Source organism: Citrus clementina, unplaced genomic scaffold, assembly GCF_000493195.1.
Source record: "Citrus clementina cultivar Clemenules unplaced genomic scaffold, Citrus_clementina_v1.0 scaffold_9, whole genome shotgun sequence".
NCBI classification, from domain to species: Eukaryota; Viridiplantae; Streptophyta; class Magnoliopsida; order Sapindales; family Rutaceae; genus Citrus; species Citrus x clementina.
In genome coordinates this window covers 26,225,066-26,296,234 of record NW_006261964.1, presented here as the reverse complement: position 1 = coordinate 26,296,234, position 71,169 = coordinate 26,225,066, and the positions used below count along the sequence as shown (strand labels likewise).

Genomic DNA, 71,169 nt, shown 5'->3' with positions numbered 1-71,169 from the left:
ATTACTCACCGAATGCCCAACGGATAAATAAATGATTAAATGCAACGGTTTAATTTGTTGTAGCCTTGTAGGAAGCTGTGCAGTTGCAGCCTTGCAGGAACCTTTGCAGTTGCAGCCTTGCAGGAACCTTTGCAGTTGCAGCCTTGCAGGAACCTTTGCAGTTGCAGCCTTGCAGGAAGCTTTGCGTGTTTGCCCCGTTTTGACCGTTAATATTTTTATTTTTTATTCTATTTAAACGATTAAATTATTTTCGAACTTATCTCACTTCTCAATCTCTATCTCCTCGTTACCTCTCGTGTCTCATCTAGTCATCTATACTCTCTGCTTTGCCTAATTTCCTCGAAACTTTGCTACAATTCCAGCAACAATTCCAGCAACTTCCCTTTGTTACTGAAATCTCAAACAAAAGTAAAACATCGTTCAACACCATTTAACACACGAATCTCCATTCTCTTACTCAATAAATTTTTTTTTTCACCTGCACATATACATTCCAACCGCCTTTATTTACCAAAACGCTAATTATATAAAATGTCTCACTCTCATTTTGACCTAGATGAGAATTTTAATTTTGTTGAAGAAGGGGAGGAAATTGCAAATGAAGAAATTGTTGCACCAGAATTTGATCCAAGTAATAGATTTATTGTCCTACCTGAACAATTGCCTCATACTTCTCAAGCAAGTCAAAATGGTTATACTTCTTCGATTGTCGGTCCTACTAATACCTTTAAACGACAAAGAACATCGATTGTTTGGTCATGTTTTACTTTGGAAAAGGGTTAAAAAAAAGTGAAATGGTGGATCAAGCAGTGTGCAAATATTGTTAATTCACTTTAAGTGCCAAAAGTAATGGTGAAACTGGACATTTTAGACAACATATGGAAATTTATAAGACAAAACACGCGCCACAAGACCCAACACAAACTCAACTCTCACAATATGGTTCTGGACCTTCTGGTATAACATCATTCAAATATTCACAGTAGAACATGCGAGAAGGATTAGCTCGGTATATTGCTGCAGTAGAACAACCTTTAACATTTGCAGAAGATGAACATCTAATAAATTTTCTACAAAGGTATGTTCAACCTCAACTTAAGAAAGTGCCTAGAAATACATTAAAACGTGATTTAACTAAAATTTTTCATGACATGAAAAAACTTTTAATTAATACTTTTATCAATTTTAATGGTGTTATTTCAATTTCTTCTTATTATTGGACCGATATTAATATGGTTGGTTATTTTGTGTGATTTCGCACTCTATACATGAGATTAATGATAAATGAAGGTTGGAAAAAAATTGCTTGCATTTCGTAAATTAGAATATCCTCACACTGGTTGAGTAATTTATGCAGCTATAATGTCTATTTTAAGAGAATATGAAATTACTGATAAATTGTTTAGCATACATTTGATAATGCATCTGTCAATACAGCTGCAATTGATATGTTTTTATGGAATATTTCTACTCTCACACCTGCAAGTGGTTCAAAATGTTTTCATGTGAGATGTGTATGTCATATTATTAATTTAATTGTTCAAGCTAGTATGACTCATATAAATCATTATTTAGAAAAAAATTAGAGCAGTCATTTTATATATTAGAGCACCTTCAAGACGTCAACAATTTTTGCCTACGTTGAAAATTTTTGGATTGAAAAAGAGAAAATTCAACATTGACATGAAAGTCCGTTGAAATTCTATGTATTTAATGTTACTTTCTTACCAAAACTATTCTGAAGCAATTTCTTGTTTTTACAATGAGAGAATGAATGATGAAGATTATCATATCACTGATTATGATTGGAATGTTGCATTTAAATTTATGGATTTTATAAAGGTGTTTTATGATGCTACTCTTGCATGTTCTACTGTTTATACTATGAGTTATGCTTTTAAGACTTTTAGAGAGAATATTATGTTTAAAAATATTTGTGATGTCATTGAGGAAATTTTCCAAAAATATTGGAAAGATATTCTCCACCTATTTATTTTTGCATAGTGTTGGATCCTACAATCAAGGAAGTTGATGCAAAATTTTTAGTTGAGGATATTAGTGAAAATTTGCAAACCAGGCTTGATACAATTATGTCCTCTATGCATGAATTTTTTAATTTTTATCAAAATAAATTCGGATCAAGCAATACATATTCTAATGTTCAACAAGTATCGATTTCTCATGAAAATTCAGCTCACTTTTTGTTACTCAAAGGTAAGGGTGTTGCCTTTAGTATTGATACTAATCGTAATAAATTATAAATATATTGTTCTGCCAATCTTAAAGATTTATCAACTCCTTCACAATTGTAAAATTTTGATATTTTAGAATTTTGGATGGGTAATACATCTTTTTTCTCTATGCTATCCATTATGGCCCGTGATCTACTAACCCCTCCAGCTTCAATTATAGCATCAGAATTAACTTTTAGTACAAGTGGTAGAATTCTAAACGAACGTCGAACAAGATTGTCATCAGAGACAATAAACTCTTTGATGTGTTTGAAAGATTGGGAAGATGTTGAATGCCGAGTGCAACAAGATTGGCAAAATGCTTTAATTAAACAAATTGAGAGTTTGGATGTTGATCAAGATGAAGTGGATCTAGATTATGCAGAGTACTGAACATTGAAGTCACTTCCAAAGATTAGAGACCTTTTTTTCTTGTAACGTTTTGGAACAAAATTTATTAGTAAAAAGGGTTGTAAATTTGCAAATGATAGATGGTTCAGTAGGTGCCAACCTAGTTGGGATGTACTGTTAACTGTAGTGATGCAAACTACACATAATTTTATTTGAACTGCTAATATTATAATTGTACTTGAACTCTATTTAATGAAAATGTAATTTTTAATTTATCATAAAAATATTCATTTCATAATTTTTTTGTGTATAAATATGAAAAATATTTGATTCACAAATGAAACATATCTCTATTAAATATTAATTAAGTTATGATTTAATATTAATATGAAAAATATTTTATTATTAATGTTGTAAAAATTTTATTTTTTATTTATCATTTATAAATTTATGATATTTATTATTATTTTTATTGAAATCATGATATTTACTTATTCATTTAATAAATTATAAACATAAAAAATTAAATAAATAAATATTATAAATAAAATTAAATATCATAAATAACATTATTCATTTAATAAATATCATAAATAAAATTATGATATTTATAATTTTATTTATTAAAATCATGATATTTACTTATTCATTTAATTAATTATAAACATAAAAAAATTAGAATATTTATTTAAACTAAGATTTAAATTAATTTTTAAAAGTTTATTCTAAAAAATATATTAAAACATTTAATTTCAAGATATTTTACTTTAATTTCATAACATTTTATATTTACTTTTTATTAAAAAAATTTACTTAGATATATTTTGGCCTACGTGCTATTGATAGCCCATGGGCCGCGTGCTAGCCCACCAATAAACCGTGCTTATTATGTGTCTTTTCGCGTACCGTGCTTTGACTCATCTCTAATCGTGTCGTGCTTTTAAGACCCGGCACGGCCCACGTGCGTGCCATGCTGTGCCGTGCCACGTGCCGCCCATCCCATTAGCCATCTCTAATGAAGTAGCTAGAGCAACATGGTGGCTTCATTAGCAAAGAGGTATGTTATGTGCTAAAGTAATGCTTCATTGAATATAAATACAATAATTACAAAATAAATAGAAAATTATGTGTATGTGTGGTAAGAGGGAAGTTTAATAATAAGCATTTTCAAACTTAAATTTATTACATGCAGGTACTAGTTCCAGATGTAAGCTCTACCAATGCAGTAAAATTTGACGGTGAACGAAACAATAGTGTCAACCATTATTTGTCAAATTCACTTATTTTGATTAAGAAACTTGATTCACAAGTAAAGAACATTAAAGAGTTGTCTGGAAAAATAGAGTTGTTAACATGTTATGTACAATCTCAAAACAAGTTTTTAAATGATATCATATCAGTGGTAAAGTCATTGGTTCTAGAAAAATCTCCCTATGATTGGGAGGCTTTTGTGAAAGGAGAAAAGAAATGTATGCTGAAATTAGGAAATACACAAACTTTACAGGAAACCGAAGAGAAATTTCAACTAGTTGACATTAACTACAAAGTAATTGGAATTGAGAAACAAATGATTAAATTTAAATGTAAAAATGTGGAAGACAAGCATGATGTGTTTGGTCAGGTGCCGTTTAGTTAATTTTGGATACACAGTCATGTATAATTGAAGATTTCATATGTGATTAAATAATTAATTTTTTAAGTTAAAGACAATTTCAAAAAATGTTCCTCTGCTAAACTTGTCCATGTATAACAGTGGCAAGAGTGATGAAATATTAGGTATTGGGAATAACAACTATAGCTCACCCACATCACCATATAGATGAAGTCCATATGTGTTCGCAAGGTAAAATGGGAAGTTGCATATTTGTTGATCGGCGAACAAAAGGAAAAAAGACTCAACGAAGGTGACAAATGCTTTACATTATTAATTTTCAAATAAGAAATAATTGTAGAATATAGTAAATGTAATGCATTGTTTGTTATATAATTTAGCATCAAGTTGAAGATAAAATATCAGAAATCATTACTTTGATGAACTCATTGTAAACAGTGTTAGTCGAAATCATCAATTAAATTTCGCTAAGGACTTAGCAAAGTCAGTTGGAGAGAAAATAAATGCTAGTACACCATGTGCAGTTTATAGAGGTAGACCTTTTTTTGTGACAACGCCATTATCTGACGATGATTTGCATGTTTTATGTTATGCATTGGGTGACAATCTGGATAAAGAGTTAAAAATTTTGATAGTTTTGTCTTATCATTTTTCTTAATAAATTGAGGTTATTGGACAAGTAGTGCTCATGATTGATAATCTTGTTCACATATTAAGTTAATTATATAGTCCAATCGTGTGTTCAGAGAAAGGCTTGTTGAATTGGAAATGAATTTCGTGTCGCGAGTTGAAATGCTATCTTTAAATTCAATGAGGTAGATTCACAACAAAATGCGTTGTTGACCATTATCGTTCTATTTTACATATGGTAGTCCAAGTATTCTAACATTTAGTTTGTGTTGCAAATTATTACAATTATTACTGAGATGTTAATGTACGAAGAGAAATAGAAGTCGGCAAATGAAAAAGTTAATTGGTATTTGCCTTTGCAATTTTCTGTGAGTAATTACACACTAATATATTTTTTATAATCATCAGAATTTTGGTCTATTTGTTAATAATAGATTGTTCATATATCACTTAGTCGTCCAATGGGCCCCATTCGAGCAATGTTTCTAAACAATCGGTATTCAGTTTCTATGCATCAGTTTGAACGATGTTTTGCTTCTGTCAACTTTGATTTTGTTAATATTGATGACGTAGTGAGATTTGTACTTGTACTACTCATGGAGAGACTCCTGCTTGGAAAGTTATATACAACTATTATTGACGAGGCACTGCTGAAGTTTACAAACAACCTAGATGAGTTCGATAAGTACACTTAGAGAACTATTGTATGAAATGCAACTTCTAATGACATTCTTAAGGTAATCGCCATGATGGCACAAAGTTTGATCTATATAAGGATCTCGAATAAACTCTATGCAGAAGAGAAGTACATCCTTGGTGGATTTGCATTAGGTGTTATGGTAAGATTAACAGATGATATTATTAGTTTATAAGCATTACTTTGTGAATTGTACTGGGTTACACCATTGCATCTTAACTACTTATATTATATTGTTACATTGTAAGTGTGGATATTTAAAAGCATTCCACTGGTAAGGAACCTTTATGGAGTTCGTTAGAATGATCATGACATTCCACATATATTAAGATGGAGAATGTGTAGGCCTTCTTTGGATAAACAAGTGAATACAAATTTATTCCGATTTCAGTTGTTCAAAGACAAATGTCTCATGTTGTTAATGCCTAAAGAAAGATAGATAGAAACTGCACATTGGCGAAACATATTAAGATATCGCTTCAATAAAAAAATTCTATAAGTTCGTTGATGTTTCACTTATAAACTCTGGTGTAAAAATATCAAACATTGACTTCATATCTGAAATGACTGCCTCCCAAAAGGTAACAATATTTATTGTATCTTTTCCACAAGTATTTACTTGGTGCATTTAAGTATTGTATAGTAATTATGATTATATGACATACCTTCGTAATTTTTTGTGCAACTATGACAAAATTATGCTATTATACATTTTTTCTAAAGATGTTGATAATGAATTCATTTTTTTTTTTGTATATTAGGAAAATATGGATGAGTTTATGCCAACTGTCGGCATTGATAATAACATGCATGGAAAAATTGTTGAAGCTGTTGTCAAAAGTATGAGAAGTGAACTAAAAATTTTGAAGAATCAAATAAAGGCTGAGATGAGGGAGGAGATGAAGATGCGGCATATGATTGCTAAGGAAGAGATAAGCAAGCCAAGGAAAGTGAAGCTTGAATATATTGAGGGAGATGATGATGGGCCAAAACCAATTAGAGGTCAGTGAATCATTTACAGTGTCTTTCAAACAATATCATATTTATTAGTTTTCATTTATTCCACCAAGTTTTTCTTTTTTTGTACAACGTTATCAATTCATTTTTGTGCTATGAATTTGTACACATTCTGACGATTGAAATACATGTGTCATAAATTGTTGGGTACTCAAAGATTGATACTTGTCAATTTGACATTAATGAACAAGTTTCCCAAATGCCTCCAAGTAATATGCCCAATGGTGAGAATATTTATGCTTTTGCAAGGTTTAAAAGGGTTATCTTAAAAGGAGTTTGGATGATTTGTGCAAATACAAATATTGAGTCGGTGGGAGAGAAAATTGTCAGAAATAAAACTATAGAGACAGATGAGCTCGGCCCAGTTTAGTCATTATTGAATCATATGAACTTGCATGATGAAATTGATATCAACACTCCAATTACTACAAGGATTAGAGAAAGAATGTGGAAGTGGATTGAAAGTGGACCTTTCAACATTATAAAAGTTAAAAATTTTTAGAATATTGAAATTACAATGTCTCATGCTTGGTTGAGGATGGTGGTGGGTGATGAATGACTTGAAGGGGAGGTAATTTTTTAAAATAAATTTTTATAAAATCGAGTACACATTTTGGTTTACAATATTTTTTATTTTGGAAAACTATGTAATTGCAATGTTATCACATGTAATATATATCTGTATACATCAATATCATTCACTACCGGATGATGAAGTATCCTGAAATTGTTGGAAATAGATGCGGTGTAATCAACCATGAATTTTGAGTATGGTTACTTTTATTAATGTAAAGTATTGTTCGATTGACAAACAAACTTGTATTAGCGAATATAGCAATTAACATAATACTCTCATTTTTTTCTAGGCTCTGGTGGAACAAAATTTGGTAAATAATGGTACAATGCATCTCATGTCGTATAAAGGTTGCTTTGATGGCAATATCATAAAAAGATTTGTGGAGAGCAAAACAGCGTGGACAAATATATATGAGGCATGAGTAATTTATACATATTATTTTATAAATGTTATGCACAATTTTATTGGTTTATCAATTCAAATTTCCTCTTTGCAAATATATAGCCAATAAACATTTGTGGGTTGCATTGGGTGGTTACAATGGTGAATATTATCAACAGAACCATTATTATTTACGACCATACTTTAATGTCATTTACAGACGATAACATTTTGGCTTCCGTGCACCCACTGTATGTGCTAATGCCTCGATTTCTAATGCATTGCCCTGCCTTCTATGTTAGTAAAAGAGATGTGAACATAAACCTTAATCCTTATAGATTTGTGCGGATCCGATTTGGTGTCCCGCAACAACGTCATGGGTAGGAGATTGCGGACTATATTTTCTGAAGATAATTGAGTACCAAATTTTTGGCATTCCCTTTAATTTCACTTCTGAACATGGAGACCTAATACACAGAAAAATTAGGGCAGATATGTGGATGGAGCATGTGAAGATAAACCTGTAAAAGATTATGGCTTCATGATTGGATTTTGGGTATAATTTATATTTTGTGTTTTGTAACGATGCTTCTGTATTTGGACTAATATCTCAGTTGTTAGTTTGTTGGATTCTGTACACACTGATCCCAAACCTTATATTTTCGTTGATACTTATTTATTTTAGACTTATATATTACTTTGTTGGATTATGTATGCACTTAACCCATACTTAATGTTGTCTTTATACTAATAAAGCCTAAAGATAATTGAGGGACGTGGCAGTTCAATAACTCCATCAAATTGTATGGGTGAGACTCAATTGCCATTAATGTAAGTAGATCTCTCATAGTGAATAAATTTTATTCACTTCCCAACATGATCGGTGTAATTGAACATTAAGAAGTCTAATATGAATGTATTTATGTGAAAAACTCTAGTTGGACTAAAGGTTTGACGATACAAAATATAAAATAATAATTTTTTTTTAAAGACAAATACAATAACAAGAATAACAAAGTTCCCTGAATAAGAAAATAAGAATCAACATGATAAAAGAATATCTATTACAAGCATATTCATTTATAAGAAGCTGAAAAAATCTAAAAGATCATAAACTATATAGATCATGCAAAGTTATGCTTCAACAATATTTTGTTGAATCCCAAGGCAATATTGATCCAAATTCTTAGAAAAGTAGAAGTTGTTTATATGAAAACAAAAAAATGTATTAATAAAGAAAAATTGAAATAGAGTGGACTTAAATTGACATCTATACAGCAGTATAATCATAAGTCATTCGCTAACCATTTACTTAATCTAAATATTCGAAGTTCTTATATATGTGCAATAGTCAATAAGTCGTTCACCAACCATTTACTCAAGTAACAATATCACTTCGCAGCACACGTTAACTTAATAATAACGTGTATATCTGTAACCAAATGCACCAACTAAAATTGAAATTATACACTTCAACGTAAAGAACAACATATACAATCCCTTAATCAAGAGCATGAACTGATTACAAAAGCAGACAATATTTCATATAACCTTTGATTTTAATTACATGCTCAATATTAAAAAAATGCTACAATTAAACCCAAATCGCATACCCTTTCCATGTCCCCTCACAAAAAAAAAATTACATATAAATAATTAAAAACAACATTTGCTAAGCAAAAAAGCACCTAATCATGAATTAATTGCATGTATAAACCTTAGTGTCATATTTATGACCAACCTTATAAAACTTCATCTTACCTTTAGTAGCATACTATTGACAGACCCTGAAGAGTGATAGCATTCCTTCTGAAGTAAGTTTCATGTGGTAGACTATGTCAATCTCTTCCCCACCATCTTTTTTACTTGAATTTACAAGCATCCTCACTCTCAATTTATTGGGACCATTCTTTACAGGAATCTAGGACAATCCATTTCAATTCTCTTTCAGATCTATTTAACACAACTTTTAGCGAAACCTTAACAACGTATGATCAATAAGGAGTTTGAAGGAAAACGTTATATCATTTAATTTCAAATTTTATCAGAGTTGGAAACATATTGTACCATCACAAAAACCAAAGTCCCACTATGTATTTTAATTAATCGAACTTTTAAAAGGCTATGCCAAAACTCCAAAAGTATAATTAGTTCATCCAGAGAAGTTATTCTCACATGAAACATGTCATCACCTAAACTACTAACTTTTCAACTCTGCACAAAATCTATTAAAACCACTTGTACCCTCAACCCTAAATGAAAACTCAGTATTATTATCATCCCCCGAGGTTTTCTTAGGCATTATACTCAAATAAACCTGCTAACAGACTAAGCATTCAGAAAATGCCTTAGTGAAAGTTGATAACCAAGAAAATGCTTTATGAAGGAAATGGATTATTGCAGCAACATTAAATTAATATGCACTCAGTAAACATTGTACAAAGTTTCAAGAATATTAATATAATTTGTTTACCTTAAAAGAATCATAATAAAAGATGCACAGTCACTACTAATGTTATTGTTTAGAATCCTGAGAATAACAAAATAAAACAAAGTTAAACGAACAATCATATACCTATAATATCAGGAATGCTCTTCTCCACGACAAGACACACAAGTTCTTCAACACTACTATTTCAGCTCTGCAAATTAAATTTACAACACTCATTATTATCTCTATAAATAATTCACAAAATTTTAAAACAATTCAGGTAACCAATTGCACCATCCATTTCCCAACTAATTACATTTCCTCTTCAATAGCATGCACAATACTTACGTTGTGGCTGTTAAGACTTCACAGTTGTAGGGTTCTTTTTGGTTTGTGAAATTGGGAATTTCGAGATCGGGTTTGGTCGTTTTGTTTCGTATTTAGGGAATGCTCATCCATTGGTGTTGCAGAAATATCAACAAACAAAATTATTCGCAATTAATTCAACTTACACATAATAACATTATAAACTTAAGACAAATCAACATTTCCTACAACCATACAAGATGCTCAGACATTATTGATTTTCGATTTAATTTTACAACATACAACAATTGAAAATATGCCACCATTTACCTAATCAATGACGAAGAGATTTTGATTACAGTTGTTCCATCCGGTTTCTTCTACCTTCACAGTATTTGCTCGGATATTTGGCAGAAACAGTCATGTGTTGGCCTTCCCTTGAAAAATTTTATGTTGTTCTCCTTACTTTTTTTTTTTTGGCTGTTTTCGTAAATTTGTCACTTCTGGCTTAATGCTTAGTACTTCGCACGTGGTGGAGTGCAACTATAGTACTTGTGACTTAGAGTGTAGTTATTACAAATGCATTGAGCAAAAGTTGTGATGATAGATGTTGTTTAGAGAACTTGTGACAAAATAGAAGAGACTCGGAACACTAAGGCACAGATAAGAATAATCGTGAGATCAACTAGAATAACTGATTACTTTACAATTATCATTGTACATATGTAACATTTTCATTAGGTATATGTCATGTCAAACTGAAGCACGCACGCACGCACCAGGTCCATAGGAGGAGGACTCATCTTTGGCATTATACTACTTCCCCTAGAGAAGTTAATTCACCCCTGTATTTGTTTACATATATTATATAAACCCAAAATTATCTTTATTCAATTAGGTTAAAAAATTAATAAATTACGTGTAATGATTTGAATGTCAAAAGCCTATTAGAACTACCTCAAGATTATTTCATTAATTTTGAGGTTGGAGATGTTGGAAAAAAAAACAGTGAGATTTGACTAATGGGCGCTGATAGATGCCCCGGGTCAAACCCCGGGTCAAGCCATGAAGCTTTAATAAAATGACGTCGTTTTGTTAGTTTTTTGGGTCGTTTCAATTTTTCTTAAAACAACGTCGTTTTGCTTGAGCATTCCAGTTCTGTATCAAACTCAGCTTTCTCTTGTAATAAAGAAACATAAAACTCATCTTTCTCTATCGATTTTTCACTTCACCACAAAACTCAACTACATAACCCCAACTGCAAAACCCCTCAAGATCTATGTGTGTGTTGAGCTTTGAAATTCTGAAAACTCTTCTTAATTTCCAGAATTTCAGAGATCACTCAAAAGATTTCCATCATACTGCTGTCTCTGTTATTTATAATCTCTACTACTTCATGACAGTCCGATTCAAGCAACACAGAGGTTCCCCCCACTCTCAAAGCAACCTGCAATCCCCATTTCACAACTGCAGCTTCAGCCATTGCCACGTTGCCAAAGTATCTAGAAGTGTTAATGGCAACAGTTATACAATTTTGGTTCCCGTCTGTTATTACCACCCCCAGCCCAGCTACTTGTTTCTCAGCGTTCACTGCAGCATCTACATTTACCTTTAGCCACCCATTTGGAAGAGAATGCCCCTGGTTTTCCTTACCCTCCCTTTTCTGATTTGGCCTTAACCCATCATACTGGCTGGCATTTTTAAAAGACTCCACAATTGATTTAGCTCTTGCTACTAATCTGGCTGGAGCCTCTTGTTTCCCTTCAAAAAGCCACTTATTCCTAGCATTCCATATCACCCAAAGTAGAGCTGCAACTCATTCCTTCTCCACATTTTTTTGCTGCTTTGTCATATCTTCCATCAATCTAATTATATCATGGAATTGACCTTCTGGAGGGCTCCCTTCCGATTTGAAAAGAATCAGAATTTATTACTGATTGTGGATTGAGGACTTCGAATGGATGTGCTGCACTTAATCGATAAAGGAAAGGGGCTTAGCAAAACGGTGCGTTTTACGGGTTAATAAAAACGGTGCGTTTCATTTTCGGAATTTGACACGGGGCAAACATCATTTTCCTTTAATTAATATTAGCTTCGAAACTAGCTGACGTGGATAAATATAGTGCAAGCAAGACTAGAGTCCTTGGTCGTTTGTCCGCCGTTAGATCTGCTGAGCTCTCCCACTCTCCTCGAGAGCTCAAAGGGTTTAGGGCTTAGAAACAGCAACAGCGAGATTTCATCACAGCCAGAGCTTCATAGTGAAAACTTAACGAAATGGCAGATCTTTAAAGTCTACTTCTTTTACACTTTCTAAATTCTAATTTACTTAAATTTATCTCTGAAACGACGTAGTTTCTGAACTGAAGATGTTGCCAAGATGGTGCAGAGCAGTCAGGTCACTAAATTCCATAACACAGAGAAATGATTTCCACGCCATTTCGCGCCAAAGCTACGCTATGGCCACTGCTGCTGCTGCTTCTGTGGAACCTGCTCCTCGTCCTACGAAACAACCGGTGGTATTGAAATTACAGCTTTTGCCATTTAGTTGATCACTTGAAGTTTAAATTTTTATTGTGTTTCTTAATTTGGGGGTTCTTATTGGCAGGTGAGTTTGGATAAAATGTTTTGGTCTAAACCTGCGTCGTTGGCTTTGGCGCTGGACTCTCCTCTCAGAGTGGATGAGCCAAAGTACGAGGGCATAAAACGTTTTATCCTGAAGCTCATGTTATTTTATAGTAAACAAAGCAAGTCTATTCGCGGCGCAAATGTGATTTACAAACGAGTCGTTTCTCAAGTTGATAAACCCGCCATTTATGATGGTTAGTCCTTGCTCTCATGCTAATGTTCATCTGCTAAAAGTAAATGTATTATTAGCTAGAGGCCTTAATATGTTAAGGTCCTAACATGTTAATTAGTATACCGCGTGGTTGTGTATTTTGAGATTTATATAAACTGTAAAGGGGTACATTATTGTTCTCTGTTTTGGTGCAGTGTTTAACTTGGAGAAGACCTTTAGAATGACATTCTCGCTGCTTGTTCTTCATATGTGGTTTTGTTTACGTCGCTTGAAAGAAGAGGGAAAGGAAGGTGTTGAGCTTGGTCAATATCTGTATGAGATTTACAATCATGACGTGGAGATGAGAGTATCTAAAGCTGGGGTTTGTGATCGTTATCTTTGACCTTTATATATTTCCTACTTAGAATTTGCTTTGGACCTATCTATTTTATGTAATTTAGTAAAAGAATATTGAAAGAAAGCACTCTTGAGCTCTCCATTAGCCTAGGCATTTATTTACTCTACCAATTAGGTCACTTTTTGTGGTTTGTGTAAAAACTACAAATTGCCTGATTTAGATATTGTCTTAGTGTTTTATGTTGATCACTGTAAAAGCTTTAGTATTGATCATTTGTACATATGAGACAGTAGACAATAGGTTTATATCTGTGTCTTTTATCAGTATGCCTCTGTCGGGATGATGTTGTAGTTCCGAGTAGGCTCTAAAGCTAATCTGATGTTTTCAGTCTCATCAATCATCAGTGGGCATATATTGTCAGGTCATATTGTATTCCCAACTAGAATCAAAGCTGGTTTGCTGTTTCCATATCTTGTCATTCATTAGTGGGCCACCAATGTTTGTATGTACAGAGATAGGAGGCTAGGAAAATTGCTGTTCTTTCAGATGGCGTCTATTAAACTTAGTAGTTTTGGACAAGATTGCAAATGTCGTTTTCATCATTTAATAGTCTCTACCACACTTGTTACTTATTGGTCTATGCAATGGCAGGTAAACTTACTGTTGTCAAAATGGATGAAGGAACTGGAAAAGATATTCTATGGAAATATCGTTGCCTTTGATGCTGCCTTGCTACCAGAGGCTAAACAGGATGAACTACAAAATGTGATTTGGAGGTGAGACTTTCTGCAGCCCTGCCTAACTAAATCATTGTGAAAAAAGGTATATTCCCTAGGGTACGTTTTGTGGTAAATAAAAGGACAGTTCAGGAGTTCAGAGTCGGCTTGATGTTCATAATTGGATTGTGACTTGGGATTGGCCATACGCTCTTATTCTCTGCCTATTCAGAAGAACTTATATATTGACCATGTGTGTTATATTTTCTCTTTTTAATAATACTGGAAATGTTTCTGTTGCAGGAATATCTTCTCTGACGATGGCTCATCAAAGCCAGACGATGCTGCATTACGGGCAGTCCAGGCATGTTCTCAACTTTGTTTTGTCACTACTGTGTTTTGTCAGAGAAAATTATGAATCTCCTATGTTTGGAGAGATGTCATTTCTGCATTAGATTTAACAGCTCCTCTGCAATACGTGGATGAATGTTTCTTTGTCAATTGCCATGAAGAAGTCATGTTTCGGCCCCTTACTGTTATGTTAATGTGATGTACCATGAACTATTTCTTTTACACATGGAGCTGTTCTGCCTTCCTCACAATTGATGCATACTCTGTTGAGCATTGTGGTATAGATCATGAATACAGAAGAGGGTTGAGAAAGAACTTCATCTTTTTAATTGTTTCTCTTTCTCTTTGTCCATTATTTTTCAAATATCTTGTAGTTATTTTTCTTCTAAATCAAAGCCATAGCATAAATTAACCTTTTTGCTTATATCTGCAGGCAATGACGAGGTATGTCCGTCGAGAAGTGAGTTGCCTGTCCTTAACTGGTACACTACCCTTCTTTTTTTCCCGTTTGTTCATGGGTTGTGATTATGTAGTTAAACTACAGTATTTTGCTCCATGCTATGATTTATGTTTGCTCATCTAATTGACAATATGCAATCACTTCCTAGGCATATGATATGACAATTCTCTTTACCTTTCCTCTTTGTCCAATGGGTTGCTTGCCAGAAAAGAGAGTAAAAGGAGGGTTAAATATGATTATTGCTTTGAATTTTCTTTAATTGGTGATTGATAACAGTCATTTATCTTATTTCTACTCTGCAAAAAAATGTATAGTCTGTTTTGGTTAATTATTCTATTTTTTCATTGTTAAGAATCAAAACAATTTTATTGACTCTTGAACTGTCTTCTCTACAGGGTTCAATAACATCCTGAGTTTAGGAATGTTGAATTATTTTTGTCACTTTGTGAATATATGATCTTGGGTTTTCTGTTGGGAACTTGGGATTTTCAATGTTTAAAATTTAAATATGATGCTATTTGAATTTCTGAACCTGCGGTTAGTATATTAATTTGAGAAAGCTGGTCATTTATTTGGCAGACAAAGAAGCTATGTTTTCTGGGAATTTCATGTTCACTCCATTGGAGAATACATCATTTGGTCCGGTTAGAAGGTGAAGCAGAAGGTGGAAACTGAGAATCTTTTTATGCATATAGGAGAGTTGATATTGAAAGCATCTTCTCACGACAGAAGAGCAAAAAAATCAATTGTTTCTCTCAGTTGAGTTTTGTAAAGCAAGTGCATCGTCGTCAGAAACAATTTTTTTGATATCTTATAGTCATTTGATTTACAGAAAAAGTGATTTTATGGCTTGCTGCTGTCATTGGATCTACGTTTATGCTTGGTTGCTTAACGATATACGTTGAATTCTGTGATAAGTAATAAAGCAGTTAATAATGTTATTCATGTCAAAAAGTGATAAGAGGAATTTGATTTCACCCGGATTTTCCTGTTTTGAGAAGGTTTCCATCAGTTCTTTTCTTTTCGTTTCAAATCTTACGGAGAGCTAATTCCTGGCAGCGACGGCTGCGTAAAAATCCTTGCAACGCTTGTTTGTTGATTTCTTTTTTACAAAATTTTAATGAGTGTTTTTTTTGTATGATATATTATGCAGTGAAAGTGCTTTATAAGAAGCACAATGAAGTCTTCTTTGAAGGAATATCTATCCATAAAAATTATCAGTTGCGGCGTCTTTATTTTATTATTTTATTTTTTAATGTAGATATGTTATGATTTTATTATTTTATTTTTTTAATGTAGATATGTTATGACGACATATAATTCAATAAAATTAATGTTCAATTCACTTTAAAAGTCTATAGTTTAATAGCGTGTTTAGTCATATAATTTAATAACGTGTGTGTTTTATTAAATCCTATGACTTAGTAATATATCCATCTATGTTTTTACCATAGGTATTATTTGGAAATCATAATATATAGGAAAATAGAAAATGTTACAATATTGATTGATTAATGTTATCAATTAGATTAGTTGTTTTAATTTTTAATTTTTGATTTTTCCTTTAAAAGGGTGGTACCCACCTCCAGTTTAAAAAAAATCACATTAGTTTAACAATTTCAAATAAAAAAAATTAGACAATTAATCAATTAAATTATTATTATTATGATCATCATCTACCACAATGGTAAATGGTTAAATTAACAATATAATTAAAGCCAAAGATGGTCAAGAGAATTACTTGAACGAAAATTAATTGATATATTGTCTAAACATTACTTTTATTTGAATATTTAGAGAATAATGTGAATTTTCCGTAATTATTTTTTCATGAAGTGGCTGTGTTTACTGATAATTACACAAACGGAAACAAAATTGTGATAATATACGGATACCTCCCCTAAGATTTTCCTTTTTTAACTATTTTTAACAAAAGTCGTTGGATCCACTTAAAGTGGGATCCATTGACATCCGACTGAATGCAACTGTAATACGGTAATACAGTTGCACCACAAATTTTTCCTGTTCATCGACATATGTCTGAGTTGTTACTCGTCAACCATGTCAATAAGACAGTACCAGAGAAATTCAAGATAAAACTAAATGTTTTCTTTGTGCGAATGCATGGATGAATTTTAGAAATGGTGCATGAACGGATATAGCCCTTTCTAGTTAACAGGCAACAAACAATGATTCTCTCCTTCAACCTTCAATTTTCTAACTTGTCTGAATTCTCAACTCCAAATCCAATTTCTAATTTCAAAGTAAGAAACTCTTATTTCCATCTCCATGCGTTATCGTTGCTTTTAAGTAAAAATTTGTCAACTTTTTTATTTCCTCGCAGAAGTAATAATTCTAACACCAAATTGTTCTTGCAGAGTAGAAGTTCAACTGCCGTGGCTTTTCATTCTCAAACTACCCAGAAACTAAATGTGGCCATTAAAACTAAATTTCCCATTTTAACAGAAGCTAACGAACCTCAAAGAAAATCTCAAATCCAGCCATTAATCGACCTCCTACGTGACTCTACAAATAAAGGATCTTTGGAACTAGCTAAATCCCTTCACGGGTTTGTGTTAAAATCCGATTTTTCGGACAAAGACTTGTTAATCTTGTTGAATCATATAGCTCATGCTTACTCAAAGTGTTCTGATTTTGATGCTGCTTTTCGGGTGTTTGATAAAATGTCACAAAGAAATATTTTCTCTTGGACTGTCATGATTGTTGGGTCGACAGAAAATGGTTCTTTCATTGATGGGTATAAATTCTTTTGTCAAATGCTTAATTCCGGGGTTTTGCCTGATAATTTTGCATATTCTGCAATTTTGCAGACGTGTATTGGTTTAAATTGTGTTGAATTGGGTAAGATGGTGCATGCACAGATAATTATAAAAGGCTTTGCTTCTCATACTGTTGTTACTACATCTCTTCTCAACATGTATGCTAAGTTGGGTAGAGTTGAGGATTCCCATAAGATGTTTAACACCATGACGGAACATAATGAAGTTTCTTGGAATGCAATGATTTCGGGGTTTACATCAAATGGACTTCACTCAGAAGCATTCGATCATTTTCTTCTCATGAAGAGTGAAGGAGTCACACCGAATATGTTGACAATCATTGGTGTTTCAAAAGCTATTGGGCAGTTACGTGATGTTGACAAGGGGAAAGAGCTTCAGTCTTTTGCCTCTAAGTTGGGCATGGACTCTAATGTGGAAGTGGAAACTGCTTTCATTGATATGTACTCGAAATGTGGGTCTCTGTGTGATGCAAGAGCTGTTTTCGATTCCATTTTAATTAATTCTGGAGAGAATGTGCTGTGGAATGCAATGATTTCTGGTTATTCTCAAAATGGGTATGGCCAAGAAGTTTTAGAGCTCTATGTGAGAATGTGCCAGAAAAATATAAAAGCAGATGTTTATACATATTGTAGCTTATTCAATGCAATTGCCGCGTTGAAGTATTTGCAGTTAGGGAAGGCAGTTCATGGGATTGTTCTAAAGTCTGGAAGTGATGTGCTGGTTGTAAGTGTTTACAATGCAATTGCTGATGCCTATGCCAAATGTGGGGCTCTTGAAGATGTAAGGAAGGTTTTTGACAGGATGGGGGAGAGAGATATGGTGTCTTGGACAACTCTTGTGACTGCTCACTCTCAATGTTCTGAATGGGAGGAAGCACTTGCGATTTTTTCCCAAATGAGGGAGGAAGAATTTAGTCCTAACCAGTTCACAATTTCCAGTGTTCTTGTATCTTGTGCTGGCCTTTGTTTTCTAGATTTTGGTCGGCAAGTTCAGAGTCTTTGTTTCAAGACTGGGTTGGACACTGACAAGTGCATAGAAAGTGCTTTGTTGGACATGTATGCCAAATGTGGCAATATAAGTGAGGCAGTGATGATATTTGAAAGGATTTCCAACCCTGATACTGTTTCATGGACAGCTATAATATCGGGTTATGCCCAGCACGGTCTCTCGGAAAATGCCCTTCAACTCTTTAGAAGAATGGAACAGTTGGGTGTGAAGCCTAACTCTGTTACCTTTCTCTGTGTTCTGTTTGCTTGCAGCCATGGAGGACTGGTAGAGGAAGGCCTGCACCATTTTCAACAAATGCAGGAAAAATTTGGTCTGGTGCCAGTGATGGAACATTATGCTTGTATTGTTGATCTATTTGGTCGTGTGGGTCGCTTGGATGACGCGATGGAGTTTATAAGACAGATGCCAATTGAGCCAAGCGAAATGATCTGGCAGACCTTGTTGGGAGCATGTAGAGTTCATGGTAATGCTGAGTTAGGTGAAATTGCTGCACAGAAAGTCCTTTCAGTTAGACCCGACCCAGCTACCTATGTTCTGTTATCCAACACATATATTGAGACCGGGAGTTATGAAGATGGACTTACTCTGAGAGAAGAAATGAAAGAGCAGGGAGTAAAAAAGGAACCGGGATGTAGCTGGATTTCTGTAGAAGGTAGAGTTCATAAATTTTATGCAAGTGATCAACAACATCCGCAAAAAGAGGATATTTATGCCACGTTAGAAGAGTTAAAGGAGAAGTTCAAGTCCGTGGGTTATGCACCGGACTTGGATGTTGCATTGTAAAGCATAAATATATGAGATTATTCAATTACAAAAAGGCATTGAAAATAGTTTGATCAGCTCCACACTCCGCTCAAATTGACTATTACCACCTCCTTTTCTTATCATTACCAAGTCATCAGAAGTTTTTTGTTATGTTATCGATGTGGAGCTGAAATTTATATTGTCAAGAAGATATGAAGATTTTGGGCACAAATTTATCAGAGGATCCTTTGCACACTACAGCTAAGTCAGGTAATAAACAAACTGTGGGTCAGATACCGGTGGGAAATCCTGAATTTGTTCATGACTTAAACCATGAAGGCTACACTTCAATGCACCTGGCCACAGGGAGACTGCTTGTATACAGTAATCCAGAGACGTGCCTTTTAAAGGACAAAGGTAGGAGGATACCTTTGTATGCAGCAGCTTTGAAGGAAGAATTGATTTTTAATTATAAGATTTGTTGAGTGCTTGCCCTGAGTCTGCAATGGAGGTCATACCAACAAGCATAAAGCCACTTCATGTTGCTATCACGGATGATCAGAGCAAGCACTTACTAGACCGGGCCAATATTCTAGGGCTATGTCACAGTTGACCCAGATAAAAGAGAAAAGCTTGTTATGTGATACAGGGACGTATGTTTATGTGATACAGGGACGTATGTCATTCATTGGAGGGGAGTAAAGGATTTTGGAAAAAAAAAAATTGGAATCTTGACAGGCTCAGCTTGCACGAAGTTTGGTTGGTTTTGTTTAAATAAACAATGAGTATTAGTTGAAAAATGGAAAAACAATAAAAAATTTATTGTGACTAATTGGCTTTTGTATTTGTTTTTACAGGAAAACCTTATGGCTAGCTAGAGGATTTAGCGTACTTGAGAATTAACAGCAACTGGCTTGCCGCAAAATCTTCCCATTTGATTGAACTCTGACCTATAAAAATATTTTCATTTCTCTAGAAAACAAAGCCAAGAACAATTCACTCTTAATTTTCCCACTATGCTATCAACCATAGGAACCAAATCAAACTCAAACATAACCTTCTCCTCGTCTCACAATTATCAACAATCACCAGAAGTGACTGGGAACTTGGATGACCTTTTAACTGAAATACTTCTTTGTATTCCAATCAAATTGCTGCTCAAATTCAAATCTGTATCCAAACACTGGCTCTCCCTCATCTCCAACCCTGTCTTCTGCCACCGCCTAAGTCTTATTCGTAAACCAATCACAGGCCTTTTTTATCATCATTTTGCTCTCCAAGTCAGTAATCCTGAGTATGACTTCATCAACCTTGATTCCAATCCCTCTAGTCCTCCCTTCAGAACTCTCACCTTTGTTAATACTTCATATGGGAACCAAATCCTGCAATCTTGTAATGGTCTATTACTATGTAGCAGTGGACACAGCAACTACTATTTTTATGATCCTACTACTAAGCAATACAGGATACTTCCTCAACCCCGCATTGGCAGAGGAGTTTCTAGATCAATTTTTGGTGTTAACTTAGCATTTGATCCTTCAAAATCATCTGATCACAAAGTCATCTATGTAGGAGCTTGTGATTCTTTTCTTGGTGGCCAGCTTCATATGGAGATTTACTCATCAGAAACAAGTGACTGGAGATATGGAGGTACTTTAACAGCACCAAGTGGTATAAATTTCAATACTGGTGTATTCTGGAATGGTGCCATTAATTGGGTAAGTTCTTCTGAAATTTCTTTATATTTTGACATTGATCAAGAGAAACTGCAGGAAATGCCAATGCCTCCTGTTCCTGATGGATGGGATAGCGGGATTTATCAATACTTTGGAGAGTCTGGAGGCCATTTACTTCTTATTGATTTTTGCGGTGCCTCTCCCTTCATAGTATATGAAATGAGGACAGACTATTCCGGTTGGTTTGTGAAGCATCATGTTGATCTGGGTGGGGTTGCAGCTGCATTTCCTGAGATGATTAGGACTTATCTTGATCCAGACGACTTGCACTACTATGGGTATTCGCTATTAGGTGTTGTAGGTGAGGAGAATGACGATGACTCATATTTGTTGTTGCACCTGCCTAATAAGGTAGTGCATTATGATCTCAAGGATAAGACTTACAAGAACCTTCTTGATGTTGCTTCAGATGGCAACCAAGCTGCAGATGCAAGTTCATTGCAGTATCGATGGTTTGGTGCTTTTCAGTACTATCAATGTCTTGCTTGTGTTTGATGATATCTCTGCTCAAAAAGATTGTTAATTTAGGCCAATATGGATTTAGCTATTATCCTTGTATTGGTTTCAGGCTTGAAATTCAACATGTTCTGTCAAAATACAAATTAAGGTGATAATCAATCTGGTTGTAATCCTCGAAATCTTTTCAATCCAAAATTTTGCTTGAAATCAAAGTCTTAGTGGTTCATTGTAATCGTCAAGATGTCGTTTTTTCTTCACGCTGGAGAAACCTTTGAGCTTGTTGACAATTCAGGAACTGAACTTTTCTTCTAGCCTAAGAACATCCACGATTTTGCTTGTACTATTAGCCATTTTAGATGACGAACCTCAAAGCCCATGAGGTCTGTTGTACTTCAGTTTAATCAATGTTATCACCTACAAAATCGATTCTAGTCCTAAAGACCCAGTCCAATCTATGAGGTCAAATTATGGCTAACAATTAAAACAATTTTTATAAAATTATTAACAAAAATGGCTAAGCATGCATGGAAATCAATGTAAAGGTAAAAACTTGAAAGTCAATAGGTATGGGTAACAATTAATACAATATTTATAAAATTGTTAACAAAAATGGCTAAGCATGCATGCAAATCAATGCAAAGCTGAAAGTCGGCCTAGATGACAATTAAAACAATGTTTATGAAACTGAAAACATAAATGACTAAGTATGCATTAAATTTAAATACAAGCACGCATAAACTAAATGCAAATGAAGAAATGAAGCCTGTAAATAGCAAGCTTCACAAGTCATTCAGGCATCCATCCATTCTTTTAGTTAAGCAATCCAAAAGAGAATTAAAAGTTAGTTAAGAGCATTTTCAAAAACTAATTTTTCTTCAAAAATATATTTTCTTCAAAAATATATTTTCTACATTCAATCTGAATATATTTCAAAAATAATTTTTAAAAAACTTTCAGTATTATTCCAAATATAATTTTTGAGAAAAAATTTAATATTCTTCCAAGAACATTTCTAGAAAACATTTTTCAGAATTCTTCAAAAAAAAAAAATTCCAAAACAGTACCTTAAATAGTTTTCAACCACATTTCAATATTCATTTTCCAAAATATATTCTATTTTCTCAAATTTTCCCTAATTAAACTTTTTAGACTATAGCAATTGTAGAACATTAATATTAAGTTACCGATTCTTCATTATTCACTATTGTACTTTACTCCTACATCACTATCACAACAGGTGTCATTATTGTTTAAGCCTAAATCTAAACAACAACTAGAGTCAAAGTTGTAATAAGAGTTTATTTAGGTCACACCAATACTTGAATATATTTTTAAACTTTACTCTTCAGACCATACAACAAAATCAAGCCGATCACAGACTACTAAGCTTAAATTTCCAATCAAGTCCAATTTAATTTCAATCGAGAAAGAGCCTACCCTTATAACACATGACGTGGTGAAATTTTCGCCCCCAAACAATCAACACCTCCAATCGGAAAAATTTTGCAAATCTTTCTCAGTTTTTGAGTAATTAATTTCAATTCTCATATACCACTGTGATTTGATGATTGCTTTGGTAATTTTGACACCGATATACGAAAGTGCTAGGAGAGTTTCATTGTTTCAATGTAACTGAAGCTCACAGAACATCAGAAAAAAAAAAAAATCAAATTGGTTGTATGATGCTAAAAGTAATTGCTTGCATGGTTCATAAGTGATCGGGATTTCCTGTTCAGCAAATTGACTATTTGGTGGGGATGAATAGATGCTTTTATCTAATTATCTTTTTACTCTTACTGCCTTCTGTTTTTTCCATACATTTGAGGAGTGAGGTTGTCTTTTGCTGCTGAAGATTGCTCAATACGCTATGACTTTTCACAATTGGCCTTGAAAAAAGAGAATAGATTATTAACAGGCACTTTTTGTTGAAGATTTAAAAAAAAAATGCAAAATGAAAATGAGAATGTTGACAGCTTCCAAGAGGTTTGATCATTTCCATTTGAATGAAAAATGAAAAACAAGTAATGACTCGGTCAAGATTCTGTATTTGTTTATACAGTCAACAATACTGCTAGCAAGAGGCTTTAGCTTGCTTTAGCTGTGGAAGGCAGACTTGACTTCAAAGATAAGATTTCTTTTAGTGCTTGGTCTGAGTCAGCGGCGGAGGTCATATAAAAATATTTCCACTTCTCTAGAAAACAAAGGCAAGCAAAAATCCACCCTTAATTTTCTCACCATGCCATCAACCATAACAACCATCACAAACTCAATCATAAGATTCACCTCCTCTTCTCAAAATTATCAGCAATCACCGTCTGAAGTGATTGCGAACTTGGATGACCTTTTAACTGAAATACTTATTTGCCTTCCAATCAAATCCCTGCTCAAATTCAAATCCGTATCCAAACACTGGCTCTCCCTCATCTCCAATCCTGTCTTCTGCCGCCGCCTAAGTCTCATTCGTAAACCAATCACGGGCCTCTTTGTTGATCGTGTAGCTCTAAAAGTCAATAATCCTGAATATGACTTCATCAACCTTGATTCCAAGCCCTCTAGTCCTCCCTTCAGAACTCTTACCTTTGTTAATGATTCATATGGGATCCAAATCTTGCAATCTTGTAATGGTCTATTATTATGCAGCGGTGGACACGGCAACTACTATATTTGCAATCCTAGTACTAATCAATACAGGCTACTTCCTCAACCCCCCGTTGGTGGAGGAGTCTCTAGATCAATTTTAGGCGTTAACTTAGCATTTGATCCTTCGAAATCATCTTATTACAAAGTCGTATATGTAGGAGCTTGTGATTCTTTTCTTGATGGCCAGCTTCATATGGAGATTTACTCATCAGAAACAGGTGACTGGAGATTATATGGAGGTACTTTACCTGCACCTAGTGGTATAAATTTCAATACTGGGGTATTTTGGAATGGTGCCATTAATTGGGAAAGCTCTTCTGAAACTTCCTTATATTTTGATGTTGACAAAGAGAAAGTAAAAGAAATGCCAATGCCTCCTATTCCTGACGGATGGGATAGGGGGATTTATCAATACTTCGGAGAGTCTGGAGGCCATTTGCATCTTATTGATTTTTATGGTGCCTCTCCCTTCATAGTCTACGAAATGAGGACAGACTATTCTGGTTGGTTCGTGAAGTATCATGTTGATCTTGGTGGGGTTACAGCTGCATTTCCTGAGATGATTAGGACTTACCGTGATCCACAAGACTTGGACTATTATGAGTATTCAATACTAGGAGTTGTAAGGGAAGAGAATGATGACGACTCATACATGTTATTGCACTTGCCTAATAAGGTAGTGCATTATGATCTCAAGGATAACACTTTGAAGGAAGTTCTTGATGTTGCTTCAAATGGAAGCCAAGCTGTAGATGCAAGCTCATTGCAATATCGATGGTTTGGTGCTTTTCAATACCATAAGAGTCTTGCTAGTGTTTGATGATGTCTCCGGTCAAAAAGGTTATTGGTCTATGCCATTATGGATTTTTCTATTCTTCTTGCATTGGTTTCAGGCTTGAATTTGAACATGTATGTTTCTCAAAATACAAATTAAGGTGATAATCAATGTGTTTGTAATCCTGGAAATCTTTTCAATCCAAAATTTTGCTTGAAATCAGAGAGTGTTTGTGGTTCATTGTCATCATCCAGATGTCATTTTTTCCTTCTCGCAGAAGAAACCTATATGATTGTTAGAGTATATTCCAGATTGTTCCAGCAAGTTCTAGAGTGCTCGAGATGAAGCTGTTGATTATTGTAAGCTCAGCTTAATAGATTAGTGATCAGTGTGTGTGTATTTGCCAGCTTGGCATCAGGTTGTTGTAAGTTTAGTTTCAGGTTGTTCTAAGCTGTACAGCTGTCAAACTTCTATTGGTAGTGGTTAGCTGAGTTAGTTATTCAATCTTGTATAAATATCAAGCTCTGTATCTTCTCGAACAATTAATGAAATGTTCATAACAAATTTCTTCTCATTCTCTTAATATTTCTCTCTGTTTCACTCTTTGTTTTCCTCTCTTTTTTCTTTCTTTCCAAACACATTACTTTGTCTTTTTACAGTGCTTGTTGACAATTCTGGAACAGAGCTTTTCTTCTAGCCTAAGAACATCCAAGAGTTTGCTTCTACTATAGCATCAGTCGTACATCAGTGTAATTGAAGCTCAAGGAGCATTAAAAAAGAGTTAAAAAAAAAAAAAAAAGATAGTCAAGTTGGTTACATGATGCTAAAAGTAAATACTTGACATGGTTCGTGTAAGTGATCAGGATTTATGTTCAACAATGGCAACTTTTTAAACTTCTTTCTGCTACCTGCCATCTTTGAGTATTTTGAATATTTGGTGGGGTGAACAGATGCTTTTATCTTTTTTTTTTTTTAGCTCTCATAACTTCCTCGTCTTTTATCCATACATTTGAGGAATGGGGTTATTTTTTTGCTGAAGATTTCTCAATACGCTATGACGATGTCACAATTGACCTTGAAAAAAGTCAATAGATTGTAAAGTGCAAACAGGAACTTATGGTTGAAGATTCAAAGAAAAGAAAACAAGAAATGAGAATCTTGACAGCTTCCAAGAGGTTTGGTCATTTTCATTTGAATAAACAATGGAAAACAAGCAAATGTAACCAAAAGACTCGGTCTAGATTCTGTATAAACACAAGAGGCTTTAGCTTGCTGCAGAATCCACAGCCACTGGCTTACTGCACAATCTTCCCCCTAGTAGTTTTGACTTTTGACACCAGCAGATTAAAGAACTTATAAATATAATTCAATTTCTACTTCAAACCAGACATATTCCTCACCATGCCTCCCACTAAACGAGCCAAAAGAAACTTAACCATAACTATCACCTCCTCCTCCAATCACCATTACCAAGCTTCAGCATCAGTCGAAACAATCATCAACAATGATGACCTTTTAACTGAAATACTTCTTTGTCTCCCAATCAAATCCCTGCTCAAATTCAAAGCAGTATCCAAACACTGGCTCTCCCTCATCTCCAACCCCATCTTCTCCCACCGCCTGCGCCTCGTCCGTAAACTCATCTCAGGCCTCTTCGTCCGCCGTTTCACTTTGCGCGTCAATAATCCTGAGTATGAATTCATCAACCTTGAATCCAATCCCTCTCGCGCTCCCTTCAAATCTCTCACTTTCGTTAATGATTCATATGGGATCAAAGTCCTGCAATCTTGCAACGGTCTGTTGTTATGTAGCAGTTCTCGAGCATATCAGCCTCGCCGCATCTACTACGTTTACAATCCTACTAACAAGCAGTACACCATACTTCCTCGCCTTCATGTTGATAGAGGAATTTTCAGATTGATTTTTGGTGTTAACTTAGCGTTTGATCCTTCAAAATCAGCTCATTATAAAGTCATTTGTGTGAGAAATTGTGATTCTTTGCGTGATGGCCATTATCAGATAGAGATTTACTCATCCAAAACGGGGCCCTGGAGACTATCTGGAGGTTCTTTCACAGCACCAAGTGTTATAAATTTCAGAGGTGGTGTATTTTGGAATGGTGCCATTCACTGGGTTAGTACTCATGGCAGTTCATTATATTTCGATGTTGATCAAGAGAAACTAAGAGAAATGCCGATGCCTCCTATTCCTGATGAATGGGAAGAGAGGAGGCATCAGTATTTCGGAGAATCTAGAGGCCATTTGCATCTTATTGAAATTTATGGTCCCTGCACTGCTCTATTCAATGTTTATGAAATGAAGACAGACTACTCAGGTTGGTTTGTGAAGTACCGTGTTGATCTTGGTGGTGTTACATATGTATTTCCTGAAATGATTAGGACTTATCTTGATCCTGAAGACTTGCATTATTATGGGTATTCGATACTGTGTGTTGTCAGGGAAGAGAATGATGATGACTCATATTTGGTGTTGCATTTGCCTAAGAAAGCAGTGCGTTATAATTTGAAGGACAGGACATTCAAGAAGCTTCACGATGTCGCTCCAGCTGGTAATCAAGCTGAAGATGAAAGTGCATTGCAGTTTCGATGGTTTGATGCTTTTCAATACACTGAGAGTCTTGCTTGTGTTTGATGATGCATAAGCTCAATAGAGCGGCCACCTTAGGCCATTATTTTTTTCATTAATCTCCTTTAGTAGTGTTCAAGTCTTGAACTTTAAGATGTTTGTCGATCCACAAAAACTGATGATCAATCTGTTTGTTATCCTGAAAAATCTCCTGAATCCCCTACTACCCCAAATTTGTTCAGAAAATCCTAATGAAGATTGACCTCAAAGTAAGAGATGCATTTGCAACCTGATTGCTTTATAGTCTTTCTTTATGCTGAGGAACCTGTGAACCTGTAGATTGTAACGCCCAAATTTCTATTATTTTATTTTGTTTTAATGGAATTTATACATGGCATTATTGCCCTTATAAATAGGGTTATTCATGGGGTAATTTTTTAGAAAAGGGTTATTTTTTTAAATTTAATAGGGTTTCTTAAAACTCCCTATAAATTTATATTTTTCCCTCTTCCATAACCCTAAGTCCACAACGTTTCTTCTTTTTCTCTACTGTTCATTACGCTCTTACCCAAATCTTAGGATTCAAACCTTGTTTATGAGAAAATCAAAGCGATTGGTAAGTTTACTCTCCTTATTCTCCATAAGTTTTCTAATCTCTCTACTCTCTATCCAGGGTTTGAATTGACATGATTTTATATTGTTACAGATCATAATACATGATTTAGGATGTGTTTAGGTTCTGTTTAGAGCTCTGAATTATTTTGAGTCGTATTAATCAATCCTTGGTGCATTAAGTACATTGAACAATTCTGGACAGCATGAGTGTCTAGAATTCAAACATATATTTTCTGAACGATTTTTCCTAACAACTTTATCTTTCTGAAAACTAGACATGTAGGGCTTATTGATTAAATTTTGTTTCATAAGATTTGACTTGTTTTCAATTTTATATGGATTTTCGAAGCTGACACTATTGCACTGGAAAACTGTGATTCCAGCAAAGAGACCAGATTCACAAAATTATTTGTACTATCAAATGAACTCAAAAACTTCTGAAATTTTATATGAGAGTTAATATATTTGTCTAGTATTTCCAGTTTTAATTTCATAATTTTCTGATTAATATCTGATTTTATAAAAATCTCATAACTTTTTTGTTTGGCTAAGGTACTGTGAAACAGTTTCGAATTTGTCAAAAAATAAATAGTTTTGAAAATGTTTTTGGTAATGGATCCTCTTCAAAATTTTACATGAGGTACCCATGGATGTCCATAATAGTTTCGTAAAATATTATGTCATTCTGATTTTTGGATTACGTGTTAAAATTCTAAGAATCAGACTAGTATAGGTATGAATTAGAAAATCAGATTCTTAGAATAAGTTATTGATAGTTATATCTTGTATTTGCTCATAACAAAAATAAACTTAAAAGAAACATGAGTCTATTATTCTCTTATTCAATTAGCAAAAGGAAAAGAAATCTCTAACTCCAATGATAATTATCAATAAATTATTCTAAGAATCTGATTTTCTAATTCATATCCGTACTAATCTGATTCTCAGAATTTTTTTAACTCTTAATTTAGAAATTAGAATAACTTAATATTCTACGGAACTATTCTGGACATCCATGGGTACCTCATGTAAAATTTTCAAGAGGAACCAATACCAAAAACATTTTCAAAATTATTTATTTCCTGACAAATTCGAAACTGTTTCACAGTACCTTAACCGAACAAAACGGGTTCTGAGAATTTTATAAAATCAGATACTAATCAGAAAATTATGAAATTAAAACTGAAAATACTAGACAAATATATTAACTTCCATATAAAATTTCAGAAGTTTTCGAGTTCATTTGATAGTACAAATAATTTTGTGAATCTGGTCGCTTTGCTGGAATCGCAGTTTTCCAGTGCAATAGTATCAGCTTCGAAAATCCATATAAAATTTAAAACAAAGTCAAATATTATAAATAAATAAAAATTAATCAATAACCCCTACATGTCTAGTTTTTAGAAAGATAAATTTCTTAAGAAAAATCATTTAGAAAATATATGTTTGAATTCGATATATTCATGCTGTCCAGAATTGTCCAGTGTCCTTAATGCACCAAGGATTGATCAATAAGACTCACAATAAATCAGAGCCCTAAACAGAACCTATATACATCCTAAATCATGTATTATGATCTGTAACAATCTAAAATCATGCCAATTCAAATCCTAGATAGAGTGATTGGAAAACTTATGGAGAACAAGGAGAATAAACTTACCAATTGCTTTGATTCTCTTCTAAACAAAAGTTTGAATCTTAGGATTTGGGTAAGAGTGTAATGAGCGGCAGAGAAAAAAAAAAAAAGAAACCCCTATTTATAAGGGCAATAATGCCATTTATAAATTCAATTAAAACAAAATAAAATAATGGAAATTTGGGCATTACATAGATATTCAGCTGCACTTGAGAGTTTTTCTTTCCCCTAGTAACATATTAGATCCGGGCATAATTTCGGTGCCCAAGTCAGGCATTCCCTTATCTGGAAAATATGCAGTAACTTTCCCCTCAAGAAGTCAGGTTTCTGGAAGAATTTTATAGGTGTATGACAATTTCAACAAATTATGAGACCCCAAAAGGAAATGAATAAAATTTCTTTTAAATGTTACGTTTTTAAAGCATAGCTTTCTGTCATATACCTACATAATACACATTAGTATCTGGTCAAATATTACTTTCTTCTGTCTTTTTCCTAGTTTATTTTAGTGTAATTGCATCAAATTATGGTGACTAAAGAGTTGTTTCTATTGTTTCTCTTTCCCGGCACTCAAAGCGAAGGGGCGGTTTCATTGTTGCACACTTGCATTACCCAAATCCTAGGCTAAAATTTGAGTGCACACAATTCTTTGTTTTTAGGCCTATTTTCTCTGGGTTATTAAGAGCCCATTCTGACTATAATACCTAACCCTCTGTTGTTTATTATGATTACATTTTTGAACTTTTTATTAGGCCTACATCTTTTCCACAAAGCTATGGACCCACTTGTTGAGATTGCATTCTAAGCAAAGGATATCTTGCTTTCTCTCCTCGGTTTGTACTTCTTCTCCTCTCAAAATCTCTCTTCATTTTCAAAAAGATAATGTTTTCATTAAGAAATAGTTTATCAGCTAAGTAGTCATGTTCTTCCGATATACATCTTTTATTTTCTTTAAAAATATAAACTATACAAGCAACTAGATTATGTTAAACACAAAGATGCATAATATTACGTATAAATATGTATACTCTCCCAAATTATACAAGCTTCTAGAAAGCCAACTGAATTAGTAGTCTTGTTTATGAAGTTTTGACCAAAGTCTTCACAAGCTCAAGCAATTTACTTGAATTAAAGATAGGAACACCATAACTTGACGTTTGGATTAGCTACCTTACACGTTTGGATCATCAAACCAATGACCCATATATATGGGATCAATTCTTAACACTTGAACACGAAACAGAGAAGTAGCAAAACAATAAAAACAAAATGATGATTCCAAGCAATTACCTACTTCCACTGCTTTCAGTTCTCCTGTTATCAGCTTCAGCAACTACTTCAGCTTCTCTTCTAGATAATTTTAGCAAATGCCTCTCTGTCAATTCGGAGCTTTATGTACCTTCATCAACTTTTTTCAGTCAAAACAATTCTTCATTTTCTTCAATCCTGGAATCTTCTGCCCAAAACCTGAGGTATTTGGTGCCTTCAATGCCAAAACCTGAGTTCATCTTCACTCCTTTGTATGAAGCTCATGTTCAAGCAGCTGTCATATGCTGCAAAGAGCTCGGAGTTCATCTAAGAGTACGAAGCGGAGGTCATGACTATGAGGGCCTCTCTTATGTATCCGAGACTGAAACACCTTTCATTATTGTAGACCTTGCCAAGCTTCGTTCCGTTAAAGTTGATATTGATGACAACAGCGCTTGGGTTCAGGCTGGTGCCACAATTGGTGAAGTTTATTATAGAATTTCGGAGAAAAGTAAGACTCATGGCTTTCCTGCTGGTCTTTGCACAAGCTTAGGCGTTGGCGGGCACATTACAGGTGGTGCTTATGGTTCTATGATGAGAAAATATGGCCTTGGTGCTGACAATGTTGTTGATGCAAGAATTGTTGATGCTAGTGGCAGAATACTGGACAGAGAAGCAATGGGTGAAGATTTCTTTTGGGCAATAAGAGGCGGCGGAGGTGCTAGCTTTGGAGTTATTCTAGCCTGGAAGATAAAACTGGTTCCTGTGCCAGCAACTGTGACGGTTTTTACAGTTACGAAGACCCTGGAACAATGTGCCACAAAGCTACTTCACAGGTGGCAAGAAGTCGCAGATAAACTTGATGAGGATCTATTCATTAGAGTTATCATACAAGTGGCCAATGCAGGCCCAAAAGGTGAAAAAACTGTAACAACTTCTTACAATTCCCTCTTTCTTGGTGGTGCTGAAAGACTCCTCAAGGTTGTGGAAGAAAGCTTTCCTGAATTGGGCTTGACGAAAAAGGATTGTACCGAAACAAGCTGGATCAAATCTGTGCTTTACATTGCCGGCTATCCAAGTAACACACCCCCTGAAGTTTTGCTCCAAGGTAAGTCTTTATTCAAGAACTATTTCAAAGCCAAATCAGACTTTGTTAAAGACCCTATTCCTGAAACTGCCCTGAAGGGGCTATGGAAAAGGCTTTTGGGAGAAGATAGTCCATTGATGATATGGACTCCTTATGGAGGGATGATGAGCAAGATTTCGGAATCCGAAATTCCTTTCCCGCACAGAAAGGGAACCTTATTCAAGATTCAGTACGTGAGTACGTGGCAAGATGGAGAAAAGAATGCGACAAAACATATAGATTGGATTAGGAGACTATACAATTACATGGCTCCTTATGTTTCGATGCTCCCCAGAGCTGCATATGTGAATTACAGGGATCTTGATTTGGGCATGAACAAGAACGACAGCAGTTTCATTCAGTCTAGTGTTTGGGGTTATAAATACTTCAAGGATAATTTCAACAGATTGGTAAAAGTGAAGACCAAAGTTGACCCTGATAATTTCTTCAGGCATGAACAGAGCATTCCACCACTTCCGCTTTGTTCGGAGCACTGCTTGGCTTGATTTGTCTGGAATTTGTAGTTGATTTTTAGTAGGTATTGTTTGTTTATTTATACAGAATAAAATTGTCAACTTAACCATATATTGTGCCTTTTTATGTGTTATACAGAGAAGCATTAAATCTGTTAAACCTTGATCAAAAGTAATCAATCAAGAATCCCCAAGACCAGTTAATCTCTCTGATATTTGATAAAGAAACACCAAGTAAACACAAAAGAAACAAAAGCAAATCTGAAATCAGCAAGCAGAGAAGAACAGTTTATAGTGGTTCGGCCTGGAGATGGCCTACATCCACTGAAGAACAGAGCAGTAGTCTTTATTCAATCACCAATATCAAGATACAAGATTAAAGATGAAGTTACAAACTTCTCATTCCCTGATTTACTCTCTCCTAAGGCTTTATATACCCACCCCAAGAGCATCCAGAAAGTTCCCCATCAGTCAGCTAAATTCTGGTTTGTTATCAGCTAAAACCCAGAATTTTCCCGCTCTTGTAACAGAACATAACGGCCTCCTGGACACGTGTTTTGCTTCACGTTAATAGCATGCCCAAAACGACAACAAGAAATGCCGTATAGGATAAGTGAAGGCACGTGATAATCACATGCTCTACTTATTCAGAAATAGCTGACAAAACAGCAGTGTTATACGAGCTTATGAGAGACTCCAACTGACTTGTCATATATTATTATAACCATAAACCGACATGACGTATGATCTTCTGGAAACCAGTTTCAAAGCTCACACTTCAACAAAATCTATAAAAATGACAATAGACAAAGCCCACACAAGTTAAGATAATTTTACTGTTTCAAGGAGTACAAGTATATCAAATAATGAAATACGAATACAAGTCGAACAAGAAGTGCAAAGAACTAAGTTTTGGGTTATGAGAGAACCAGTGCGAGAATCAACGTGACGGCATAAGAAAGCAACAATAAGGCATCTAATATGGCAGAACCGGGAATTTAGTTCAATGGGTCAGAATGAAGGAAACAAATCTTAAGAAGCCAGGAACGAAAATTTTGTGAATTAAATGGACGAAAACATAAAGTTCTTGACGAAATGGATTAATTCCCAATTAATGCCCTTTGCCAGTTTGGTGGATCATCTATAACTCTGTGACGTAAGTGTGTTTGTAGGTTTGAAGGCCCCGCTTTTTATATTATAACACTCCAGTTTGAAATATGTCAATTTAATACCTAAATTACCTCTAAAAAAAAGAATTTCTGCCAACATATTCATATACACAATTTTTTACCCCCAAATTGAAAGATGTCATTTTCTTTTAGCATAGGAAGTTACACGATTATCTCGGGAAATTAGGTAACGAGTTCCGTGATGAGTTTTTTCTCTGGAAATTTGTCACGGAGATCGACTAAAGACAAGTTGATAACATCTGACTCCTTGACGTTCTCTCCAATTTAATTTTTTTTTTATATTGCATGTCCTTTCTAAGCTGGAGAGCGATGACTGAAAGGAGACAAACAATCTAGCTTAAAAAATTTTAACAAGGTACGTCAAACACGTGGGTTAATGAAGACGTAGCCAAATTATACATAAGTACTCCAAAACTCTTAATTCCTGGACTTGAAAAAACTTTTACAGAAATGATGCCTTCATGCAAGTGCATTCTTCCGCTAGTTTCAGTTCTTCTGTTATCAGCTTCGGGGACAACTTCTATTTCAATTTTAAATAATTTTATCAAATGCCTCACAGCTAACTCGGAGGTTTACATTCCTTTTTCAAATTTCTACACTCCAAACAACCCTTCATTTTTGTCAGTCCTTGAATCTTCTGCCCAAAACCTGAGGTATTTGGTGCCTTCAATGCCAAAGCCTGAGTTTATATTCACTCCATTGACCGAATCCCATCTCCAAGCAGCTGTTATTTGCTCCAGGCATCTAAGGATTCATCTAAGAGCTCGCAGCGGAGGCCACGATTATGAGGGCGTTTCTTATGTATCACAAATTGAAACACCTTTCTTTCTTTTAGACCTTGCCAAGCTTAGATCCATTGAAGTTGATATTAACAATAAAACCGCTTGGGTTCAGGCTGGTGCCACAATTGGTGAACTGTATTACAGAATTTCGGAAAAAAGCAATATTCATGGCTTTGCTGCCGGTCTTTGCCCAAGTGTAGGCATTGGAGGGCACATCACAGGAGGGGGCTATGGTACCATGATGAGAAAATATGGCCTTGCTGCTGATAACGTTGTTGATGCAAGAATTGTTGACGCTCGCGGCAGGATTCTTGACAGAGAAGCCATGGGGGAAGATTTATTTTGGGCTATTCGAGGCGGTGGAGGAGGTAGCTTTGGAATCATTCTTGCCTGGAAGGTAAAACTAGTTCCTGTGCCAGCAACTGTGACAGTTTTTACAGTTAGCAAGACCCTGGAACAAGGTGCCACAGAGATTCTTTACAAATGGCAACAAGTTGCGGATAATCTTGATGAGCATTTGTTCATTAGAGTCATCATAAAATTGGCAAACACAGGGCCAAAAGGGAAAAGAACTGTCACAACTTCATATAATGCCCTGTTTCTTGGTGATGCAGAGAGGCTTCTCCAGGTAATGCATAAGAAGTTTCCTGAATTGGGTTTAACACGAAATGATTGCATTGAGAAAAGCTGGATCAAGTCAGTGCTTTACATTGCTGGATACCCAAATTACACAGAACCTGAAATTCTACTTGAAGAAAGGTCTTTGTTCAAGAGCTATTTCAAAGCCAAATCAGACTTTGTTAAAGAGCCTATTGCTGAAACTGTGCTTGAAGGGCTATGGGAAATGTTATTGGAAGGACATGATCCAGAGATGATTTGGAATCCTTATGGTGGAATGATGAGCAAGATTTCAGAATATGAGATTCCTTTCCCTCATAGAAAAGGCAATTTATTCAAAATCCAGTACTTGACCGGCTGGAAAGATGGGGACAACAGAACTGCAACAAAGCATATTGAGGGAATTAGGAGGATATATGATTACATGGCTCCTTATGTTTCAATGTTCCCCAGAGCTGCATATGTGAATTACAGGGATCTCGATTTGGGCATGAACAAGAAATGTAACACAAGTTACATTGAGGCGGCTACTTGGGGTGTCAAGTATTTCAAAGAAAATTTCAACAGATTGGTTAGAGTTAAGATCAACGTTGATCCTGGTAACTTATTCAGGCATGAACAAAGCATTCCACCAGTTCCAGTTGGATTGGAACACTCTACTGCTTGATTGGAATTTTATTTTTGCTGTACAATTTGTATTAAATAGTACGATGTTTGCACTCTCGTATGTAGAAAACTTTTGACACGGCAATAAAGCTGGTTTCGCTTGCCTTTGCTGAATCCGCACTGGACTGCGTTTCTATTTATTTACGCAGTAATCTTGGTTTTGGTCTACTTACTACAATCTTTCTCTTAATTCATCTCATGGCACAACATGCCTAAAGACTCTTTCACCAACCATTCTTCGATCAAGTGGAGGACACCTTTTCTTGGAATATTCACAGACATTAATGAAATTGGTATTTTACTTTTTATGGCTGTAATTTTTCTATTTTTATTTTTGAGTAGTTTTATCTTGATTATTAAGTCAAGACTTCGAGTAGAAAAGCTAGTGTGCGCATGTGTGTATATGTTGAATAGGAATTTAGTGAATTATGATAAGGTTTAATAAATGTTATTGATTATAATCCACAAAAGTTTTAATAAATTTAATTGACCTTAACCCTGAGTGGATAATGAACTTGCATTCTTGTATTATATCTTTTAAGTTATCATGGAGTAAAATCCATATAAATAATCAAAATCTCAATAATTTAGAGATGTAATTTCATGGATCGTAGGAATATATACTTGTAAGATGGAATCTATGCAATTGATGCTTATCTAAGCTGTTTGTGATACTTGAATATGTGGCCGAAATTTAGTCAATAATTTTTTTTTATAATAATATTTATTTGTGATTTTTTTGAAATATAGATATATTAAAACTGATATTTAGAATGAATAGTAACATAGGGGTAAATATAATTACAAAAACATGATATTTATCATAAGACTAAGTTTAATTATGAGCATTAAATAGAGGGTGTCAATTAAGTAGCTTTTATTAGTCTAAGATTGGGCCTAATATTAATTAAAAAATTTTAATTAGTTGTTTATTTATTACATGGGTCACTATAGTACATCTTTCGGCATTTTGTGAAATAGCCTCATATTAAAGTGGTGATATTTGACCTCCCAATTTATCTCACTAGCCCTCAATTTTCTATTAATATTATTTATTCCAAAAGTTCACCAAATGAAAAATAAAAAATAATTGAAAATAAATATATTTTCTTCTGCCTCAAGCTCAAAGTAGATTAACTTTTCATTTCTCTCTGTTTTTTTAATTAATTTCACACAAAATAAAAACCAACATCATCAATAATAATGAACCCACCACTTGTTTATAACCCCCAACTTGTTTATAAAATTTAACAAAAACCCAACATTAATTGAAACTCATATATGTTTGTGGAGATGATGGATTGGTGGTGATGATGAACTTTTTATTGGTAAAGATAGGTGGTGAAGTGGTGAGGATGATGGTTATGCTAGAGAGAGGAGGGATGTGGAGGGAGAGAGAATAAAATAAAATAATAATTTTTTTAAAAAAATTTTAATAAGTATAATTCTGAAAACTTAGGGCTGGTGAGATAATTTCAACGATCAAATATCATCAATACTGAGATTAATCTAGTAATTTCAAGGATCAAATATCATCAATACTGAGATTAACCTAGCAGTTTTGTATATCATGAGATATAAGGCATTGACTTTTAAGTTAGAGCTAGAAAGCTCGTGCTCACTACAACTCAATTCTTAGTCAAGCTCTTCCTTTAATAAAATGCATGTATAAATGAGAGAAAATTAGAATTGATGTAATCTTTAGATACATTTTTTTTTTTTATATATAAAAGAAAGATGAAGTTCTAAAGTCTCTGTCTCCTACATTAGAATTAGTATTTACTATACACTCATAAGTGTGAGGGAGATGATTGAGGATGGCGGACAAGACTACAATCATATTTTGTAAATTCCAATAATGGTGGTGAAAAAATTACAGTCAGTCTTCTTCGAATTTTAATTGAAAATCTGACATATTTCTGTAATCATATAGATATATACATAATTAAGAAAAAGACTTTTGCTTATTTTATTAAATTAAAAAAAAAAAGATTTTTTTGGGCCTGTTTTACCAACAGCTTGATGACGACGATGGATTGCAGGAGATTATTTGATTGGCACACGTGAATCCTTTGAGTTATTGAACGTCATTAATGTTAAGTCCATTGATTTGGCCTAACATAAAAGGAAAAGGAAAATGATGTTCTCACAAAGTTGTGCACAAAGCTTTGCACAAAACGGTGAGTTTTGTGCAAAGTATGAAATATCTCTTCTGACTTCTGAGGCATGGGACACCTCACACACGCAACAAACGCACCCAGCAGTCACCTTCACGCGCCCGACTCTTTCCTTTCTCCCTCATCACAACTCTTTTTCTCTCATCTCCAAGCTGCCAGCCGCTGCAACAAGCTCAACCGCAGCAGTCCCTTTTCTCACAACATAATCGCAGTAGTGTTTCGAAGTATTTGACGACTCTTTCTCTCACATCTGTGATTCAACTCTTTAGAAGTGATTTCACAAAATAGCTTTGTATTTTTTTATTTTTTTTTACAAGAATGAAGAATGTGGTAGTGCTTTTTTTTTTTCCTTTTTTTGGATTGTATTACTTGGTGTTGTGAACGAAATTAATTTGTTTACTAAGTTGTGTGCTTTTGCTTAATCTTTTCTGCCCACTTAGATTTAAATTTGTTGAATTTGTAATTAATCCTAGAAGTATCCTACTGAGGATTGCAACACAAAGAAGCAAATTAAAAACAAACACGAGAAGAGGAAGAAAAATAATTAATTAAACAACATAGTTGCTTTAAACACTACAAAAATTACCAAAAAAAAAAAAAATGCTTCACTTTAACTGACAAGCATGGCAATTTTCATCAAAGTTACAAACTCTAAATTTTTTTTTATGGCGATGGTGGGCAATAAATTTGATAAACAAACTAGAACAATTTGACCAATATACATAAATATCTAAGTTCAAGAGGCTGCAAAGTTGATGGAAGAGACAGATGGTAAAGTTGAGAACAAAAGCCGAGAACAACAACAACAAAGGCTCAGTGATGACATTATTGCTAGATTCAAGCTTTTGGAAGTTGGAGTGAAGCTTGATCACCTTGAATGACTTCTTCATAACCCACCTTCAAAACTCAACTGATGTTAACAGATCGATTCATTGGATGAGAGTACAGTTGTGTATGTGAGGGTATGAGAGCAAAGAGACTTCTTGTTGTACTGTTGGGAAATGGGGCAACTGCGTGGTGACGGAAGAAAATGGCTGCTGCGGTGGAGCTTATGCAGCAGCTGGCAGCTTGACGACGCGGGAAAGAGTCAGACGCGTGAACTTTGGGCGCGCCTGTTGCGTATGTGAGGTGCTCTTTGCACCAATAGAGACATTTTATACTTTGCACAAAACGCACCGTTTTGTGCAAAGTTTTGTGCTCTTCTTTGTGTGAATATCGGCGTTGAACATAAAAATTAAGTTAAAGGCGAGAGAGACACATGTTTTGCACGTACCTTTTGTAGGACCCACCAACGCCGCTGAGCAAAGCGAACAAATAATAATGTAATGTAATATGATGATCATGATTTGGAACATTAAAACGATGGATGGGGATATTTTTCACCACAATTTGTGTAAATCTACTTTAATTTAAAAAATATTAATTTGTGTAAAATCACCTTATTTTAAAAATATATCAACTAAAAATTTAATTATTTAAATAAAAATAAAAATTTAAACAATTAATCAATTAAATACTTGTAATGTTGTCATTTCTTTTAGGGTGTGCAAGGCTTGTGATCATATCTATATGCTTTATCATCTTGGAAATTAATTCAGGTCATATTTTATTTTTGGAATGGTTGTACTTGTAGCTTATTAAGAATTCACATTATAATTATTAGATTGATTACAGAGTATAAATTAATCATTAGAAGCAATTCTATCTTTAGGTCCAATTTGATATTGAGTTCCGCTGTAAAAAATAGTTGTAATTATGGAATAAAAATTAATAATATGTAATAAATATCACTTTTAAATAATAACTTTGACAAAATTAGTAAATATATAATATATTTTTCATCATATAAGCATAAATTACCAATCACTTTAGTAAAGTACTTTTAAAGTTACAATTATCCAACCTCTATCTCAAACAGAGCTTTAGATTTTGTATCTAATGGGTGGTGTTGTCGCTTCTAAGGTTTGTTTTACAATATTATCTTTTCTTCCCGGATGGTAGGTAAGGCAAGGAATTTTTTACTTTTAATAATTTATAATTAAGTGGATTTGTCCTATGGAGCCTAACAGAGTGGTACTCAAACAATATTATTTAGGTGGCTTAATAAGAACTTTGCTCATCCCTATCTTAAAAAAAATGAATTTGTAATTAGTTTAGGTGAAGTAATTGATGGGACTTTTCTTTTCTCAAAAGGATAACCTTTCAAAACCAGTTTATAGGGAGAAAATGTAGTACAATCGAGTAGTGGCGAAATGAGAAATCAACTTTAGAAAGGGCAAATTCTAACACGAATTAAAAATAATTTGAGAGATTTCAATTATGAAAAAGGATTATTTAAAAAAAAAACATTGATGGGAGATCATGAAACAAGATCACATCTATTGATTTGTTGATTGAAAAAAGAAAGAAGATTGTAAAGTTAAAGAGTAGAATTGGATGGAAGCCAAAATAATGAATTTTGATTGGTATTTTTGAAATTCTGAAAAGTATGGAGTGGGCACGAGGCCTTTTTATGGTAACTGTAAATTCAAAACGCAGATTTTCTAATACATCGAAAAGAGAATTTCTATCACTATTATGTCAATTGAGGAAATTTCGACTTCCAACATCACCATCATAATGTCAATTGAAGAAATTTCAACAATAGCAAAATTCAATTTGATTTTTTTAGCTCTTGTTATTAATTAATTTTCTTTTTATTGCTCTCTTTTTTCAATGTTTAATTCCAAAATAATATCTCTCTCGTTGAACTCTCCTAAGGATCTGAAATTGCTTCTTCTTCTTCTTCATTTTTTTCTCATTTTTTTGGGGGTTTTAGCTTTTCTTCTGTGAGAAATTTCGTCAAACAGGTGGCAGATATGAATACATCTACGTTCTTTTTAACACAAGCCAAAGTACAAACCTCAAAAATTGATCATGCCGAAGTCCTCCCAAACGTTGTAGAAGCTGAAATGGAACATTACATTAAAGGATTAGACAGAAAAAATAAAGAGTTTGAAGATGTAAAGCTGAAGTTTTGGGATTATACCATCATAAACCAAATTATTCCAGCAAAAAAAAAAAATGTTGTACATAAGTTATTGAAAGAGTTGATGGAAAAAAATGAAAAGGAAATTACGTCTTCCTCAATGTTTATGTGTTCGTTATTATTGTTATTCTTTTAAGAGGGAAAATAAACAAGGTAGTTTAATGAAAAGTATGTTTTATTACGCAAAAGAAAATGAGAAAGAAAAAAATTAATCCTAATTATTGATTGCAGAAGATGAAATGTGCAAGTAGGATTCTTAAGAGTTAAGTAAAAACTCAACTCAACACCAATCTAAATTCATATTTATGATACAAATCTGAATTCAAATGTTGAAATTCTTAGCCTTTATTTGACAAGTTGCTGTGAGATTTCCATGATTTTAATGTGTGCTAGAAAATTCATGATTTATTCAAGTTCATTAAATTATTAATTGGGTAGTGCTGAAATAAGTCTTTATTTTGTTACAGCAATTCGTGACTACATCATCAATAATGATTCATCGTAACTAGATGAATCCGCTCATATAACAAAAATTCAAAAGCCCCGACTCCTGAGTCAATAAAAAGTAATGAAATTATTGGAGAATTCAATCCTAGCCATTAATTCTGAAGCAGTAGGAATGATGAAACCCATGAATAAAGAAGATTATAATAATAGATATAAAAGCAATAATCCTGACTCTGATCATTTATATTTATGATATTAAATCAAGTTAGAATAATCACAATCATAATTACCTTGACTCTTATCTTCATTTTCAAATCTATATTGATAGTCACATTTTAAACGGTTTTCCTTGGAGACAAAAAATCACCCACGGGATTTTATCGATTTGCAAATAGAAAAGATCTTTAGACTGAAAGTGATATAATATCCATTTAATGAATGATAAAATAATTAAATAAGTAATTTGAAAAATTATGAAGATTTACAGTCAATAATTGAATATCGTTGCATCACAAGTGCAGAAATTAAATTAATTTCGAAGATCACACGCTAACAATAAAGTTTTTAAAATAATCCGATCATTTATTAAATTATTTAATATCATAGGAAAAAAATCATAAAAGACAAATTTTTGGTCAATCATGAACAGAATTTCCAAAAAGAAAATGTAATTTGAAAATCAAAAGGGGATTTCACTGTACTTAATATTGAATATTACCAGCAGTCGTCATCTTAATTATTTTCTATCGTATTAATCATCATTGCCACGCGTAGAGGTAGGAAATTTTCAATCCCAAATATCTCACGTTTCAGTTGCTCGCTTGTGAAATGGAAGAATCCCTACCAAACAATTAGGGACGGGATATTTCTACCCCTAAATCCACCCTATTTTTTAAGAAATACTTATTTCGAATCGTGTACATTTGGTGTCATTAGCATACATTGTACAAAAACTTTTGCATTAAAATTTTTCACAATGACATTGCGTTAATCAGAATGGAGAATAAGGGAAGTTTGATCTATATGTAAAAAGAAATTTATTGAAGTCAAGCTCAATTGGTAAAGAGTAGTCTTCCTAATGCTATCCTGAGTTCGAATTTTAATGAATATATGAATTAATAAAAAATAAAAAACAAAGAGCGAGAAATGACACGAGTCCCACAATCATCTCAGAGAAGAAACTGCCATAAAGTGCTGGGAGTTCATCATGGAGCCCGACAACACCTTATCTTCTGATACATTTTGCAGAATTAAAAACATGGATCATAAAAATCTTAACTTTTCGACGACTTTTTTCTCCAGTTGCATATTTTAATCCTTTTCATATTGCATCTCCTCCTAACCGTTGGATTCTCTCTTCAAATGAATCCAACGGTTTTAGGCATCATTTGCTGAACATTGCATTGCCAAGTCCAAATTTTGAAAATCCTTGCAAAGCTGGAAAGCAATGAGAGAAGGGACGCTAAGAATCAAGCTTCCCCTTGTGACAGACTAATAAACATTGTATAAAAGGCACGTGAACTGAGTTAATGGCGACGGAGCCCAATTATAAAATGAATCAAACTAACTTTGGCAATAGAAAATGATGCCTCCAACCAAGTGCATTCTTCCGCTACTTTCAGTTCTTCTGTTATCAGCTTCAGGGACAACTTCAATTTCAATTTTAGATAATTTTATCAAATGCCTCACAATTAATGCCGAGATTTACATTCCTTTTTCAAATTTCTATACTCCAAACAACTCTTCATTTTTGTCAATCCTTGAATCTTCTGCTCAAAACCTCAGGTACTTGGTGCCTTCGATGCCAAAGCCTGAGTTTATATTCACTCCATTGAATGAATCCCATGTCCAAGCAGCCGTTATTTGCGCCAGAGATCTAAGGATTCATCTAAGAATTCGAAGCAGAGGCCATGATTATGAGGGCCTTTCTTATGTTTCACAAATTGAGACACCTTTCTTTCTTTTGGACCTTGCCAAGTTGAGATCCATTGAAGTTGATATTAACAGTAAAACCGCTTGGGTTCAGGCCGGTGCCACAATTGGTGAACTGTATTACAGAATTTCGGAAAAAAGCAATATTCATGGCTTTGCTGCCGGTCTTTGCCCAAGTGTGGGCATTGGAGGGCACGTCACAGGAGGGGGCTATGGTACCATGATGAGAAAATATGGCCTTGCTGCTGACAATGTTGTTGATGCAAGAATTGTTGACGCTCGCGGCAGGATTCTTGACAGAGAAGCCATGGGGGAAGATTTATTTTGGGCTATTCGAGGCGGCGGAGGAGGTAGCTTTGGAATCATTCTTGCCTGGAAGGTAAAACTAGTTCCTGTGCCAGCAACTGTGACAGTTTTTACGGTTAGCAAGACCCTGGAACAAGGTGCCACAAAGATTCTTTACAAATGGCAACAAGTTGCGGACAAGCTTGATGAGGATTTGTTCATTAGAGTCATCATAAAATTGGCAAATGCAGGGCCAAAAGGGAAAAGAACTGTAACTACTTCATACAATGCCCTGTTTCTTGGTGACTCTGAGAGGCTTCTCCAGGTAATGCATATGTGGTTCCCTGAATTGGGATTGACTCGAAACGATTGCATTGAAACAAGCTGGATCAGGTCAGTGCTTTACATTGCTGACTTTCAAAATAACACAGAGCCTGAAATTCTGCTTGAAGCAGAGTTTTTATTCAAGAACTATTTCAAAGCCAAATCAGACTTTGTTAAAGAGCCAATTCCTGAAAGTGTGCTTGAAGGGCTATGGAAAATGTTATTGGAAGAAGATAATCCAGTGATGATTTGGAATCCTTATGGTGGAATGATGAGTAAGATTTCAGAATATGAAATTCCTTTTCCTCATAGAAAGGGGAACATATTCAAAATTCAGTACTTGACTCTCTGGAAAGATGGGGACCGAAAAAATGCAACAAAGCATAATGGGTGGATTAGGAGGCTATATGATTACATGGCTCCTTATGCTTCAATATTCCCCAGAGCTGCATATGTGAATTACAGGGATCTTGATTTGGGTCTCAACAAGAAATTTAACACAAGTTACACTGAGGCTAGTGCTTGGGGTATTAAGTATTTCAAAGATAATTTCAACAGATTGGTTAGAGTGAAGATCAAAGTTGATCCTGATAATATTTTCAGGCATGAACAAAGCATTCCACCAGTTCCATTTAGGTTGGAGGACACCAGTCACACCACTGCTTGATTGGAATTTTATTTTTGCTGTACAATTTGTATTAGATAATATTTTCAGGCATGAACAAAGCATTCCACCAGTTCCAAGTTTTGGACTTCCATAAAATTTTTATTATTTTAAGTGGTAGTAAAGTTAGTTTTGCTTTAGCCTTTGCTGAATCCCCCCACTGGACTATAATTTTATTTATAATATGCAGTAATCTGGGCATTTTTTTTATCAAGGAAACACACCATGTGGTTTTCAAAATGGTAATCTGGTTTTCAATTTGGGTCTCGGATAGTTTGCTTGTGCATGCTCACTCCCATCCCAACTGCGTGAAAATTTTGTTTCATCACACCTTCAGACTCCAAACTTTCTTGAGTAAAATTCAATTTGTATTATTGGGTTTCTCATCAGGTGATTTTTATTTATTTATCCTAAGTGTGATTGCTTTACAAGTTAATATATACGATTTTGACCAACTGTTTGTTTTATATTCATTTTTAACATTGGTTTTAAGGTGTTTTTTTTTTTTTGTTGAAGTAAACAAAATTCAGAGTAAAATACAAATTTCTTCTTCATTTCTTCAGCGGCCAACCAACACACCTCTAGTTCAGGAACAATCATCTATATCCCTTATTGTTTTATTAATTTGATATAATGACAGAGTTTTCATTTTGTTTTCATATACTTTCCTAATTCAATTATCCTTATGCTTTCATCAATTTTATATAATAATAGAATTTTTATTTTCTTTTCAAATATATCCTTAATTCAATTTTTTTAAGTGGAATTAGTGATTATTCTATAAAATGACTAAATTATATGTTTATTGAATAAACTAAAATTATTAGGGGCTAAAATGTTATTGCTTCTTTAATTTTTTTTAAAAATATTTTACTTGAAAAAAATGTCAATGTACTATAAAATCGTCACTTATATTAAAAGTACTTAAAAAAATAACATACAGTAAAAATTAACAATATTTTCATAATTTCATGGCTTATTTCCTTCACAACCGTGCTTACTCATTTTCTTTTCATTATATCAAATTATTCAAAGATTTCACATTTTCTATAAAATAAAAATAAAAAGGATTTTAAAATAATTTTTATGGTATAATTTTAATAATTTATATTATAAGTTTATTTGTTGTATCATCGCTATCAATTTATTATTATTATTATTATTATTATTATTCATTCTTTAATGCGGACGCCTTCATTTTATTTTCATGCGGACATACTGTTAAACTGCATGGTTTAAAATAGTTAGTTTTTGAATGAACTATAAAATCGTGTGGTTTAAGAGAGTTAAAAATTAACTCTCTTAAATCTCATGGTTTAAAAGTAGTGTCCGCATAAAAATAAAATGAGGGCGTTCGCACTAAAAAAAAAAACTATATATACACGCATATATATTTTTATATTGCATTCTTCATTCTTAAATACACCTATGTTCACACAGATATGGACAATAGATTTATAAATTAATCTGAATTGATCACAGGTTCTAGGTGCGCCCCTAGTTTTCTTAAACGTTTAAAGCAGGCAATGTTATACTTGCACTTAAAGGGTCCAAAAATATTTAAAATTGGATAAGGTGAGGGTTGAAAGCATTGCCGAGCCCGATATAAGGAGTTCTTTTAATTTCCATACAATTTTCTCCTTAAATTTCTTTTTAATGTAAAATATATGTAGTTTAATATTATATAATTATTCTCGTTTCATTTTCAGCCTGTGCGAAGTAGGCATACATGTTATTACCTGTGGTCTAACAAAGGAGGTGGTTTTCTTTTTTTTGGGGGGTTGAGGAGAAAAAGAAAAAGATTATATACCTAATTAGAAGAAGAAACAGACTTTATAGTATTTATAATGTTATGAAAGCTCTAGTGTTAAAATAAAAGTGTATGGTATTTGATAAATATAATTGTAAATTATAATTTAAAAAATAAAAATAATATAATTTTTTTATCAATCAACTATGAGATAGAATCAACTTAAATTCTATTTTATAGTTAAAAAAAAAAAGGAGCGTTAATAACTAAACATAATCGTGCAACAATTTAATGAAGAATTATTTCAAGGCCATATCTGTCTGAAGACAAAATTCTCTAGAAGTTGGATAGCACAACAAATGACAATAGACATAACCCACTTAAAGGATAAGATAAGTTTATTGCGCCAAGGAGTACAAGCTTATTAAATAAGGAATATAAACAAAAGTCCAACAAGGAATAAAGCATCTATCGGCGAAATCAGGATTTTAGTTCAATGAGGACAGAATGAAGAAACACAAACTTAAGGAGCGAAAAACTAAAAACTTGTAAACTAAAAGGGACAATACATAAGGTTTTCAAAGGAATGAGTTAAATTTCAAATAAAACCTTAATCTTTCTTGAAAGCTTTTTTCGACCCATGGGATTACAGCCAACAATGGACAACATCGGTCCACCACCCCCACCCCCACAATGAAAAAGACTATAAGTAAAGGATTACATATACGTGTACGACTCTCGAGATTGAAAGATTTGAAAAAGAGTGTACTTTAACTAGTTTGGTGTATCATCTATCATGCGTGACATAAAATATCACAAGTGTGTTTGTATTGCTTCCCAAACGAGTGGTGTAATATCAAATAAGTCATTCTAACTAAAGTGCTTAGCAAATTGCAAGTCCACTTAGTTTCTATTTGTATTAGTTAGAATTTAAAGATTAACTCTTGTTCGCTATAAATCTTTCCATAAAATACATATTATATTCTTTTATTATATGCATTTTTTTTATATGGATACAAGTAATTATATATATATAGTGGTATATTTCATATATCTTTTTTTTAGTAGAGATTTCTTGTAAATGAATAGTTTAGGTTTACCTTTTCTTTAAATAAAAATAAAAATAAATCTCATAATAAATATTTTCACTAGAAAATTTTTAACCTGCCCAAAAAAAAAAATATTATTCGCATCCTCCTGAGAAGTTTTTAAAACTGAAACATGTTATGCCCTCTGAGTTTTGTTTATTTTTCACTGGCTCCTTCTGAAGCCAAAATTTTCTTGTCTTTCTTTTGTTGTATTGGTCTCTCATCCGCGCTGTAAAGAATAACAAATGGACTTTACAGCTAACCAGCCCAAACTGAAGACCATCAACCGAAGCAAAGAGGTCCAATACTGTTCAATCATCTCCCTTGTTGAGGAAACGTCTAGAATAAGTTATGAATGCCTTACTGCTAAAGAAAATGTAGCAAGCTGAATTCTTGAAGAAAATACTTTGTCTTCATATATAGATTAAGTGTAGCACTTAACTTGGAGACCACTCTACTCTTGTGTAAATTCATATGTTAGTGAAAAATGAAGCATGCGATGAAATTTATTCATTACAGACCTGTTGTCATTTGCAGTTAAAAAACCTTTAACTCCTGCAAATAGCTCAATTTAGAGTAAACTGTGTTAAACTTCTTGTGTGTTGAATTTGGTATCATTAGCAGTGATCAATTCTTCAATTTTTTTTATTTTTATTTAAATTTGCTCACAGGGACTTTGTTTTAACCAAAATAGAGAAGGAAATTTGATTCCTATGCAAAAAGAAGATGAGAGACCCGATTATCTGATAGAAGAGTCCATCATGGAGACTTCGACTGAAGACAGATTTGATAACATGACATTAACTTTTCAGTATTGCTAAAAAAATGAATGAAAGAAGAATGACAGAAATGGAAGCGGGCGCTGCCCTTTCCGTGAGTCATAATTTTGTTCCTTTTTTCATTTAAAAAATTAAAATAATGAAAATACTGCTGCCGTTTCTATCCTACTTCTTCCGTTCCTTTTTTTTTTATTTAAAAAATAAAAATTAAAAATTAAAATAATAAAAAAGAAATATTAAAGTAAGAAAGTAATGATAAAAGGCAAAAAACGCCGTTATCCTTCAAATCCGACGAAGCCAAACCTGATAAACTCATATTTGTATTTACATTAACAAAAGAAAAATGAAATAAAACCAATGGCCATTATTCCAGAAATTTTGGAGATTTGAATTTGGTGTGAAAGACCATGTCAATAACATTAATGAAATTATAACCGAATAATTGCTAACTTTCTCTTTCCCATTACATTCAAATATAATTAATTTCTGGACGTGTTTTTATATTTTTGAATTATTATAATTTTTTTAAGTTCAAATTGTTAGAAAATAATGGATTAAACTTATAAAAATTACTGGATGTGTTTTATATATATTTAAATTGTTAGAAAATGATGGATTAGATTTTTAAAAATTGCTGGAAGTGTGTTATATATTTAAATTGTTAGAATTTTTTTTTTAACTGGACAAAAACGTTACAAAATTTTTTAATATTCTTATTTTTTTCTGTTTGAAAAATTTATTTTATTAAGTGTTGTGAGCCCAAAATAAAAAGAACACGTGAAACGGCAGCATTCTGTCGTTTTTTTCTCCAGTTTAATATTTTTATATAGCATCTTCTGTGCCAGGTCCGAATTTTTTAATCCTTTCCAAAAGCTGGAAAGCAATAAGTGAAAGAAGACAAAGAGTCTAGCTTAAACAATTTTTATATGGTACATCAAACTTGAACAAAAATAATAAAGAGTTGGTTTCACTGACAATGGAATTTACTTAAGTGGTTTGATTGAGTTTGTTCCTCAGTTCGAGTAGTTAGGAAGTCGCTTTTGTTGGGAGAATCTGTGCCTTCTAGTTCAAGTGGAGATTTCTAATCTGAATTGTGGTACGGGTTTAAAGGTGTCTCTCACAGTTAGAACCCTCCTCAAAATACTTCGTGGTTAAGGAAAAAAAAAAAACCTTGAACAAAATTTACTATCTGCTCCCCACGAGGTATTGCCCAGCTCTCTTCGCTTAGTTTTATCTTCCGGCCCTCTTGAAAAATTTTTAATATGGTACATCAAACACGTGGATTAATGGAGAGGCAGCCAAATTATATATGATTGCTCAAGCTCTTAATTCCTGAACTAAAAGAACTTCTAAAGAAATGATGCCTTCAAGCAAGTGCATTCAGGGACTGATTTCAGTTCTTCTGTTATCAGCTTCAGGGACAACTTCAATCTCAGTTTTAGATAATTTTATCAAATGCCTCACTATTAATTCCGAGGTTTACATTCCTTTTTCAAATTTCTACACTCCAAACAACTCTTCATTTTTGTCAGTCCTTGAATCTTCTGCTCAAAACCTTAGGTACTTGGTGCCTTCGATGCCAAAGCCTGAGTTTATATTCACTCCATTGAATGAATCCCATGTCCGAGCAGCCGTTATCTGCTCCAGAGATCTAAGGATTCATCTAAGAATTCGAAGCGGAGGCCATGATTATGAGGGCCTTTCTTATGTATCACAAATTGAAACACCTTTCTTTCTTTTAGACCTTGCCAAGCTTAGATCCATTGAAGTTGATATTAACGATAAAACCGCTTGGGTTCAGGCCGGTGCCACAATTGGTGAGCTGTATTACCGAATTGCGGAGAAAAGCAATACTCAGGGCTTTACTGCTGGTCTTTGCCCTAGTGTAGGCAGTGGAGGGCACATCACAGGAGGGGGCTATGGTACCATGATGAGAAAATATGGCCTTGCTGCTGACAATGTTGTTGATGCAAGAATTGTGGACGCTAGTGGCAGGATTCTTGACAGAGAAGCCATGGGCGAAGATTTATTTTGGGCTATTCGAGGCGGCGGAGGAGGTAGCTTTGGAATCATTCTTGCCTGGAAGGTAAAACTAGTTCCTGTGCCAGCAACTGTGACAGTTTTTACGGTTAGCAAGGCCCTGGAACAAGGTGCCACAAAGATTCTTTACAAATGGCAACAAGTTGCGGATAAGCTTGATGAGGATCTCTTCATTAGAGTCATCATACAATTGGCAAATGCAGGCCCAAAAGGCAAGAAAACTGTAACAACATCATACAATGCCCTGTTTCTTGGTGACTCTGAGAGGCTCCTCCAGGTAATCCATAAGAGGTTTCCTGAATTGGGATTGACGCGAAACGATTGCATTGAAACAAGCTGGATCAGGTCAGTGCTTTACTTTGCTGGCTACCCAAATAACACGGAACCTGAAATTCTACTTGATGTACAGTCTTTAGGAAAGAACTATTTCAAAGCCAAATTAGACTTTGTCCAAGAGCCCGTTCCCGAAACTGTGCTTGAAGGGCTATGGAAAATGGTACTAGAAGAAGATATTCCAATAATATTATGGAATCCTTATGGTGGAATAATGAGCAAGATTTCAGAAGCTGAGATTGCTTTCCCTCATAGAAAGGGGAACATATTCACAATCCAGTACATGAATGCCTGGAAAGATGGGGACGAAAAGAATGCAACAAAGCATATTGGGTGGATAAGGAGGTTATATGACTACATGACTCCTTATGTTTCAATGTTCCCCAGAGCTGCATACGTGAATTACAGGGATCTTGATTTGGGTATCAACAAGAAATTTAACACAAGCTACACTGAGGCTAGTGCTTGGGGTACTAAGTATTTCAAAGATAATTTCAACAGATTGGTCAGAGTGAAGATCAAAGTTGATCCTGATAACATCTTCAGGCATGAACAAAGCATTCCACCAGTTCCACTTGAGTTGGAGCACTCCACTGCTTGATTGGTACGACTTTTATTTTTCCTCTTTTAAATCTCCACCGGATCACATTTCTATTTATTTAACTAGTAATCCGGATTTTAATTTGGTCTGCTTACTACAATCATACTCTGAATGCATCTCATTGTACCACATGCCTAAAACTTTTTGATGGATCATTTTTGGATCAAGTGGTGGACACCTCTTCTTAGAACTCTTTCAAAATAAATATTATGTTATTGAAGCAAATTTTTTAACTCGGTTTCGACATTACTGATGCACAAAGATAGGTTCTGCTATATTTTCGAGCTTGGTTCTAGCAGCCTATTTTTTATGATAGTGCTTGCTGATGAGGATGGATTGCTGCGGTATGATTTGATTGGCACACGTGAATTTTTTGGTTATTCAACGGCAATAATGTTAAGACATTTGATTTGGCCTAACGAAAAAATAAATAAATAAATAATTTTAATAGTGTAGTTGTTGTTTTCCAAAATAAACTAAAAATGAAAATGAAGAAGAAGTTGAGGAAGATTGTGACAATTACAAAATAAAAATGGAGGTGAGAGAAGCGCATGAATCGTTTCGTATCTTTTGTAGGACCGACGCCGATAGCCAATAAATTATAAAGATAATAATGAAAATTATAATAATAAAGATGATGATTATGATGATGAAACATTGAAGCGATATAGTAGTGTTTGTAAATTAGTTTTTTTTTTAATATATATATATATATTATATGAAAAAATTTATTCAACTAATATATTTGTTTTAAACATACAAACATAGCGATTATTACGATATACAATTAGATCGGTCACTAGTGTATGTAACATGGTATACTCGATCCATCTAAAAATTTCTCCGAATTATCATCAAAATGTTGGTAAATAAATTTTGCGATATACATTAGTCCAAAGGTGGAATTATCATATGGTGGCCTGAGTGGGGGCCTGCTCCCAAATTTAGAGTAGAGTTTGATTATCTCCAAAGTGTTTTGAGACCTCATTTTTATGTAAACCCCATTAAATAATACTGAAAAATCTCCTAATGCTACTAGCACTCACATTAACTATAAAAATGCTCTTATTCAAAATAACAATTTCTCTGGTAAAATTTTTTTAAAAAAAGTATATAATGCGTATGTATGAGTCCAGGTGTGGGTAAAGAGTTTTGGGAGAAAGAATTTTTTTTTTTCATTTTTTAAAGAGAAACATGAAATTTTATTTAGATTTATAACTTGCCCTTTATAGTCCCACTCTTTAGAATGTCCCTTCACTGAAATTTAACCTATTATTATGTATGAACGGTGATATTTGATTTCCTTAAACATCTCATCAGCCTTTACTCTTCAATTAACTCCATTAAAAATTATTATTCTCTCTCAATATACTTGTCTAATCCCCACCTTATCCTTATTATAATAATTTTTATCATTTTTCTTCTCCCCATTGCATGAAAAGAATTTAAAATTTTGCTCATTAGCTTTGATATTCTTTCTCTTCCTTTTTTTTTAAGGATTTTTTGCTTTTAGCAATTTACCATAGATTTTAAAAGCGATTGCGATCATCTAAAAGAATAAATTCAAAGTTTATGTTTATGAACGTCTTCTATGCTTGACCGAATGTTTATGAATAAAAAAAAAAATTGATTTTTTTCTATTGCAATTGGGGCATAATAAATAAAAGAAAGTCGTAGAAGATTATATGAAAGTTGCAGTTAGAAGAGATGATATATAGCTATGAACGAGAAAGAGATAAGAGATGATGAGAGAAAGAGAAAGTAAAATAATAATAATAATAATTGAATTAATAACATAAACCATTTCATTTTATCTATAAAAATCTCAACCATTGTTTGTTTTAAATCTAAGAGACTAGAAATTGTAAAAAAAACTTAAAGCTATTTATCCTTTTTAATAATTTCCTATAAGGATAAAATGAGTATTAACATAGAAGTGATTACTGGGTTGCTAAGATAGGGTGGGTGAAGCTATTTGAATCCATCTATTTTCTCGCTACACTCTCTTTTTAATTAAGAATTTTTATTATTAAAATAATTTTTTTCATAAAATTACTTAATTCACCATTTCTTTCTTTTCATTCTCAATTTCTCAAGTCTCATAAATTCTTTCATATATTTTCTTTTAACCACAAACTATAAATAATTTGTTTCATTATAGGCTATCATAAATTAAGAGGATCAAAACTAATAATTCAAAAATGAATATCACCGGATTTTTTCAGCTATGAAAATTAATGAATATCAAGAAACTAATATTTGCCAACTACAAAAGTTAGTGAACATCAAGGGAAAAAAAATTTCTTACATACAAAAAGCATGAAATGTAGATTATAGTTTACCTAGAAAGGTAAAAAAATAAAAAATAAAAAATCCAAAAGAGATTGAATTAAGAGTTTAATTTGTGGAATGTGCGAGTAGTGAAAGACTATAAAATTGTCATGTTAACAAAGAAAAAGATTAGTGAAAATTAATTTTGAGATTTTTAAATTTTAAGTTTTAATAATAAATTTATTTAATAAAAAAAAGATGTGAAGATGAATTTGGTGGGTTCAAAATTTCAAGTAGCCCCACTCTGTATGAGGGGTTTTTAACTTATCACTTATCACTTAGCACCTATCACCACTCGTGCTGTACCTATGTTCGGCGGTTCGGCCCCCTTTACAAAGGATAAAGGAAACCCACTGTGGTTGCATTTGGGTTTCAAAAATGCTTATCCGGTTTCAATTTGGGCTTCTGGAATTTGCTTGGGCCAAACCCTCTCGAGGAAAATTTCAATTTGCGTTGCTGGGTTTTTTTTGTCCATCAGGTGTTTTGTACTTATTTATATTATCTGTGATTGCTTTGCCAGCTGGTATATAAGTTTTTTTTTAACCAAATATTTTGTCTTATATTCCTTAATATCATTGATTTTTAAGATATATATTTTGAGTTTTCATTTTTGTTATTATTGAAAATAAAATTCACGGTGTAATATAAAATTCTTTTTCATTTTCTCACACGTATAAAGTGTTAGTCCGCAAAATGATAAAAATGGGGTACGTTATCCCGACGTAACGTAAAGCAGCCGAACCTGGAGGGCAATGTTGTAATTTCACTTAATATATAGATGGTCCAGAAATGTTTAAAATGGATTACGCAATGCAAGGAATCCTTTCCATAGAACTTTCTCCTTAAATTTCTTTCAACCCGAAACAGGTGTAATTTCATAATTACATAATATTTTTCCTCCTGCTTTTAGTCGGCGGCTCGGTGCAGCGTGGCATACATGTTATTAGCTGATTGGTGTAACAAAAGAAGTTGTGGAAGAAAATAAAAGAAAAATCAATGAAAAGAAGGAACACAGACTCGTTTGGCTAGCAGGAAAATTCTGCTCATAGTGGAGCATCAATTTTTCTTTTCGTTTTAAGACTTTCAAGCATTGTTGGGGGTGACTTGTAGGTTTCAATAAACAGCTTTCTTTCTTTTATTTTTCTTTTTCTTTAAAGTTGGAATGAGCAATAGCTTAGTGGAGCACCATTTTAGGTCCACGTTTGGGGATGAAATCCTCTGCTTCATTGCTTGATGATTGAAAAGGAAGCACGGGGGCAGCAAAAAAGAGAGCCCTTTTGAAGACGTTTACATCTACCCACAAATAATATCAAATATTTTTACCAAGTAATGATGTACACTTTGGGTTGCATGGGTACAAGAATATTGTTGGTTCCACGCTTCCACTTAATTGTTTTTAAAAAGAAAAGAGTACGCGTATTCATTCTTCTTGATTTGTAGTAGTTAATTGACATAGATAAAAGTGTTTTATTATTATTATTATTATTATTTTAATAAGAACTTCAAAATCTTTTCTAAAGTAACATTTGATAGGATTATTTATTTGAAAATGTTCAGTGCTTTAGGAAAAAAAAATCATTTGTTTTATTGAAAAACTGCTTTTGCTACAAATATTTTTCTGAAAAAATAACATATAAATGATAATTTATAGTTTTACATTCTTGATCCAGCTACTGATAATTAGTCTTAATCCTTTTTTTTTAAAAAAAAAGAACTTCATAATCTTTCTAAAATAACATTTGATAGGATTATTTATTTGAAAACATTTTCACGCTTTAGGACGAAAAAAAATTCATGTGTTTTCTTGGAAAAAAAATGCTTTTGCTCCAAATATTTTCTAAAAAAAATAATTTATAAATGATTCTTTATTGTGTTACGGTTCTGATGTAGCTATAGATAGTTAATTTTTGAAAAAGTTTTTATGCCACGTGGCGTTATAATACAATACTTAAAAATGGGTTCAGCTATAGTGCAACTGTAGTACCATACCACAGTTACTTTCAACTATTGGATCCAGTTATATTGGGAGCAACTGTGGTATGGCGCCACAATTGCACCATAATTTTGTCCCTTAAAAAGATAAAGATCAATAAAAAAGTACAAACACTGTACTAGAGTTTGTAATTTTTTGTAACTTTTTAATTTTTTTAAAAACTTAAGAACATTCATACTTATTAATTTTATGTAGTTATCTCAAGAATTTGATCGTATAGTTTTTAATTAATTAGAAAATAATTTTTTAATTCTTATATAAGATTTTGATAAGAAATAACGCATTGATTATTTCTTGCAGCTTTTATTGTAGGACCTCTTATAATTGACAAGAGTGGATTAAGCCACAGACTAATGACAATAAACTAGGCAATAACAACGAAAAATTTGCAGCCAATTTCGGATACGCTGTGTGTCCTTTTCCCAAGTCTTTAGATCTTCACAGTTCCTCTCCATAGACGTTGATAATAATTAAATAATTATTTTATATCAAAATGCACTAAAAAACAAAGGGAAATCATTGAAATATGATGATAAAAACATAGCAAAAAATGGACCTACATTTTACCCAATTATGTGAAGTTTTGATATTCAATAACTTGGCATGTGACATTGCTTGCAACATTGTCCATTTTTGCTAGGCTGTGCCAGGCTTGTGGTCTTATTTGTTTGCTTTAATTTATCGTTCTTGGAATTTCAGAATAATTTATTTTTGGCATGGATGGTTGTAGCTTCTAAGGCATTGACTTTATAATTATCAGACCAATTATCAAATATTAATTATTCATTAGAAGCTATTCTAGCTTTAGAAATTGTATCTAATGGGTGTTAATTTCTTGTAGCTTCCAAGATATGTATTGCAGTGTTATCTTTTCTTTACGAGATGACCAATTCTTATGTGGTAGGTGAGGCAAGAAAATTTTAACTTCTAATAATTTTTAATTAAGTGGATTGGCCACGTAGAATTTAGAAGAGTGATATTCAAGCACTTTTATTTATCTTATTAATTCCCCATTACCCAATTCAAATTTTAAGGGAGTTAGCACTTAACAATTGATTTGGACTTACTCATTCTTTTTTTATTAAAAACAAAGTAATAATAGAGCTTCAAATTCTTGTATAAAATTACTTCTACAGGCTGATGTGATATAAAATTTTTAATTGGATGAAAATATAAAAATAATATAATATAAATTTGTACAATAATTTATGTATCATCATTACTCAAAAAAAAAATTAAGAGGATTAATAAATTGGTTTAGCAATAGCATTTGAAGGAGTTTGATGATGTAAATCATTTTGACAGTTCACCATTGGATAATCTAATCAATCATAATCAGAGTTGATGTCCTTATTAACGGTCTAGATCTAAAGTTATATTAACAATATATTAACATTCATTTATTAGATAATAAAATAGTTAAATAAATTATGAAAAATTACTGTGAACAATTAAATATCATGACATCGATTGTAGAAACGAATTACTGAATTTTAAATTTTAAATTTATTTTCAAGGATCAAACGCTTATAATAATTTTTTAAAATTATTTTAGTTTAATAAATTATTAACCATCATATATTAAAAAAAAATCGTAAAAGACAAATTTTTGGTCAATCGCGTAAGGATTTTCCAAAAGGAAAATGTAATTTGAAAATCAGGCCGGGCCTTTGACAGAACGGGATTTCACCGGCGGCATCTTGAGCAAATCACTACTTAATATTGAATATTACCTTGCAGCCGTCATCTTAATTATTTTTTCTTTAACATTAATCGGGCATTGCCACGTGTAAGGTACAAAATTTTCTATCCTAAAATATCTCATTTTTCATTTTTCTTTTTCCTTGTGAAATTGAAGAGTCCCTACCAAACAAAATATTAATAATAATAAAGGTATACTCGGTATTTGTATTATTTACATTTACATAAGTTTTTCCGGTAAAATGCTAAACTTGGTGTAAAATGTGAACTGACATTTAAAAAAATATAAATATCCCTTATTTTCCTTTTTATGCCACGCCATTTCTGTGAAAGAGATTGATTGTCGGGGGGGGAAAGCATCCTTGTGGTTGTATCCATTTGCCGTAGGCTCTTAGAAGTCTTTTCTTTAGGAAGGGGTGTCCCTTCCCTTGGGTGATTATAGCTGTCTTATACGAAACATTCAAAAGCAACGATCCATCTTTTTGTATTATATAAAATTGATCTAATGAGTATTAGTGCTACTATATATTAAGTATATGAATACATGACACAATTTTATAACTCTTTGTAAATAGTATTTAAGTTTGTGGAATAATCAAAATATTTTTTAAAAATAGTATTATTTAGCATAATGTGAACGTTATTACTCACTAAATAGGGCGTTGAACACACACACATACATAGACACATATTAATTTAATAAAAATACAAAATAATAAAAGTAAGTCATATAAATTAAGAAATATTCAATCCAATCAATTTAGTTATGTCATATCAGTTTGTAAAAAAAAAAATTATATAAGAGTTTATAAATATATTATTATTCGTGTGTGTTACGTACTTACATATATATATATACAGACATTGACACTTTCAAATAAAAGATTTTGCAGCCTTGTACATTGAAAAACTCTTAAAAATTCAATCCGTTTTAACTTTTAGATATTTCAATACTAATGCAGAGTTGTTGGTTATGTGGATCTTTTATTGTAAACATCACAAGATTTATAAATTTTACATGAAATAATTGTAAAAAACCAAAAAGTCAATAAAAATAACGCAAACAATTGAAAAACCGAACGTCGGATGGTGACAAATAGAAGAACATCAGCCGTGGCAAAAAAAAAAAAAAAAACTTATTCAATTATGTCGGTATTTTTTTTCGAAATAAACAATAATTAAAAAGAAAAAGTTGAGACGCATGTGACTGATTTTTCTGTCATAATTAATGAGTTACAAAAGGTGTCGGTTCGATAAAGCGAGTAATTTATGTTTTATACTACACCTGTACAACATCAGCTTTCCCTTTCACACAAACTACCGTTATTCCGACTGTAAACGCGCCCACACAATTGGACGCGCTTGCGAAATTATTTTAAATTGCATTTCGTTTTTCTTCTGTAAGCTTCTCTACGTGACGGCCTCATTAGCCAGTCATCAATACTCGTATATAACTTTCAAAAATCAAAAGGAAACAATAAATCACAGTTACAAATTTTTAATGAAGGCATAGAGAAATTAAAATATCATAATAAGGCTATGACTATGTTAGAGGAGATCTACGGTGGAGCACGAATTTCAATCACACACGCAAAATGATAAATGATAAAAAATTTATTATAACTCTTGATCATGTGGTTATAAAGGGACACTCTACTTTAAAATAACATAACTAAATCATCATAATAATTATACATGTAAACAGCTTAAAATATTAAGATAATTATCAATTAACTTACTTTTTATCAAAATATTATATTTTTCTCAGGTCATTTATCAAAATTTTATAACCTATTTTTTTGCTGAAATTTTTTTTAATAAAATAATATATTTATAGCAACTTTTCTATTTTGATCTTAATTATATTCATTTTAATATATATTCCTTTGTTGATTATCCGAAGATGGAATGGTGAATTTATACTCTCACAATAGATCGAAGTCTTTCATTAAAATTGTTATGAATTTTGTAATTAAAAAATTAAATAGAAAAAGGCTTCTCTTCTACTAGAACGGATCAAATATATGTGTGTGTGTGTGTGTGTGTGTGTGTGTGTGTGTGAGAGAGAGAGAGAGAGAGTTAAAAAAATAAAAAAGAGGAACCGCATATGATTACTTAACCGTGTTTGGATACGCAATGCCATCTCGGTTATTGCTTACGTGGCGTCATATGAATACTTAACTGTGCGAAACCGCATGAACACAACTGAGTTTTCAGCCTTTGCTCGAACTGACATCATAATTAATATTTTTAAAATCTGAAAAAAATCTCGGCAACGTAGTTTCTAATTCTCCTTACCTTCGCTTTGAGTTTGAGGCCTCTCTCTCTATATCTCTGAAAGTCATAACCAACTCTCCCACCTTTCTCTTTTCATCTTCCCTCACTTTCTGTCCCAAAAAATTTCCCGAGAATCTCCGGAATTCCCAAACACTTCATTTTCAGATCTCCATTTTTCTTTATCACTCTGATTATTTAATAATCAAATGCTGTAATTAGTGAATTGTACTCACGATGGAGAACGGCACCGTAGAGAACGGAGTTTGCTCTAAAGAGTCGGTTAATGGAAGCTGCGATGTCTGGAGCTGTAAGGACTCAGATTCTTCTTCTGCTGATCATCTCGTTGTTATGGTCCATGGTATCCTCGGAAGGTCAGATTTTTAATATTTTATTTTATTTTATTTATTTGAATTTTCCATTTTTGAACAGTTTTTATGAATATTTTTGTTTTTAGGATTTATCTTTGACTGCAAATGACACAGCGTGTCTATAAATGAGAAGTGAAAAGTCAATTACGCTTAATCATAGTAATCGAATCAGCTCGAATTTTTCTGAGTTTATTTATTGATATGTGATTGTATTTTTTGATTAAGCAGTTCTTCAGATTGGAAGTTTGGAGCTAAGCAGTTCGTTAAGAGACTGCCTGATAAAGTTTTTGTGCACTGTAAGGATTGTTTATATCTGCATTATGTATCATAAACTGATTGGGAAGTTTTGCGAATGTGATGCTTTTTTGTGTGCTTATTGACAGTCTCTGGGTAGGTACTGCAAGTCGTAGTGCTAACTAATTGTCATTTGTGCAATCGCATGGCAAAATGATCTTTTCTTCTAGAGCATGCAAGCTATTACATGTAAAACTAGTGCAATATTGGTGTTTAAGCTTTCATAACATTTGTTGGATACATTTTGTAGGTAGTGAACGAAACATGTCTAAGCTGACTCTAGATGGTGTGGATGTGATGGGCGAGCGCTTGGCACAGGAGGTTGGTTTTTTGTTATTATTATGGATTGTCATGCATAAGTGGATTCACCTAGAATTCAAAAAGTCTATCTACCTTTTACGCAAGAGTATCCACTTCACACTCTGTTTTGGTATTAACAGAATGCTTGAATTCTAGGTCCATGAAGTGATTGAAAGAAAGCCAAATCTGCGGAAAATCTCCTTTGTTGCACATTCCGTTGGAGGTTTAGTGGCAAGATATGCAATCGGGAAACTGTACAGACCTCCTAAGATAGAGAATGGAGAAGATTCATCAGCTGATACATCATCAGAGAACTCAAGGGGTACAATAGCTGGCTTAGAGGCTATTAACTTCATCACTGTTGCTACACCTCATCTTGGTTCAAGGGGTAATAAGCAGGTATGCTTTTTATCTCTACAGTTTTAACTTAGATTCATTTCTTCATTAAAGTCAAATTTCATGAACACAAAACGAAAAACATACTTTAAGAAAGCTTTGTGAAGGAAAATTATAGCTCATAGAATCATTTGGGATGGCTGTGAGAGATAGGGAGCTTGTTTTATTTTCTATTGGAGGCAAGAATGTGGTAGTATTTGAATTGTTCCATTGAAGCGCTGATTTTTTTAGTATGGGCTATTTACTGCATCAAGGGTGTAGTGTAGGATCCTTCTGAATTAGTCTGGCTGAAAGTGACAACTTAAGGGAGGGGTTCCTTGGACATGTTAATGAATTTATTTACAAATCTTTTGGGCAGGAGGATGGGAACTTGGTTCCTAACCTTGCTTGATGAGGATATCTTGTTTCAGTTGTTCCCAATCTTCATAATTTGTCGACCAGAGAACATGGATGCTTGAGATTTAACTAGATGAATAAAAGGATCTTTAAATTTAAAGGGGGAACACAAGAATCTCATCCTGCGAGTTTACTTAGTATCTCAAATTTTGTTGTTTTACTTGATCTAGTTTTGGAAGTATTTCATTGGTGAATACTAATTTATGTTGTCAATATAATAACCTTGGAGAATATGCATTTGGGCACTACAAACTGAGCTGTTAAATTGACAAAAATTTGTCCAGGAAATTTTTTCCTCCTGTTTTGGGGCATTGCAAAGAAATGTGATAGAAGATATTGAACTTTGAATCAAATTATCTTGACAAATTTGATTTAATGTTTTTTCTTACCTAATTCATCAAATCAGAAAAAAACAAGTTATCTTGTTTCAGTTCAGAAAGTGCTCAAATGACTTTTATAACTTAGTTTTATTGGGGTAAGAAATTACCTCACTGATGTCTTTGCCATAGGGTGAAAAAATTAAAGTACGCTATATCTTGTTTCAGGGACATGCATTACCATGGGCAATAAAACTAAAATAATAAATTCTGCCCCTTGTGCTGATCGGCACTTACTCTAGATTTGTAATAGCCATGAAATTATTCCAAATATGACCCACAGCTTAGTTTCAATAAATCCTTGCCCCAGGTTCTGTGCATGTGGAATTTAAGTCAAATGTAGATTTTTGGTTCAATGTTCGAGTGGATAGCAGTCCCCCACCTACTCCTTGCTGTTTTGATTCTATATTCTGCTAAATTAAAAATTATCTTGTTGGAAATATTTCAATTGTGTTTACTTGCTTCATTTGCAGTCCTTGAAAAATTTGGTATATGTTTTCAGGTGCCATTTCTGTTTGGTGTAACTGCCTTCGAAAAAGCTGCGAATTTTGTCATTCACTTGATATTTAGAAGAACAGGTCGACACCTTTTTCTTAATGATAATGATGAGGGAAGGCCTCCATTGCTCAGACGCATGGTGGAAGATGAAGATGAAAATTACTTCATGTATGCATGCTTGTTTTACCTCTTTGTTATATTGTTTCATAGTTACGAACTACAAAGTTTTGGGATGCCTTTGTTTGTGGGTTTTCATTCATATGATCGATTATGTAGGTCTGCACTGCGTGCGTTCAAACGTCGGGTGGCATATTCAAATGCGTGCTACGACCGTATCCTGTTTTTCTGATTTATGCAGTTATTATCTAATTTGTTTATTTGCTTGGTCATGGTGTAGCTTTGCACTTTCATACTTTTCATGTTTTTGTTAAATTGATTTTCTATTGTTTTCCATAATCAACTACAATATAGATATTGTTGGGTGGAGAACATCATCAATAAGACGTAATAGTGAATTACCGAAGGTATTGTTATCTATTTGAATTTGTATGTTTAGTTCCAGTTTCCAACCTTTTGGTGGGATTATAACAAGAAAGATGTCTTTTTTGTTAAACAGTGGGAAGATTCACTTGATGAAAAATATCCACATATTGTGCACCATGAACATTGCAAGGCCTGTGATGCAGAGCAGCTTGACATTAGTTCAATGGAAGATGATGGCAGTGATAAGATTGAAGGTCTGCCATTTTAAAATTTTAATTGAGAAGGAATTACAGTTTTGTCTAATTTAATTTGTTTATTCTGTCTGCCTTTGTTATGTGACTTATGTCAGGTTAGCCTGCTTGCTTAATGAAAATATATATTCCTTCATAGTTCATTTGTTGTGGCTCTGAAGTTTTTTTCATTTAGTTGACCACTACTTTGTTCATTTTTTTTTTTTGGGCCAGTCGCTAATAACATTGAAAATGTTAATCTGTGGTTATGATTTGGCTACAATTATTGCTCAGAAAAGCACAATATCCAGTGATGTTTTGTTGACTATTTCTCGCTGGCCTATATTGTGCAGAGAAACTGGTGAAAGGCCTATCTCGTGTTTCATGGGAAAAGATAGATGTTAGCTTTCATAATTGCAGACAAAGATTTGCTGCTCATAGTGTTATACAGGTAACTCTTTCCCTCTTGCATGTGCAATTGGACATGCTCATGCATGTGTGCTTGTAAACTCACTCACTGCACATGAGTGCCTGCGGGCTATTACCAAGACACATTTGACAATGCATGAAAATTCTTCTGCTGTCTTTTTATGGTTTTTGACTTTGTGTTTCCAGTTTGATTTTATGGTTCCGTGGATAACAATGTTGTCTCTTAAACGCTAAAATCGAAGTGTTCAGGTCAATCTTTTACATTCATGATTAGGTATCTCTTGCAAGTGATGGAAATAAGGGGAGAGGGGAGGGATGGGAATGACATTTCAATTTTCTGCCCTAGAATGATGATTTTATAATAGAAACCATATTTCCTGATATTTACTCGATTGTATTTCAAATGTTCATACCTGAGAGTTCATGATTTTGCAAAATGACAGATTTTTATTGTAGCCACTTGGCAGTTGGTCAGTTAGGTGAAAGATGGACAATATAACATATAAAATCTGAAATTACTTGTCCTTCTGAGAGGCAAATTCCTACTCATCGCAGGTCAAAGACGAAGTTGTGCATATGGAAGGTGCAGATGTCATACATCATATGATTGATCATTTTCTTACTTAGTAGTCACTGAATGTCAGAAGTAACACATGAAATCCAGGGGTGCAAGCTCCGTTTAAGTAAGCTATCCGAAGAATATTGCTACTAATATATAATTCCTTCCTAACGATTATCATGTTGTTTCTGAGATTTCATGGAGTGCAGGGTGGATGCGATCAAATCTCAGAGATTGGTTAAGAAAAAGAAAATCGTGTCTAAATCCGCAATACGAAAATTTTGTTTATTCGTTATTTGATTGTCTGTACATGTGAACTCTATCGTCAATAAATTCAGACAATGGATTTGTATCAGTTCTCACTTTCTGCACTTGATAGCTATTAATATATATGGACTGATGGACACATGAACGCACAAATACACGTATGTTATTGTTTCAAAAACAAGGCAACTGTCTTGCAGGGTGGGATTTTTTTTTTTATTATATCATTTTCATTTTTATATCTTTATTACTTTATAACAATTTCGATGAAAGATTTATTTTCGATGTAGTTTATTTTTTATTGTTAATAGTTTGTTCGTGTAAGATTTATTTTCGATGAAAGTGGGCTACTTTTAACTCTTTTTTTAATTTAATTAATTATCTTTTTGTAAATGTCCATGGTTGATAATTTTATCAAAGAACGAGTTTAATGTTTTGCAAACTCTGAAGCTTAATGTACTTTCTTAAATGATTTTCTTAAAAAACCAAAAAGATTATTCTTTTGACACTTTTGGCCCAGATTTTTTAGTTCTTTGATTTGCACTTTTGAGCAAATCAGAATACCTTGCGCGAAATTCCCGTCTAAAAATTAAAGAAAAAGCTGATAAACCTTTAGAATGAAAAGACAAGCTCAAGCTTTACTTTTATTTTTATTTTTTTTTTCCCTGCTTGAAAAAAACATGTATCGTAAATTATCGATTGAACTATCTACAGAATTGAAGAAACTAGAATCACGCTGGTTTAGCAGCAACGTTCGTTAATATATTGGGAAAATTAAAAGAAAAAATTGCCCTTTTTTAAATAAAGTTTTATAGAAGTTTTTTCCTGGTAATATATTCTTTTGTACTCAAGCTTATTACCGCCAATATTTAGGATTGCGATGAAGAAAGACTGGGGAAGATATTTTGGAATTAACGTCTGTTTTAGTTTTAGAATTTTAGTTAGCCACCAAAATATGTACATTTTTAGTTTAACTGGGAAAGATTAAATATTGTCCATACAATCATTTAAATAATATGTGTCAAGATCTCCCAAAAATCTTAAGAAAGATTAAGTTAGGAAAGGATCGTTTCAAGTAATTTCCATTTTTCACTAAAGTGGACTGCCAGTAATTTTTTCTTCTCGAATGAGTTTCTTAAAAAAAGAAAAAAGAAAAGGAAGTTCTTAGATAATTGTAGTTAACATTTTTTTTTCTTTAATTCGCTAGCCTATTGATAAATAGACTCTGCTCTCGGCGGATTACCCTTCTAGTGTCCCCTATTATCCAACATTGCCTCTCAACTTAAGCAAAGTCAAAGGATATACGACTAGGTGTAGTTGATATGTCAAAATAAAATGAAAAATTGTCAATAATTGTTCCCCTTACTTTTAGTGAAAGTTTGAAACTCACAAATTTTCTAAAAAATTATCAATAATCAATCGAAGATTTGTTAAGTTTATCATCCAATCAACCACTTTTCTGTTAATGTATGCTGACCTCACAAAAGTAAAATAATCATTTACCCACTTAAATGATTACTTGACCACTTAATTTTTAGTAAAATTTTAAATAAACACTAAAGTTTCCTTTTATATAACCATATACTTCTAAAGGTGTAGTTGTCTTTTTACAAATATTATAGTATTTTATTTCACTACCTAAAATCTCAATATATTCAAAACTCAAATCACTAAAATAAGAGCTTAAAGCTCTAATATTCTCAACTCTTTACTCTTCACTCTTAAGAGAATAAATGAGCTGAAGAAAATGGGATAAATGTAAATGAGGTGAAGCATCTCCTTTTATAGCCAAAATTAACTATGTTCATGCAATATTTTATTATTATTATTATTTATTTCAACATTCAGTGCCGCCCTTGAGATTTTCCTCTCAATTTTCGGTGCATCCATAAAATTCAACTTGCTGTTGCTTGCAATTTTGACAATTGCTGGGCATTGTTTGTCAAACTTATTGAATTTTGACAGCCACAAATTTTGATAAACTAGACCATAATTCGCAATTATCTTGTGTAAATGTAATGGCATATACGCAAGTATATAATTAATACGTATATATATAATTTCTATATATTTCCAAATGCATATGTTGCTTGTAGAATAAAACGGACGACAGTATTTGTTTGAAAGAAGTTTTTCCAAGTCAATTAAATTCTTGTTAAGATAAACAATGCTTAAAGAATATCATGTATTAGCTCTAAACTCCATTTAAAAAGATATATTTAGTAATATTAGAGTACAAAACATTGATTAATAATTTTATATGGATGAGCTGTTTTTTTCATATTCATAATTTTACTTTGAACACTCATATTTTAATAAAATAATATTAATATAATTTACCTTTAAAGATAAGATAATTTTAATTAATATAATATTAGCACTTTTTGCTCCTCCTTAAACACCGATTATCTTATCTCTTAAACCCTAAATTATTTTCCAAAAGTTGAAACGCTAAATCCAATCTATCATAAAAATTATTCACTTTTAATAGATACTGATTCATGGATAATCAAACTACTGTTTCAATAAAAGCATCAATTAGGACTAATTAGAGAAAGCATACGGTTGCTCAATAAAAAAAAGAAAAAAAGAAAAAGAAAAATGAAGAAGAAGAAGAAGAAGACAGAAAGAGAGGAAGAGAGAGAGTTTTGGGTTGAAGACCCTATATAAATCACAAAGAGCAATAAATTGCACCAATCAAAATTTGGTGAACCAGTTTCAAGTTCTCTTGTTGATTTCTCTCATTCATGGATATGGCAAACGAAAATAATTCCACTATTGTACGCAAATATAAAGACAAAAATAAGACAAGTTAAACAAGAACTAGTGAGCAGGGGCGAATATAGGAATTTGTATTAACCCGGGCTAAATTAAAAAATTTATATTTTAAAGTGAGCATAAAAATTCATAAGTAAAAAAAAATACATCAAATAAGTGGGACACGAAAAATCTTATCCCTATAATTACGTACTTTGAACAAAAATAGTTATATAAAAAGAGTAGAAAACAAATGCAATTAAAAAAATAAAAATACTATTTTACAATTATGGAATATGACTCTAATAAAATGTAATTATACAAGGATTAATATATTAATTAAGGATTTTAAGCTGAAATAAATGAATACATGTAATTACAATCAATTAAAAATTGAAGTAAAATTTTAATGTTTGAAGTCAAGTACTTAATTACCAGGTTTCAATAAATTAAATAATTCAAATTTATTCCTCTTTTAAAATTATAAAAAAAATTATTAGTCAAAAGTTTCAATAATCAACTAAATTCAACCTAACAAAAATGTATTTGGGTGTCGTTGTTTCTTTGCCAAGCGCTCAGACTCTCTTTAAAGAACCAGTTGTTGGTGATTTTTCTATCAAATTAAAGTTCCTCAAAATATTCAAATTTTATCTTAGTTAATGTAACTAATAAACAAAAACTCAAAATTCACATTAAAAGTTTATGAAAATATTGATAATTGTTACTATATATTGTTTTTTTAAGTAGTTTAATACTAGTGACAGTTTTATATTAGATTGACATTTTTTTCAATTAGATTTTTTAAAATAAATTAAAATAATAACATTTTACCCCCTAATATTTTTAATCTATATAGTAAATATATAATTTACTTATTTTATAAAATAAGTCATTAATTTCAATTGGAAAAAATATAATTGAATTAAGAACATATTTGAAAATAAAATAAAAACTCCATTATAGTATTAAATTAATGAAAATATAAGGATAATTGTATTAGGGCCATGTATGAAAACAAAATAAAATCTTTATTATTGTATATAATTGATGGTAAAATAAGGGGTATAAATGATTTTTTTCCAAAGTTTGACCGGGCTACAGCCCGGTCTAGCCTTACTGCAGGTCCGCCACTGCTAGTGAGGAGGGAAACCAAAGGAAAAAGAAAGAGCATACACACTGGGTGTGTTGGATGATTTTTGTGGATGTAAGATCATAATTAAACTGTTATCTAATCCCTCATAGGTGATGGGAACTACGTGTTCCTGAAGGAGATACTTTTTCGGTAATGCTGCCTTCACTGGGAACATCATTATCGTCGTTCGCTTCTGGAGTAGGTCCGTTTGGGTAATTGCGATCTTCTGGTGGAGAATAGTCCAGCATTTTGCTCAAATGCCGCAAAGTAGACTGAATTGCAACCCCAAGGTCAGCAATTAATTCCCTTTTTAATTGCTCACGATCTGAAAAAAATGAAAAAAAATATATAATTATTACTATATAAAGAATAAAAAAGAATTAAGTGATTTTTTTTTTGAGCTTCAGTAGTCTTATTTTATCAAGAACTAGATTTGAGAAGATGAATTAAGTTTAATAAGTTGAAACCTTCAGTAGTCTTTTTTTTTTTTTGAGTCGAACACTAGATTTCCGAAGATGAATTTGTGTTTTCAAATATGAGAGAGAGAGAGAGAGAGACCTTGCACGACAGAGGCTTGAATGAAGTGGTGACATTGATCAATGGGGAGATTTGGGCAAGAAGGCTGGTATTTAGGGCATTGGCAAGAAGAATCTTCCTCAATCGGGTGCAGTTCCACTTCCAAACTCAGAGGAAGCAAAAGCAGTAACTGGAGAAAGAAGATTTGACAAGACCATTTTGACAATCCCATTTTAGTTTCTTTATGGAATCCTAACAAGGAAAGATCATAAATGTTTTTTGTTTTAGCTCACCTATCACCGAAGACAATGATTCTTCGTGTATATATAGATTATGAAAATGACCTTTTTTCCGGTTACCGTTTTTATTTTTATTATTTTACCATCAAATCATTAAAAATAACAGAATTTTAAAAAAAATTGTAGTAAATTTTTATTTATTCCTTAAAATTAAATAGTACAAAATTATATATAAAGAGATAATGCTTTCGCCAATTGATTATTTTGATAAAATTATAAATCTTATAACACTTTTAATTTAATATATTGAAATTTCTGAAATAATCCTTTGACATCAATAAATTTTTAGATAGACTTAAGGTTTGATAGTAAAATAATAAAAATTAAAATATTAAATAAATAATAGTTGTTAAAAAAATTTTATAATAAAATGATACATAAAAAATTTAACTGATGAAATAATAATCTCCCTCCCCTTTATTTAGCTAAAGTCTTGGTCGCCGAAAACTTCCTGTTGATTAAATTATGACGCAATAGTTGTAGCAAAAAGACTTGGGTGGCGTTTGTTTTTTAACTTAATGACTTAAAGTGACTTAACTTAATTAATTAAGTTAATTAGAGATGTTTGTTTTTATAACTTAATGAGACTTTTTAGATAATTTTGACTTAATAAAATAAGCTAATTTTTTTAACTTTTTACTTAATGGAGAAATCTGAATTAAGTCAATTACTTGCTAATGTCAAAAATATCCATGTTTTATAATTTATTTTTCATATTTATCCCAAAACTCACCCATAGATATTTACCCCACATAAAAATATCTCTATTTTTTCTTTCTTATATTATATACGATAAAATTTGAAATTTATGGTATTTTATATATTAAAATTCTAAAATAATTATGTATTCACTTGAATATAATTTTACTTATAAATGTTAAAATATTGTGGTATTTAATATATTATTTATTTGACATTCAAATTTAATAAGGATACAAATGTAAAAGTACATATTTTCAGCTTTTTTAATTGAAAAAAAAAAACAATTTAATACTTATTTTCTGAAATTCAGACGAAAAAATAAACATATTATTCGGATTCAGATATTCAGACTTATTCAAAATTCAAACTAATTTAAATTTATTTAAATTTCAGATAAAAAAATAAATGACACATTGGTCACGGTCATGCAAACTGGCTTGACAAGAATCATTCTGACAATAATTTGATTACCCCCGTGTCTAATCATCATTTACATACGGGTGAGCCAATAGCCAGTGGACACCATGGAAATCTGTTTCTTACATGCATAGCAAAAGTTTAATGTTCGTGGGACCAATTTAATTGAATAGACGCATTATATAATATTGGGATTGAAATTACAGTAGCAATATTATAATTAAATATAAATTATAAAAATAAAATATAAGACATGTAAATTAAAATTTTTTTATTTGTTGTATATATTTTTACAGCATTAATAATGAAATTATTATGAACATTTAGATTTAAGTAATTTAATCTTAACCATCTATTTAATATAATTCAATATAATGAATAAATAATTAACTACGTAAAAGATAATGATGGTGTTTTGGTAGCACAGTGACTGGACATGGTTAGTAAGTGAATAATATTGTTTTTCATCTATGTCTTTTATATTGTTTTTAGTACAAATAAGACATCAGAGAATTTACGTATTTATAAATTATTTTGAACTTTAATCAAAATTATTTAATTTAATTTTATTATTGTTCTTGCTGCATGATTTTAATTCTTTATTCCGTTGTTGGGTAATTGGCAACAAAATCGAAATTTGATGTTGTAAAGATTGCAATAGTTTTTGTTAAAGTATGGATTGACATGAGTATTAGAGCAGCCAATAACATAGCATTTTGATGTTACTTGTGGAGAATATAATAGTTTTTCAAACTATGGATTAATAATATCTAATGTAATGGATATCTAATTTTGGAATTGTAAACTAGATCTGCTTTCTAGTATCCTTATAATATACAAAAGTTTTATTTACGATTAATGCAGTGGCTTGAGCTTTAGTATTGTATGATTCTTGACAAGTATTACAATTATGCTTTCATGAATAGGGGTACATATTGGAAAAGAATAATTTTTTTTAATAAGCAATAATTGTTAAGAATTCAACTTCAAATAAAAGAATTTGAA

General features: G+C 32.7%; 10 protein-coding genes across 11 annotated transcripts; all 10 read left to right on the top strand.

Annotated features, from left to right (window-relative positions):
* The first annotated feature begins 12,351 nt into the window (after positions 1–12,351).
* LOC18031460 (ubiquinol-cytochrome-c reductase complex assembly factor 1) lies at positions 12,352–15,848 on the top strand. Of its 2 annotated transcripts, none has more exons than XM_024192131.1 (7): positions 12,352–12,746; positions 12,839–13,052; positions 13,225–13,391; positions 14,019–14,143; positions 14,387–14,447; positions 14,868–14,916; positions 15,474–15,848. In XM_024192131.1, the coding sequence occupies exons 1-7, from the start codon at positions 12,600–12,602 to the stop codon at positions 15,548–15,550; spliced, it is 840 nt and encodes a 279-aa protein (XP_024047899.1). In that variant the 5' UTR covers positions 12,352–12,599; the 3' UTR covers positions 15,551–15,848. The 2 variants fall into 2 exon arrangements, with proteins under 2 accessions (XP_024047899.1, XP_006421547.1); XM_006421484.2 differs by having other exon boundaries at positions 12,352–12,749.
* Positions 15,849–16,903: 1,055 nt separating this feature from the next.
* Positions 16,904–20,140, top strand: LOC18032781 (putative pentatricopeptide repeat-containing protein At1g56570). The gene is made up of 2 exons (XM_006421483.2): positions 16,904–17,158; positions 17,273–20,140. The coding sequence occupies exons 1-2, from the start codon at positions 17,084–17,086 to the stop codon at positions 19,484–19,486; spliced, it is 2,289 nt and encodes a 762-aa protein (XP_006421546.1). The 5' UTR covers positions 16,904–17,083; the 3' UTR covers positions 19,487–20,140.
* Positions 20,141–20,182: 42 nt separating this feature from the next.
* LOC18031284 (F-box protein At5g07610) lies at positions 20,183–21,812 on the top strand. Its single transcript, XM_006421482.2, has 2 exons — positions 20,183–20,206; positions 20,305–21,812. Exon 2 carries the CDS (start codon positions 20,464–20,466, stop codon positions 21,676–21,678), a length of 1,215 nt encoding a protein of 404 aa, XP_006421545.1. The 5' UTR covers positions 20,183–20,206; positions 20,305–20,463; the 3' UTR covers positions 21,679–21,812.
* Positions 21,813–23,819: 2,007 nt separating this feature from the next.
* Positions 23,820–25,162, top strand: LOC18031361 (F-box protein At5g07610). Its single transcript, XM_006421481.2, has one exon. The coding sequence runs from the start codon at positions 23,879–23,881 to the stop codon at positions 25,100–25,102; it is 1,224 nt and encodes a 407-aa protein (XP_006421544.1). The 5' UTR covers positions 23,820–23,878; the 3' UTR covers positions 25,103–25,162.
* A 1,296-nt stretch (positions 25,163–26,458) lies between these two features.
* LOC18032877 (F-box protein At5g07610) lies at positions 26,459–27,709 on the top strand. Its single transcript, XM_024188231.1, has 2 exons — positions 26,459–27,122; positions 27,234–27,709. The coding sequence occupies exons 1-2, from the start codon at positions 26,459–26,461 to the stop codon at positions 27,707–27,709; spliced, it is 1,140 nt and encodes a 379-aa protein (XP_024043999.1).
* Positions 27,710–31,148: 3,439 nt separating this feature from the next.
* LOC18032627 (berberine bridge enzyme-like 15) lies at positions 31,149–32,927 on the top strand. The gene has a single exon (XM_006421479.2). It carries the CDS (start codon positions 31,164–31,166, stop codon positions 32,772–32,774), a length of 1,611 nt encoding a protein of 536 aa, XP_006421542.1. The 5' UTR covers positions 31,149–31,163; the 3' UTR covers positions 32,775–32,927.
* A 1,372-nt stretch (positions 32,928–34,299) lies between these two features.
* LOC18032872 (berberine bridge enzyme-like 15) lies at positions 34,300–35,998 on the top strand. The gene has a single exon (XM_006421478.2). The coding sequence runs from the start codon at positions 34,382–34,384 to the stop codon at positions 35,996–35,998; it is 1,617 nt and encodes a 538-aa protein (XP_006421541.1). The 5' UTR covers positions 34,300–34,381.
* A 7,233-nt stretch (positions 35,999–43,231) lies between these two features.
* On the top strand, positions 43,232–44,857 carry LOC18033084 (berberine bridge enzyme-like 13). Its single transcript, XM_006421477.1, has one exon. The coding sequence runs from the start codon at positions 43,232–43,234 to the stop codon at positions 44,855–44,857; it is 1,626 nt and encodes a 541-aa protein (XP_006421540.1).
* A 4,971-nt stretch (positions 44,858–49,828) lies between these two features.
* Positions 49,829–51,478, top strand: LOC18031290 (berberine bridge enzyme-like 15). Its single transcript, XM_006421476.2, has one exon. It carries the CDS (start codon positions 49,829–49,831, stop codon positions 51,443–51,445), a length of 1,617 nt encoding a protein of 538 aa, XP_006421539.1. The 3' UTR covers positions 51,446–51,478.
* An 8,137-nt stretch (positions 51,479–59,615) lies between these two features.
* LOC18031881 (putative lipase YOR059C) lies at positions 59,616–64,432 on the top strand. The gene is made up of 10 exons (XM_006421474.2): positions 59,616–60,118; positions 60,344–60,411; positions 60,660–60,730; positions 60,866–61,108; positions 62,381–62,544; positions 62,653–62,708; positions 62,848–62,900; positions 62,993–63,113; positions 63,443–63,540; positions 64,074–64,432. Exons 1-10 carry the CDS (start codon positions 59,982–59,984, stop codon positions 64,143–64,145), a joined length of 1,083 nt encoding a protein of 360 aa, XP_006421537.1. The 5' UTR covers positions 59,616–59,981; the 3' UTR covers positions 64,146–64,432.
* The last annotated feature ends 6,737 nt before the right edge of the window (positions 64,433–71,169 follow it).

Excerpts from the sequence above, each read along its gene's own strand:
- LOC18031460 (XM_006421484.2), top strand. The coding sequence starts at position 12,600 with ATGTTGCCAAGATGGTGCAGAGCAGTCAGGTCACTAAATTCCATAACA. Across the intron at positions 12,750-12,838 it reads GTCCTACGAAACAACCGGTG|GTGAGTTTGGATAAAATGTT; the intron begins GTATTGAAATTA and ends TCTTATTGGCAG. Across the intron at positions 14,917-15,473 it reads GAGTTGCCTGTCCTTAACTG|ACAAAGAAGCTATGTTTTCT; the intron begins GTACACTACCCT and ends TTTATTTGGCAG.
- LOC18032781 (XM_006421483.2), top strand. The coding sequence starts at position 17,084 with ATGATTCTCTCCTTCAACCTTCAATTTTCTAACTTGTCTGAATTCTCA. Across the intron at positions 17,159-17,272 it reads ATCCAATTTCTAATTTCAAA|AGTAGAAGTTCAACTGCCGT; the intron begins GTAAGAAACTCT and ends TTGTTCTTGCAG.
- LOC18031284 (XM_006421482.2), top strand. The coding sequence starts at position 20,464 with ATGCTATCAACCATAGGAACCAAATCAAACTCAAACATAACCTTCTCC.
- LOC18031361 (XM_006421481.2), top strand. The coding sequence starts at position 23,879 with ATGCCATCAACCATAACAACCATCACAAACTCAATCATAAGATTCACC.
- LOC18032877 (XM_024188231.1), top strand. The coding sequence starts at position 26,459 with ATGCCTCCCACTAAACGAGCCAAAAGAAACTTAACCATAACTATCACC. Across the intron at positions 27,123-27,233 it reads GCCCTGGAGACTATCTGGAG|AGAAACTAAGAGAAATGCCG; the intron begins GTTCTTTCACAG and ends ATGTTGATCAAG.
- LOC18032627 (XM_006421479.2), top strand. The coding sequence starts at position 31,164 with ATGATGATTCCAAGCAATTACCTACTTCCACTGCTTTCAGTTCTCCTG.
- LOC18032872 (XM_006421478.2), top strand. The coding sequence starts at position 34,382 with ATGATGCCTTCATGCAAGTGCATTCTTCCGCTAGTTTCAGTTCTTCTG.
- LOC18033084 (XM_006421477.1), top strand. The coding sequence starts at position 43,232 with ATGATGCCTCCAACCAAGTGCATTCTTCCGCTACTTTCAGTTCTTCTG.
- LOC18031290 (XM_006421476.2), top strand. The coding sequence starts at position 49,829 with ATGATGCCTTCAAGCAAGTGCATTCAGGGACTGATTTCAGTTCTTCTG.
- LOC18031881 (XM_006421474.2), top strand. The coding sequence starts at position 59,982 with ATGGAGAACGGCACCGTAGAGAACGGAGTTTGCTCTAAAGAGTCGGTT. Across the intron at positions 60,412-60,659 it reads TGATAAAGTTTTTGTGCACT|GTAGTGAACGAAACATGTCT; the intron begins GTAAGGATTGTT and ends TACATTTTGTAG. Across the intron at positions 63,541-64,073 it reads CTGCTCATAGTGTTATACAG|GTCAAAGACGAAGTTGTGCA; the intron begins GTAACTCTTTCC and ends TACTCATCGCAG.